We start from the raw sequence: 61748 nt of genomic DNA on the forward strand, positions 1-61748 counted from the left end.
AAAGAAGAAAAAATGAGGAAGATAAAAGAAAAAAAGAAAAAAGAAAAAAGAAAAAAGAAAAATAAGAAAAAATAAGAAAAAAGAAGTAAAGAAGAAAAAAATGAGGAAAAAAGAAGAAAAAAGAAAAAAGAAAAAAGAAAAAAAAGAAAAAAGAAAAAAGAAGAAAAGAAAAAAGAAGAAAAGAGAAAAGAAGAAAAAAATGAGGAAAAAAGAAGAAAAAAAGAAAAAAGAAAAAAAGAAAAAAAAAGAAGAAGAAAAGAAGAGGAAAAAAAGGAAGAAAAATAAAAGAAAAAAAGAAAAAACAAGAAGAAAAAAAAGAAAAGGGGAAAAAAAGAAGGGAAAAAAAATAAAAAAAGAAGAAAAAAAAAAAAAAAAAGAGAGAGAAGCTTTTACCTCTCCTGTTATTTCTCTTTCCTACCTCATTAGGAACCGATTTACCGGGGCAGAGTTGGAAAATCGGGAAGAGGAGCAGGATAACCTGGGACGAGAACGGATCCCGGAGACCTGGGGTGGCACCCAAGGGTGCCGGGGACCTCGGGGAGCGCAGCGTGTCCCGGCACCGTGGGGACAGAGGGAAAGGAATTCCAGAGCCGCTCCCCAGCTCCCCGGGATGGGGAAGGAGCAGGAACGAGCCGAGGGAGGAGGGAGATCCCTGAGCGAGAAAAGAGATTGTGCTGCAAAGAGCGAACAAAGCCGCCCAGCTGGGTCGGGGACAGGAGCTGCTGCGTGCCTTCGGCCTCTCCCTGCCCTCCCCGAGAGCCTCAGCCTCCTCCCAACACCAGGAACACCTGAACTCCACTGTGTTGGTTTTGTTTACTGGCGTTTTATTTCCATTTTTCATTAGAAGCGGCCCACGGGACCTCAGGGAGTTCCCACAAATCCCAATGCCGGGGGGCTGCTCCTGGTTTGGGATGATCCCAGGCACGAGCAGGGACTGCGGGGAAGGATCTGGGAGTTCTGATCTCCAACCCTGCCCTGGGCACATTTCACAGCCAGAAATGGGAGCAGCAGGAATGGGATTGGGGTCAGGAAAGGGATTGGGATCGGGAAAGGGATTGGGATCAGGAAAGGGATTGGGATTGTGTCCCTGGGCCCCCTCAGGTGAGGCCCCACCTGCAGAGCTGCCCCAGCCCCGGGGCCCAGCACAGGGAGGACGTGGAGCTGCTGGAGAGAGCCCAGAGGAGGCTCCAGGATGAGCAGAGGGATGGAGCAGCTCTGCTGGGAGGAAAGGCTGGCACGGCTGGGATTGTTCAGCCTGGACAGGAGAAGCTTTGGGCTGAGCTCAGGGTGGCCTTGCAGGGCCTGAAGGAGCCCCAGGAAACCTGGAGAGAGACAATTCCCTAGGCACAGAGGGACAGGACACAGGGAATGGACTCAAACTGAAAAATTACAGGTTTAGATGGGATATTACGAAAAATTTCCTCCCTGGCAAGGTGGGGAGGTTCTGGAATAGAATTCCCAGATTTGCTGTGGCTGCCCCTGGATCCCTGGCAGTGCCCAAGGCCAGGTTGGACACTGGGGACAGCGGGAGGTGTCCCTGCACACGGATCAGGATGAATTTTAAGGTCCCTTCCATCCCCAACCATTCCATGATCTGTGATTTATCCCTGCCCTGGGGCAACTCCTGCTTTTCCCAAGTGCAGTTTGACCTTTCCAGTCAGCGGCTCCTTCGCAGGGCTTTGCCTCCCGTCTGCTGCATCCCTCCCGAGAGCCCCATTTCCTGGGATATTTCGCCAAAAATCCTCTTCAGCAAAGTCTCCCATTCACCTTTTGGAGGTGCTTTCCTGTTCCAAGCTGCCCCTCTGGGCTCATTCCTCTCAGATTGTTCCCCTCAACACCATCTCCCGCAGACACAGCTCCGAGCCTCTCCAACACAAGCCAGACATTTAAAATGATTTTATAAAGCACCCAAAATATTTAATCATTAATAATAATTATGAAATACTTTAATAATTAATCAATTAATATTAAATACCTTGGTTTAACCTTACTTTGAGCAAAGCACTGTGCCCTTCGAAAGAAAACAGACGTAAAGGGAATCCCCAGCCTCGTTTAACAGTTTATTCTGATGTTAAATGTTGTTAAAGTTTTGTTTTATTTCTTGCTTAAATCTGCTTAATCACTGGGGCCGTTTGTTCTTGTTCTGTGACAAAAACTCTCCCGGTGCTCCATGTTTAGCCCGAGCCTCTCCTCACCATTCTTTCTGCTCAGCTGAGCAGATCCAGCCCTGAAAACATCTCAGGAGTGGGTTTGGTGGTTTTTTTTGCTCTTAAAGCTGCCAAAAGTGGTTTCACACCTGCTCCAAACCTCTCCCCAAGGAAAATGTTCGTTTTAAAACAACACAGATTTCATTTTTTTTTTTGTTGGCTTTTCTTTTTAATAGATCCCTTTTTAATATTTGCTGGTGTTTTTATCGACAGCATTCAAGGAATTCACCATTTACCTTCACTTTTTTTTCCAGCTGCATTGGCTGAAAATATCTCATAATTTTGGCTCTTAAAGCCAAATGTCTGTAGGAGCACGACCCAAAGGTTCAGATTAGATTTTAGGAAAAAAATATTCCATGGAAAGAGTGGTCGTGTGACCCTTGGGGACAGAGTTTGGGGTGATGCTGGCGCTGCTGGATCATCCTAAAGATCTCTTCCCACCTCGATAATTCTGGGATTCTGTGATGCTTATTCCTTCTCCATTTAGTCATAACCCAAAATATATTTTATTTTATTTTATTTTATATTTTATTTTATTTTATTTTATTTTATTTTATTTTATTTTATTTTATTTTATTTTATTTTATTTTATTTTATTTTATTTTATATTTTATTTTTTCAGCCACATTTCCCTTGAGAAACGCGGATATTTTATTTTTTTTTTTTTCGGGGGGGGAGGCAGATCCCAGCAATAAAAACCCCTCTCCGGGAATCCCTGGAGGTTTTTATTGTGCCACTAGATGGTGGTGTCCGTGTTGGGAACATTTCCCTGGCTCTGCTCCAGACAAGCATTCAGCTTTTCCTGCGGGTAAATCATTAGCGTTAATCACCCTCACTTAGAGCGAACGATCGGCTCCAAACATTGCGGGCAAAATCCATTTATTTTTTTTTTTCCCCTGTCTCGCCGCCTCTTCCAGTCAAAGGCAGCCGTCGCCTTCCCTTCCTATCCATGCAAGAAGAAAGGATGAACAATTAAACCCTCAGACTGGGGAGATTCAGGTCTATTTATTTTTTTTTAATTTATTTTATAGACGTCTGTGACTAAATTAATGCTTAAAACTTTGAAGCTCTCAGGGCAGAGAGGTCCTTTGGCTCTGAAGCTTGCCGAGCACGATCTCCGCCGACCTTTAGCCCCAATTAATTACATAAAACATCATTAAAAACGTCTTTTCCCCTTCAAACACCGACCCCTGGATTGCAATAACCAGCTGGGATTGGAGTTATTGTAAATGAACATTTCCCAGTGGTTTTCCTGCCAGGGAGATGCCGGGCTGCAGCGACAGGAATTTCTTGCTGGATTATTATTATTATTACTGTTATTGTTATTATTATTATTTTTATTATTTTAAATTTAAATTCTGTGGAACAGCAGGTTTCCATTGGGATTCCTCAGGTGGAATTTCCGCAGGGGGTTGGAGCTGCTGATGCAGAGAATGCAGAGAGATGCTGCTCAGAGGGGAAAGTGTCAACCAGCCCTGTCAGGAAGCAGCTCTGGGGTCAAAGAATGCGGTTAAAAAGGGCTTTCATTTGGCTGGATTTAGCATTAAACGCCTCGGGCTTGCTCAGAGAAATCGTTTTTCTTTTAAAAGAATTCTTTTGAGAGAATGAAGGTTTATGTCACTTAGCACGAGTGATCACAAATGCACCCTGTATTTAGCTTATCCCTCTGAGAAAGACTTAAATGGTTCCAAGGTGGTCGTAGAATCTGAAGGAATTGGGCGTGGGGTGTTTGGAGATGGATAATTTTCATTAAATTATTGTGAATATCACAATAATTTAATAATAAAAACCCTCTGTGACCTCTGAAGCTCCTCCTTGGGCCTTCCCCTGGAAGGTGGTGCTATGCATCTATAAAAATAAATACAGAAATGCAAGCATAATATCACAAAAAATATTTTAGATAGCTACAGGTATATATGCAATTAAATTTTAAAAATATAATAAAACCATTTCTCTCTGTCTCTTAGGTCAGGCTAACCAGCCAAGCACGTTTGCAGAACACCAAGGGTGGCTCAGCTTGTCCTTAAGGCAGATAAGGGAATGACAACACGCACGGGGGCAATTTTCAGCCCACTTGTGGGTCTTGGAGTGAGGACTTTTTTTATATTCAGCTGGTATTTTTATATAAATATTTCGTATTTGTATTATAGACCAGGTCACTCCGAGCTCCGTCCAAGGGAGCCTTGAACACTTCCAGGGATGGGACATGGAGTTCTTGTTTTTCCCTCCAGCAATAATACAGCATTATATAAACAGTAATTTTTATACATATATACACAGCATATTGTTATACATAATATTTTTTTCTATGTATTATATATACATCGTATGTTACACACATTACCACATAAAAGTACATTGTTACATAAAGCACCTTTTTATAGACTAGATTCTGTACACACGTAACACAGAGACATACAGAATATGATCCAGAGAATATATTTATATATATTATATTCCACATAATATATAAATATAGTATATATTATATAAATATGCGATATATTTGGTGGGACTTGGGGTATACATATGATGTATTATAGACGGTAAATTTCCATCTATAGAATATTATATATAGAGCGTGCATGTATTACATATATATACTACATAAAGTAGATACTATATAGAGTATATACAATATAGACGGCAAATAGAGTCTATTTTTTATATGTATAGTTTATTTTGTGTGTCGGACCGACGCCTCTCCCACACGGCGCTGCCCTCACCCAACATGGCGGACCCGACCTCACCCGCCACCTGTTGCAGCGGCGGCCGCCGGTTCCTATTGGCTGACACGGCGCCGGGGGGGCGCGGCGGCGGCTCCCGATTGGCTGCCGCGGGGCCGGGGGGCGAAGGAAACAAGATGGCGGGCGGGGGCTGGGAGAAGCCGCCTGCACGACGCCGCCGCCGCCTCCGCTCGGCTCCGGCCATGGAGGAGCCACCGCTCCAGCAGCCGCTGCCGCCCGGGGAAGGCGAGGAGGACGGCGAAGAGGAGGAGGAGGAAGAAGAAGAAGAAGAGACGGACGCGGAGTGGAGCTTCGTTGACCGCGAGATGGAGGCGGTGGCGTTGCGCGACCTACCCACCGCCACCATCGCCTGTAACCTGGACCCGCGCGTCTTCCAGGACGGCCCGTGCCGGGTGAGGCGGGAGCCGGGAGCCGGGAGGGGAGAGCGGGGCCGCCGCCGTTCTCTGCGGCCGCCTCCGCCCTCGGGACGGGGTGGGGGATGATGAGGGGCCAGGCTGTGGCTGCGCGTCCCCTCGGTGCCGCCGGAGCCCCGTCCCGGGCCGGGGCTGAGCCCAGCCCGCTGCCGGCTCCCGGGGCGGAGGGTGGAGCCGGGGAGGGCCGGGCTCTGCTCCGGGAGCGGGGACACAGCCTCCGGCGGGGCCAGGGGGAGGTTTATTTTGGATATTTGGGGGGAAAAAAAAATCTGCCCGGAAAGGGTGGACAGGACTTGGGAAAAGCTGCCCAGGGAGGTTTGGAGTGCCCGTCCCTGGAGGTGGCACTCAGAGCTCCGGGCTGGGGACAAGGTGGGCACAGCTGGGACTGCCTGGGCTGGGAGGGATTTTCCAGCCTCAGGGATTCTGGGATGAGCTGGGGAAGGGGCTGGAGCCCCAGGAGGGGCTGAGGGAGCTGGGCAAGGGGCTGAGCCTGGAGAAAAGGAGGCTCAGGGGGGACCTGGTGGCTCTGCACAAGTCCCTGCCAGGAGGGGACAGCCGGGGGGTCGGGCTCTGCTCCCAGGGAACAGGGACAGGAGGAGAGGGAACGGCCTCAGGCTGGCCCAGGGGAGGCTCAGCTTGGCCAGCAGCAGGAATTTCCCCATGGAAAGGGTGCTCAGGCCTTGGCAGGGGCTGCCCAGGGAGCTTTGGAGTGCCCGGCCCTGCAGGTGGCACCCGGAGGTGGCACTCAGAGCTCCGGGCTGGGGACAGGGTGGGCATTGAGCACAGCTTGGGCTGGAAGAGCTTTTCCAACCTCGGGGATTCCATGATTCTGGGATTTTGAAAAGCACCAGCTATTTTTACCTTGATTCCTAAGCCCGTAGCCCGGGGTGAAGCTCTGCATAAAACAGAAGTGAAATAAAATATCCCTGCGCCACCCTACGCCCTGATCTTTGTGCTTTAGCTTTTGTTTAGTGCACCTGATCTTGTGGTTTTGGTCTTTTTTTTTTTTCTTTTCTCCTTGTTTTTGTCGTTGGTTTTTTGCTATCAAACCCTTTCATGCTGAAGGAGGCGATTGGTTTTTAAATAGATCTGAATTAAATGGGAAGGACTTGAAAAACTCGGCGGTGGTAACGAATTGAGTTTCATCGTTTCGGCGTAAACTCTGTTATCTTCACCCTGGAGAACAGCCTGTACAGACACTGCATAAATCACGTTTCTGAGGTCAAGAATGGGAGGATTGCCTTGAGCTTGGATAAATACCTGTCTCCAGGAAGGAAGAAAAGTCTCAAAAGTTTTATAAATAACACGAAATTTAAAAAAATAACGGCAGGTGAAGGTTCTTGGAACTTGGTGACTTATAAACCTGGTGGGTGCACAGGGAGTTTTAATAGATGCAAAATGAGTTTAGGTGTCACTGGAAGACATAATTTAGCTTCAGTTAATGAAGTTACAGAGCTGGCAAGAGCCGAGAACTCTTTAAAGGTGGAAATAAATGACTTTTATAGGAACACACATGGGCTGGCTGGGTTTTTAATTTGTTTTCTTGGCCAAATGTCAGGGAGGTGCAGAGAGGGAAAAGTGGAACGAGGCCCTGAGGCTGTATCCCAGATTTTGGAGGTGTGAAAGGTGTCCTCAGCATTTGGATGATTTAAAAAAAAAAACAAACCCAAAGTTATATTAAAAATGAGGAAAATATTGCATTGTCCCGTGGTGAATCCAGTTTTCCAGAGCATTTGGTGGTTCTGGTGTCCAGGGAAACGCAGTTTTGTCGCTCAGGTGTGTGAGGTCACACTGGAATGTCCCTGTCTGCACCAGCTTAGAAAGATTCCAAATCAATTTTAAAAGGTTTAGGGGGGTGAAATTTCAGAAAATTCCCTTGGTTCGGTGTAGGATGTGCACAAAAAAAATTCAAACTGGCGCAGCAAATCTGGAATTCGGTGATGGTGAAGGGATCCTCGCACAAAAGGTTTGCAAATAATCTGAATTTTGGTGTGAATTTGGATTGGTTTTATTCTGTGAACATTCTACTTTCCCCAGCAGGTGTAACACTCCGAAAATACCTTTTCTCTAGAGTTAAATGTTTTGGGTTTGTTTTTTTTTCCCCTTGGGTGGGCCCCTTAATAATCCTGGATTGCCCTATTTGAGGAGAGTTGATCCAATCAAAGGTGAGAGAAGACAGCTACTGACACGTTCTGCCCTTCCCAAATCAGGATTTTTCCTGCTGGAATTTTTCTTCTTCTTCCTCCTTCTCGATTTTTTAATTTTTTTTTTTTTTTTAATCGAGGTGTTGATAATCCCAGGTAGGAAATGGCAAGTTTTAAATGGTTTGTGATCGGTCTCTTAAAGCCAGACCTTCCTGTGCAGGTTGTAGTTCTGCTAAATGACGGTTTATTCTCGGAAAAAATAAAAATATTTCGTGGCTAGGTTTTTAATATTAGTCCCAAAATCTTCCAGAGAACACCCAAGTAATTACTCTCAAGTTTCCTAAGGCACAGGTCAGGGATTCCATTAAATTCAGTGTTTTTTTCTTTTTATTGAAGTACCAGAAGTGACCTCAAATAAAACCCTTTTTCTGATCTTCAAGACGGCAAATTACCTTGGAAAAAATTTGGATTTTCTGAACTTTTCCATTGGCTCTGCAGCTTTTGGTGGCTCCAATGTTGATCGTGTGCCTGAGGAATTGTAATTTTTCCTCATCCGACACGCAGACAACGTTTTATTTATTAAAAATAAATGTGTACTCATTCATTTAAGAAAAGGTGTCAGTAGCTGATTTCCAATTAGTGTGTTTGTCTTTTTCCATCCTCCTCGTGTGATATTCCAGGTTTAGGGGGTGTTTTGTGTCAGGAGAGGACTCTCAGCGTTTGGTGGTTGGTTTTTAATTATGGAATTTGTGCTGTCAAATCCAAGCCGAGTGCAGCACTTCCCTGGCTCCTGTTATCCCAAGGGACGTGCCACATTTCCCTGCTGGATTTCACAGGTCTGGAACACTCACAGCAGTGAAATAATGGAATATAGTATAATAAACAAATATATAAATAAAATTTTATCATTTAGAACTGTATTTATATTTAAATATGTAATATATAACATATAACTATATAAATAGATAAAATATATAAAAATATATAATCGGTAAATGTATTGGTAAACAAATATGTAGTGTATGAATATATAACATAAAAATATAAATATATACAACAGAAATATATAATTATATATAACATATAGATATATAAAACATATAAACATATAAATAAATAAAACACATAATTCTATAAATATATAGAACACATAATTCTATAAATATATAAAACATATAAATCTATAAAAACATAAAACATATAAATATGTAAATATATAAAACATATAAATATATGAATGTATGAAACATATGTATGTAAATCTATATAACGTAAATATATAAAACATATAAATCTCTAATTCTATAATGACTATATATGAATCATATATAAATAATATCATACGCTGAAATAATTTCATTTCTGCCTCTTGCTGGGGAGGTTATTACCCAGCTGTTGTCTCCCCTTCACTGTGGGCACCAAGAGGAGCACAAAGAGTTCCTACAAAACATTTAATTTCTCCCCAAATCCTCGTCTTTTAGGGCTGGGAGAGATTTTTTTAGTGAAGATAATTTTCCTTAGAATGGGTCCAGTTCCTTCAATTCCTTGGAAGCGTTTCCGAGATTTTAATGGGGTGGAGTCTCCATCTCTGGAATTGTCCCAGGGGTGTTTGGATGTGGCTCTTGGGGACGTTTTAGGTGTTTCAAAATTATATTTTAGACCTATTTCCATATTTTAGACCATATTTTCTCCTATTTTCACGGTGGTTCTGTTGGGAAAGTCACTTCCAGCCCTGATGATTCTGTGATAATTACCTCCACCTGGGAATTTTTGTGAATTAATGGAGGTGGCAGCAAGTTTTCCATCATTCCTAGAGAAACTGAAAGGAGGCACTTCTGTCGTGGGAACAGTTTTTTCTCTGGAAAACTGAATTATTATTAAAGAAATTCACTCCAAATTGGAGCTGAGCCTGTCTGTGTCCTCACAAAACCCCCAGAACTGCCTGGGAAAGGCTCTCTTTTTTATTTATTTAAAAAAGAATAGAAATGTTCTATTTGTGCTTAAATATAAAATATAAACAATAAATAGATATATATATATTAAATAGAAAACATAATAAATAAATATATATAATATATAAATATATATTATGGTAAATATATATTATATATAGATATATATTGTATTAAATATAAAATATAAATAATAAACAGATATACAAATATATAATATTAAATCGAAAACATAATAAATATTTTATATAAATACATGTTATATATAATGTATATAATATATATTATATAGAATATAAATAGCAAGTAAATATATAATGCATTAAATCGACAACATAATAAATAAATATATATAAAAATATATATTCTATATAGATACATGTTATATTAAATATAAGATAAATAATAGATAAGTATATAAATATATAATATATTGAATAGAAAACACAATACATAAATATTGTATAAAAATGTATATTATATTAAAATGTATATCATATAACAATACTATGTAAAATTTATATTATATAAAATTTTATATTATGTAAAAATATAAATAATAATTAAATACGAAAAATAGATAAATAATAAACAAATACAAAAAGATAAAAAGCCCAGCGAGGTGAGCTCTGGGCAGAGCTGCAGCTGAGCTGAATCCTGGCAATTCCAGCTCCCAAATTTCTCCTTTTTCCTCCCAGTTTTTCCTTTTTGGGTGCTTTCCCTGCAGAAAAACCTTTTGTGGAAATAAAGCTGGTAAAGGAGCCTTGCTCTTAGACACTTTTAATTGAATACTGCAATAATCCTGAGGTGGATTTGGGGGTTTTTTGGGAATTATTTCTGCTTTGCAGGAAGCCAAGCAGATTTCTCAGGAGTGTTTACAAAACTTCCTTTAGGAATAATCTCCATTTTTCTGCTAATCTCTTCCTGCCTCCTAATCCTTTTACTTCACCTTTTTTAAGCCTCTTAGATCACATTAAAAAAAAAAAAAAAAGAATATTTTAAAAGTAAGATTTCAAAAAAAAAAGATTTTATATATTTATAGATTTTTGTGGCCACAGCTCTGGTTTTGACAAAATGGGAATGTAAACCTCAGTTATTGGCACCTGCAGATATTTTGAAGGTTTTCATTCTTTCTCTGCCAAAAAAAAAAAAAATCTCCTTTTTTTTTAGTTTAATTTTTTTGGTTTATAGTTTTTAATGCTTTTGCTTTCCCATTAAAGCCCAGGCTTAAAGCTCTGGTTCAAAATCACATCTCCATAAGCTGGATTTACTTTGAACACTAAAATCATTACAAAAAAACAAACCCCAAACCAATTAGAAACGTTCCATTATGAAAAGTTTTTTCAGCAGAACTTCTGGGAGTGTTTAGTTCAGTGGAGGGATTTTGAGCAGCTTCAGGTTTGTATCACACTTGGACCCTTCTGTAGGTCTCCAAAATAATAATCATTATTCAATAATTATTATTAAATAATAAATAATAATTTTAAAAATAACTATTAATAAATAATAATTATTGTATCTCCCATTCATTAATTAAAAATAGGAAAAAAGTGCAGTTTTGGAGGTGAGACGGAGCCCAAACACTCCTCAATAACATCAGCATTAAATAATTATTAATAGCAGTGAGTGAACTGTCCCATGTTTTAATTATCAAGTCCTTTTAGCACCAAAAGTCGAATTCCCTGGCAGGTTCTTGCTGAAGTAGTTTATTCCAGTTTCAATCGGCAGCGTCTATACATTCGTTTATGAATTTCCGCATATCAAAATACATTGGTTTGTGGTTGGTTCTTAATAAATAACTTTATTTGGTGTGGTGACTGCAGGTCGGGAGAACTGGAAATGAGGGAAATAATTAAAAAAGAAAGAAAGATGCCAATTGATATCTTTATATGAAGCAGGAATTCCAGTGGAGCCTGAGTTCTTACGTGTGAAAACATAAAATCCTGGGATGGTTCGGGTTGGAAGGATCACCCTGCCCTGGGTGGGTTTGGTTTAATTTGGGGGCTTATTTGTGATATTGAAACGCTTTCCTCGGTGGCCATTTGGGGTGGTTTTCGTTGGGGTTTTTCTCTCTTGTTCTGAGCAGAAGATGAAATATGAAAATATTCCGGGGCTGATTGAACTCTGGGCTGTGTTCAGTGAGCCTGAAGTTGGGACTAAAGTCTAAAACATCATTTTTAATTTTTTTTTTTTGGTGGGTATAATGCAGAATTAAACGGAAATCATTGTCTTAAAACATTTTGGGAATCCTAATATTAAAAATGAGGTGATTGGTGAGTGGGATTTAGGATGTGGCAATATCCCAAATAGAGTTTGGGAGCTTCTGCCAGCTTTAGGTGGGAGAAGAATCATCCATAAATTTTTTAGACTTTTCCCCTCTTCCTCCCAGCATTTTTATTTTTGTTTTTACTGCCAGAGATAACCAGGATTAATTTCATTAACGATGGCAGTCATTGATTACTGAGCTGTCAATCCTCAGCGAATTTCATTTATTAAAATCTAACTCCCCTCTTCCCCCCGGGGGCGGATTTTTTCAGAGGGTCACAAGTGCAGAGCTGGATTCGGATTTTGCTCTTTGAGGTTTTTCTTCGGAGTTATTTCGGTGCTGGCAAACGACTCGTGGTTATTGAGCCGAAGAGTCCAAACCTCAGCCGTGGGATTTGGGTTTCCCTTTTTTGTTGCTGAAATGCAAAAGGCAGCAGGAAAATTGGGAGTGGCAGCTGTGTGACTTCAGGGTGTTCTGATAAATTGATTTAGGGCTGTTGTCTGTATCACACAGCTTGGAAAATATAATCAGAAAAAAAAAAAAAACCCAAAACACCCATAAATGCAAATTTTTGACTTCTCGATGCAGCCAAGTGAACAAAAATCACTTTATTTTCCTGCATGGAATGCAAACAATTCTGGAAACTTCCCTGAAGGTTTGGTCCTGATTCCTAAACAAGTGGCTGTTTGTGTGGAGGCCACTTAAAATTCAGGCTGTTTTTCCAAGAAGAACTGGCTGAAAGGCAGGAGAATTGTTCCTTCTTTTTTTTTTTTTTCCCTGGAGGTGCTCTTTCCTTTCTCTGAAGGTAGGGAGCTGAGCTGCCAGAAAAGCCAAGCTGTATTGTTACAATGAATGGATTTTTTCCCCCCTATTTGTATTTTTTAGCCATTCATGATCCATATATTTGTATTTGTTTTTAGCCATTCATGATCCATATATTTGTATTTGTTTTTAGCCATTAATGATCCATATATTTGTATATTTTTAGCCATTCATGATCCATATATTTGTATATTTTTTGGCCATTCATGATCCACATATTTGTATTTTTTAGCCATTCATGATCCACATATTTGTATTTTTTTAGCCATTCATGATCCATATATTTGTGTATTTTTTTTGCCATTCATGATCCACATATTTGTATTTTTTTAGCCATTCATGATCCATATATTTGTCTTTTTTTTAGCCATTCATGATCCATACATTTGTATATTTTTTAGCCATTCATGATCCATATATTTGTATTTTTTAGCCATTCATGATCCACATATTTGTATTTTTTTAGCCATTCATGATCCATATATTTGTATTTTTTAGCCATTCATGATCCATATATTTGTAATTTTTTTGCCATTCATATAGTTAAACAAAAACACTTCTGCAGGTCTGTAGTTAAAATATTCTCCTCCTTTCTGATAACAAGAAGTGAGATATTATTAAATACATTCAGAACACCACCAATCTCATTATTGTAGTGTAGAACTGTCGCTAATTACTCGAGTGGAATATGTCCCTTACTCGGAAAAGGGGATGAAATAAGACCTGAAATGTCCAGTTTTGTGGAAATAAAAAATGGAATAAGAACTGAAAGGTCCATTTCTTGCAGGCTGTGATGTTAAATAGGAAGAGAGAGAGTTTCCTTTGTGGCAACCAGACCTTGTGGAGAGGGGATCAGAGGGAATTGCTGGGGTGTTTGCCCAGTTTTTGAGGATCAGAGGGAATTCCTGGGGTGTTTTCCCAGTTTTTGGGGATCAGAGGGAATTGCTGGGGTGTTTGCCCAGTTTTTGAGGATCAGAGGGAATTGCTGGGGTGTTTTCCCAGTTTTTGGGGACCAGAGGGAATTCCTGAGGTGTTTCCCCAGTTTTTGGGGATCAGAGGGAATTGCTGGGGTGTTTTCCCAGTTTTTGGAGATCAGAGGGAATTGCTGGGGTGTTTGCCCAGTTTTTGGGGATCAGAGGGAATTCCTGGGGTGTTTGCCCAGTTTTTGGGGGATCAGAGGGAATTGCTGGGGTGTTTGCCCAGTTTTTGGAGATCAGAGGGAATTCCTGGGGTGTTTGCCCAGTTTTTGGGGATCAGAGGGAATTCCTGGGGTGTTTTCCCAGTTTTTGGGGATCAGAGGGAATTGCTGGGGTGTTTGCCCAGTTTTTGGGAACCAGAGGGAATTCCTGGGGTGTTTTCCCAGTTTTTGGGAACCAGAGGGAATTGCTGGGGTGTTTGCCCAGTTTTTGGGGGATCAGAGGGAATTGCTGGGGTGTTTTCCCAGTTTTTGGGGGATCAGAGGGAATTGCTGGGGTGTTTGCCCAGTTTTTGGGGGATCAGAGGGAATTGCTGCGGTGTTTGCCCAGTTTTTGGGGTTCAGAGGGAATTCCTGGGGTGTTTGCCCAGGTTTTGGAGATCAGAGGGAATTGCTGGGGTGTTTTCCCAGTTTTTGGGGGATCAGAGGGAATTGCTGGGGTGTTTGCCCAGTTTTTGGGAATCAGAGGGGATTCCTGGGGTGTTTTCCCAGTTTTCGGGGATCAGAGGGAATTCCTGGGGTGTTTGCCTTTTTTTGGGGACCAGAGGGAATTCCTGGGGTGTTTGCCCAGTTTTTGGGGTTCAGAGGGAATTGCTGGGGTGTTTGCCCAGTTTTTGAGGATCAGAGGGAATTGCTGGGGTGTTTGCCCAGTTTTTGGAGATCAGAGGGAATTCCTGGGGTGTTTTCCCAGTTTTTGGGGACCAGAGGGAATTCCTGGGGTGTTTGCCCAGTTTTTGGGGTGCGTGGCCATTCCCTTGCAGGATTCCCTGGCCCTTGGGCCCCATCCCATCCGGCTGGGAGGCAGCACTGCCTGGCTCATGGAAACTCTGATGAAAGGCCTGAGTTTTCCTGCGGCTCCGGGACGAAGCAGCTGCCGGGGCAGGCAGTGGAAAGTATGAGCAGCTCCCGCCTGGGGTTGTGTAACCCAGAGAGAATCAGCTCAGGTGAGGTCAGCAAACCCCTGAGCACGGCCCTGCAACCCCAATAAACACAGCCCATCCCATAATGCTTCCCGTATCAGTGAGATCCTCCCCCTGGGAAAAGGGTTTAGGATCTGTATAAGGTGTAGAACACCTTTAGGCACATTTTTTTACAAGTTTTTTTTTTTCTGGGATTTACACCAAGATCAAAGCAGGGGAAGTGCAGGAATTCTTCACGGGAGGTTGTTCCTTCAGGAGCAGCAGTGTCTTCATTCCTGAGCTGCCAGGGTGGAATCCTCTCCCTACCCACTGCTCTGCAATGATGTTTTCATCTCCCCTGCTGGGAAAAAAGGCAAATCCAGACATTTTTATAGCAGAACTTAGAAGGAGATGCGGAAATGTGTTGGCTTTCAGCAGGTGAGAGCTCCTAACCCAAAAAACCACTGCCTGGATTATTCAGGAATTTCAATTATTTTCTAATGCTGACTTTCTTCTTTTTTTTTTTTTTTTTATTTCTTTGCCCCTTTAATCAGAACAGGTGAGTTAATGCCTGTGTGCTGCTGATGTGTCACTAATTAACGTCTGAGATAATTACAGCGTGTCAGGCATTAACCTCGCCAACAATGCAGGTGATCTGGGGTAAATTCCACACTCGCCTGTGGCTCCTTTTGTTATCTTTTATTATTTCATCAAGGCCAGGGTGGGACAGGGCTTGAAGCAACCTGGGATAGTGGAAGGGGGTTGGAATTAAATGATCTTTAAGCTCTCTTCCAACCAAACCCATTCCACTATCTTTATTATTATTATTAAATTCTTTTGGAATTTCCAGGCACACTTAATTTGTGTCTTTGAAATGCAGAAACTTCTTGTAATTGCTTTGGGTTGTTTTTTGTTTTTTTTTTCCTACCCTCCCAGAACATTCTTAGAAAATATTTTTGATGGGTTTTTTTTTATCTTCCATTCTTCTTCCTTCAGCGACTGCAGTGGAAAATGTCATTCTTTAAAAATCACGGAAATACCAGGCTGCTTCTGACCAGCCCCTGTGGTTTTCCAAAGCCTCCTGTGCTCAGATTGAATTTTTTTTATTATTTCCTTTTGTGTTTTTTTTCCCTTAGTCACAGAGGATGAACACATAACTTCTGCTTGCCCGGGATGATGTCTTTAAGATTTGAGTTAAACAAATGTTGCTGTCCTGTTAGAAGGAGCTAGAAATTAAAACATCCCCCCCAAAGCTCCTTGCTGTGTTTTCATCCTTATCTTTGCTCTCCCTCAAGTCGTGGTTTGGACATAATCCAGCTGCACTTTTCATGAGAATAAATTGCAATTTATTACAGAAGTTGTTTTTTTTCTCAGCCTGCTCCATCAGGATTATTATGGTCGTATCTTCACTCAGTGGGACAGTTCTTGTGCCTGTCGCAGCTGAAAAAAAACCAAAACCACCATTAAAATTTAGAGAAATACTTGAGGGACAACTGCTTTATCTCTTAGGATTTTTTTTGTTTGTTTTTAAACTTTTCAGAAATGGCAGTTAAACAGGAAAAGAAAAATCCTTAACTTTCCAGAAATGGCAGAAAAGAAAAATCCTAAAGCTGTGACCCTACAGATGATGGGAAGCACAAACAGCTGCAAAATGTTTGCTAGTCAGAGTGAATCAACCAGGATGAAATAATGAGCAGCTCAGGAATTCTTGGGCACTGCTGGGAGTCCCTTCCAAGGTTCACAGGGGTGACGTGGGAATGTGGAGAGCCAGGTTTTTATTTAATGGGATCAGAGTGGGTTGGGATGGAAGGGACATCAGACATGGTTTAATTCCCACCCCTGCCATGGGCAGGGACACCTCCCACTGTCCCCAGTGTCCAACCTGGCCTTGGGCACTGCCAGGGATCCAGGGGCAGCCACAGCAAATCTGGGAATTCCAGCCCAGTCAGGAATCCTTCCCAATCTCCCATCCCGCCCTGCCCTGTGTCCTGTCACTCCGTGCCCTTGTGACTTTGGTTAAGTTAAGATTATTTTAGTGACTCTCTCTGGTAGATTCCCATGGAGTCATCAGTGCAGGAAGTAAATAAAGAGTGAAGTGCAGCCCTGCTGGGTTTTATCTTCTTTCTGCCGGGGTCAGGGTTAAATGCTCTAGGTGGCATTTCTTGTTCAGGCTCAGGTGTTTATTCATTCTTACCTAGACCACAGTCCCTCAGACTGTGAGTTCTACAGCACTTCAAGCTAACAAAGTAAAAACAGAGCCCCCCTCTCTCTCTCCAAGGCCTTTTGAGGATAAACTGTCCAATTATGAAATGGCACCTAAATGATTTTGACTTTTAACCCAATAACCAACCCCCCCTGGCCCGCAATGCAGAATTTTCCATCCAATTCCAAACCCCCACCCAGAGCATGGAGAAGAAGGTGAAAAAGAAGGACTCAGCCTCTGCCCTAAACCCTCCATCCTGCTTTCTCTCCATATTACTGTATTCTAAACCCTCCAGCTCTGAGTTTCCCACCCTGTGCTATCACACCCTTCTATCCAAACCCCACAGCCACAATCCCAGAGCTGTCACTCCATTTTGGGAGCCTTTTCCACGGCTCAGGTGCGATGCAGTGTTTGCTTGGGGCTCGGTGCCTGTGAGCAGAGAAAGGTTGGAATTCTCAGTGCCCAGAGTTCCAACACAGCCCCACTTTGTAGTTCAGGGGGGTGAGGAGGTGCTGGGACCTGCCTTGGTGCTATTTAGGGACCACTTTGGGCTGAGAAACAAATGCTGACAGTGGGGGGCTATTTTTGAAAGGTGTTTATTTCTCAGTGTTCATCAGCTCCTGGAGTTATTTGTAGAATATCCATCCTTTCCAATGCCTCGGTGAGTAATGATGCTTTAAAAGGTAAAAACCTAAAAAAAACAAACTCTTGAAGAAATAAATTTGAAAAATCCGTGGTTCTAGGAGGAGCAGATGGAATGGTAGGGATGAGTTGTTGATCACTCAGTGGTTGGAAATTGGAAAGCAGAGTTACTGAAATCTTCCTTGTGTGTCACCCTGTCCTGGGCTAAATGTGGTTTAAATTCCCCCAGTTCAGTGTTTGGTGCTGGTGCTTTCATCACCGTTGGTAGGAGAGCAGTTCCCCCCATCCTTTTATCCTTAAAAACTGCCTGAGGAAAAGCTCTCAGGCCACGGGAAAGGATCCTGTGAAAGCTGAGAACAAAACCCAGCTGCAACGTGACCGTGAGGATTCGGGGAAAAGAGCTGGATCAATAAATCCAAAACCGAACAATCACCTTAAACAACTACTGAAAGACTCGAATGTGTCAGCCTGAAAGTGAATAATCTGTATTTTCTACAACAAATTGCATGTGGGACACCAAATCCATTAATGAGCAGAGAGCTCTGACTGTATTTATTTCATGGTTTTGCAAATTTTTGTTTAATCTCTCTCCCCCCCCCCCCTGCAGTTTTTTGAGTCTCCCTTTGTTGCTGCCTGTCCTGATCAGGACTTTGCCTTGCAAATGCTCTCGTCTGAGGGCTCTGTAATTTTGGCGTTTCAATCTGCACAGCAGCTTGCAGTCTGTAACGTTGAGGTTGCGGAAGGTGGGGCTGGAAATGCTGTTGAAGCTCTTTTCCTTGCTCTGCTGGGCAGGTTGGAGATGTCACCTGTGATTTTCTGGCTCGGCTTCAGAGACAAGGCAGAGGCTGTTGGATCAGGTGACTTTTGAGTAGTGAGCAGTTTGTGGCGCTTAAAAATATCAAACCCGGTGTTTGTGCGACTGCCTCCTGAAAGGGGCTCTGAATCGTGCTCAGGCGGTTTTTATGGAGAACACTTGAGCGCATTCATTAAATGTCATATTTAGCCCAGCTCCTGCAATAAAACACTCCGAGCTTTTTTAGAGGAGCAGTTCAATCGCAACCCAGTTCATCTGGAAAAAATGATAAGGCTCAGCTGGTCACACTTGTGGCAGTGTTTGCTGAAAGGTTGAAGCACGCAGCAGGAGGGGTTTTTTTTCCTTTCATTGGGACCTCGTTTGTTGGTGCAGGAGCTTAATGAGGTTCCTCAGAAATACCTCGGAGAGTGGCACCAACTGCAAACACGCCAGGAATAGCTCAGGGCAGAGCCCTCCTGGGAGCTTTGGGCTTTTCTGCCTTCCCTGGGGGATTTTCCAGCACAGGGCTTGGGGGCTGAAAGAAGCAATAAACAGAAATTGTGAGAGCAGCCCCCGGGACCCGGCACAGGGAGGACGTGGAGCTGCTGGAGAGAGCCCAGAGGAGGCTCCAGGATGAGCAGAGGGATGGAGCAGCTCTGCTGGGAGGAAAGGCTGGCACAGCTGGGATTGTTCAGCCTGGACAGGAGAAGCTTTGGGCTGAGCTCAGGGTGGCCTTGCAGGGCCTGAAGGAGCCCCAGGAAACCTGGAGAGGGACAGGACACAGGGAATGTGTGGGCAGGGTCACGTGGGATATTGGGAAAAAAATCTGCCCTTGGAGGGTGGTGAGGGGTTGGGAAGGAATTCCCGGATTTGCTGTGGATCCCTGGCAGTGCCCAAGGCCAGGTTGGACACTTGGAGCAGCCTGGGACAGTGGGAGGTGTCCCTGCCCATGGCTGGGGTGGAACAAGGAGATCTTTGATGTCCCTCCCAACCCAAACCATTCCATGATCCTGTGATTGGTTCTAAGATCAGAACATGTTTCCAGTGTTGTAAAATGTCCCAAGTGAAGGTTAAATAATAAATCTCAGCGTGATGACACGCTTGGATGGAATTCAAACAATCCCAGACTGGTTTTGGGTTGGGAGGGACCTTAAAACTCATCCCATTCCCATGGGCAGGGACACCTCCCACTGTCCCCAGTGTCCAACCCGGCCTTGGGCACTGCCAGGGGTCCAGGGGCAGCCACAGCTGCTCTGGGCACTGAGGGCAGAGCTTGTTTCCCATGGGATTGCACAGGGGCAGCAGCCCAGGTATAAATAACGTGGAAAATGTCCCAGGGAGCTTCAGTATCCCCACAACTGCTCCGCATGGGAATCAAAGCGAAGCTCCCTTAAATTTGTTAAGGCAAATGGGAAGAGAGGAGGGGCCTGGGAAGTGCTTTGAAGGCTTCTTTAAGCAGCACCCTCCAGACTCAGCTGGATCAGAGGCTGAGCAGGACTTGGAGCAGGTCCGAGTTGGTCTCAGCGCTGTGAGTTGGCTTTAAGTGACACCGGAGGGATTGGAGGAACCAGTCAGGCAAGGAGTCTCAGGGAACTTGTAATTATTCCACAGCCCCTCTATGTAAAAAAAAACCAAAAAACCAACAAACCACCTCTTTGTAGTCCTGTGACTTCCAAGAATAGAACAAAATCTGATAGGTGATACACCTGTTTAATAGGTGAACACCAATACAAGGGTTCAGGGAGGCTCTTTCTAAATTTCCTTTAAATAAAAGTAAAATAATGGGAAAAAACCCACCTGGTTTTTTTGGCTTCTAAGGCTGGAGTTGTGAGAAATCAGGATATGCGAGGAATAGGGTGAGAGATATGTATCAGTTTTGGGGTTTTTTCTGATACTTAGGGGAAAAACAAATCAGAGTCGATGGAATGAAGTTACTCAACTGCTGTTTGTCTGTAAAGAGAGAGAGAGAGGCACAAAGATTCCCAGTGAGAAGCCAGCCCAGGAGAATATCCTGCTTTCCATACCTTGCAGGCTCGGAGGAATGTTTTCCAGGAAAGCTGAGCACAGCCATGAATCACTTATGGAAAAGGCAGTGGAAGGAATCAGTGGAAGCAATGCTGCAGTGGCCACCCTTGGCCTGTCAGGAAATGGGGCAGCTTTCCATGATTTTACACGAATCCTGGCACATCCATTTTCCAAAGCTCTCGTGAAAAAAGCAAGTGAAAAGCTGCTGCTCCACTGGCTTTCTAAAAAGGCTTATTTGGAAATAAATATGGCATTTAATACCAGCCAAAAGGGCTTTTCTCTGAATTTCCCTTTCCTCCCTGGATTTTCCTGCTGGCATAATCCAGGGAGTCGAGGTGGGGGGGAGCTGGCAGTGAATGGTGTCCTCACAGGCAGTAAATTGGCCAAATATTTCTTTCCTGCTTGAGAATGAATGAATTATTTCATATTATCAGTGGGATTGTCAGCCAAGTTCTCCAGTCTCTGCTTTGTCCCTGCTAATTACCTGGAAGTGTGGGAACTTCCCTGGTTTTCCCCACTCCTTCCCACGGATTTAACACGGCCTGCGTTCATTATCCTGCTGTCACAGGGCTAAAAGAAACCAGAAATGCCCCCCAAAAAGGTGAGGAGGGTGAGGGGTTGCAGCTCTCGGTGCTCTCGGAGTGAATCCTGGGGGAATTTTTGCGTGTGGGCTTCGGAGCCAAATGTCTGGGGAAGCTCCTGGGCTTTGGGAAGGAGTTTGGGAAGGAGCTGCTTCTCTCCTGTCAGAGACGTGAAGCTGAATGTTGAGTGCCTGACAAATCCTGCAGCTCCCACTTCCTCTGCCCAAAGGTGATGCGTCCGAGGTTTTTAGGGAGCTGCAGAGGAAGTTGGGTTGTGTTTGGGTGTTGGTTTTTTGGTTTTTTTTTTTGGTTTGGTTTGTCGGGTGTTGGCTTTGGTGGCTGTGGTTTCTTTTCCTGTGGGAACAGCTCGTGCTTGGTTTCATTCTGGATCAAAGCAGCCAGCTCAGGGGGAATCAGTTGAATTTGTGTTATGAATAAATGAAAGGTGCTGCCTTTGTTTTGTGTTCAGCTATTCCGAACTGCCCTGCTCAGTTCTGCTTCGGGAAGAGGGTGAAGGAATGGTGCTTAAACCACCTTGAATTTCCTGGGAAGGTGCATGGTGCTTCGCTTTGAGTCAAATCCACCTGAAGACGTTTTAAAAGTGAATTCTCAGCCATTCAAGATCCCCCCAGAGCTGAGCACTCTCCTCCCCTCCAGAACCAGGCTTGGCCCTCTCACTGCCGAGTGAATTCTGCTGGAATTCTTATTCCTCCACAGTTTGTGTCCACTTTCCAATGCCTCAGGGAACCGTTGGAAATTCTTCCTGTCAGTTCTGGCCTTTGAGTCTCAAAACCCGAAGCCTGCATCCTCTGCCAAGTGCACTTTTCATTTCTCCCTCGCCCTTGAAGCCTTTTTCCTGGTGGAAATCTCTCCGAGAGGCTCCAGACATTCCAGCAGTTGGCTGCTCTCTGATGTCTCTCAAGGTGACTTGGAGAAAGCTTTTTAAGGGACATTTTCCTTCCCTGGAGGAGCTGTTTCAAAAGGCAAACTCGATGCCTTCTCTTCCAGATCGTTCTTGAAAGGATTGAGCGGTGTCCTGAGGAGATTTTCCTGTCTGAATTTGGGGTTAGAGGCTCAGGGTGAGCAGAGAATGAGATTCCCAACCTTCCTCCTGCTCTTTGTTTTCCCCTTTCAGTGAGAACAAACTCACTGGGAGCTTTCTGCCACCATCCCCAGGCCTTCAGCCATCATCAATATTCCATATTTTCCACAGAGACTCCAGCTACTCCGGGCTGAGATTTGAGCTCTTAAATTCAGGGTGGGGATGAGCCCAAAGAAATTCCAGGGCTAATTTCAGGTGGATTAGGGATGAATGAGCATCACGATTCCTCAGCTCACCTTCCTTCGTTCCAAAATACCGAGTTTTTGGAGGAAGCAGAGAGATTTCTGGATTTTTTCCTTAGAGGGTTTTGTTCTCTCCCTCAGCAGGTTTGGTTGAAAATCCTGGATGGCGCAGGTGGTGGAATGTTTTTCCAAATGGAATGATTTCCTTTTTGTTTTTTTTTTAGATGAATAGAAAAATAATTGCCACGAAATGCTGTCTGAAAACGTTTATTTCCTTTTGGGTATCCAAACGAGGGCAAAATCATCATTCATTTACTCTGGATCATTGGAGTGTATTCCCAGGAGTGGAAACATGTTGGAAAAAGCCTTTTTGACATTTTGGAATATATTTGCCACATTCAAAAGTTGGATTGTTTTTTTTTTTTTTCCTAAATGAGGCTGGTGATTACTCAGCTACTCTGTAGTGGAATTTCCAAGTGCCCACTTTGGTGCTCCCACTCAGTGAACAGGAATTCAGTGTTTAATGCTTGGAAATAGTGGAAGTCACGGATTTTTCCAAGGATGGAAGAAGCACACGCTGCAGGTGTTTTATTTTTCAGATGCTTGGGCTGGAAAACCGTGACCCATGGAATCTGTAAATGTGTGACAGGGGCACAGCTCTGGAGATCTGATTTGAATATATTTGGATCTCCTAATGCAAAAACGACACCAGCTCACGCGTTTGAAGCCATTCAAATGTCTCCTGTAAGGCTTCAGGAGAAACAGCTCCTTCTTGGCACTGCACTTGGAATTTGCATTTAAAAAAAAAAATCATCAGGGAGGTATTTGAGTCTTTTTTTTAATTCCTCACTGTGGAGTGGCTGCAGTTTGTGTGGGAATTCGGGAATTGGCTTCCCAGGAGCCTCCCTGACACCCAAAGGTGCTGCCCACTCCCAATTCCATGGGCACAACTGGAGCATTTTCTGCTGGAAGGACACACAGCTCCAGGGTAGGGCCCTGCAGATAAATGTTTGTGATTGCAGGAGGAATTCATTGGAGCAGGAGTTCTGCCCAGGCTCCCCCTGGAGAACTCCAGGAGCCTTTGGAGCTGCCAGGGATGCCCAGGGGGGATTTGTTGGGGGCGTCTGGGCAGGGAACAGGGCTTGGATCAATAATCCTGTGGGTTCCTTCCACTCAGGATATTCCAGGATTCTCCTTTATTCTCCTTTTGAGAAAATAGCAATAAACGCAGGAAACCTTCTGGAAGATCTTCGTCCTTGTGTCCCAGGAACAGAGCCAGAATTTCTCTGTTGAATTAAGAGCCAGAAAATTAGGAAGTGAAATAGGAGCAAGCCTGGGATGGCAGTTCACAGCCCTGGGACAGGTGACAATTTAAAGTGAAGGAGAAAGAAACAAGGTTGGGACTTTGGAGGAGTTGTTTTTTTTACGACAGTTTGTGGTGACAGGACAAGAGGTGGTGGGTTCGAAGGGGTTGGAGGGAAGGTTTAGATTGGAATTAGGAAAAAATTCCTTCCCTGGGAGGGTGGGGAGGGTGCCCAGAGCAGCTGTGGCTGCCCCTGGAGCCCTGGAAGTGTCCCAGGCCAGGTTGGACCTTGGGGACAGCGGGAGGTGTCCCTGCCCATGGCACTTGGTGGACTTTGAGGTCTCTCCCAACTCAAACCAGCCTGGGATTAAATGGTGAACAAAAATGACCTCCCCGATCCGCTGGGGAGAAGCAGCTTGTTCCAAACCGTTCTCCCCAGCTTTGTTTGCTGCACAACAAACAACAGTCACTGCTGTTCCTGCAGCAAATGTCAGCAGGCAGCAGAAACAGCTCTGGGGAGGGCTGGGATCAGCTGGATCCCAGCTGTGAGGGAGGAGTGACACCTGTGGATCAAAGCCTCTAAGGCTGCCCCAAATTCCCAAAAACCTTCTGGAACATCTGGGGGGCTGGGACCTCCCAGCTCTGGGTAAAGGTGGCATTGGGCTGTTACGGGGGGCAGTAAATGCAGAGTTCAGTGCGGGGATGGCCCAGGCTGCCTCTGTTATTCCCCTGAGCCTTGAGGAATGTGCATCTCTGCTGGGGAAAAACTCCAGCCTGCAGAATCTGAAGGTTTTCCAATAGGGAAGTGCAGGTGAAGCTGAGAAGGGAAAACCTCCCCTGGGCCAGCCCGAGGCTGTTCCCTCTCCTCCTGTCCCTGTTCCCTGGGAGCAGAGCCCGACCCCCGGCTGTCCCCTCCTGGCAGGGACTTGTGCAGAGCCACCAGGTCCCCCCTGAGCCTCCTTTTCTCCAGGCTCAGCCCCTTGCCCAGCTCCCTCAGCCCCTCCTGGGGCTCCAGCCCCTTCCCCAGCTCCCTGCCCTGCCCTGGACACGCTCCAGCCCCTTTGACTTTCAGAACAGATTTGGAAACAAAGCCTTGGTTGCTCTAAGAAAAAGTAGTTGAGCTTCTTAAATTGCTTTAACCTGAACCTTTAACATGCACCGATTGACTCTTGTTGGAGATGTGGAGTAGGGAATACAGACAGGCTGACACAGATTAATTCCTTTTGCTTTTTTTTTTTTTTTTTTTGTTCCTCTCTGCTGACCTTTTATCTTTACCTCCTTCATTATCTGCAGTGCACAAAGCGAGATAAAAATACCTTGTCTTCTTCAGTCTTCTCAGGAAAGTTCCAGTGAAGTTGAAATCATGCTGGAACTAAAATTTCCTCCTGCCTTTTGGTGCTGCTGTGGTGATCAGTGTGTGTGTCACCAAGCCAACCAAAGAAATTTTTTTTTCTTTTTTCTTCCCTCAAGGAATATTTGAAAGTCTTGGGATGCTGACATCAGGCTCTTACTCTGACATGATAAAGTGGATATGTATTTTGAAGGCAGAATGTGCAATACATACAGGAATCATGGGATGGTTTCACTGCCACCCCGTGCCACCCCTGCCATGGACAGGGGACACCTCCCACTGTCCCCAGTGTCCAACCTGGCCTTGGGCACTGCCACGGATCCAGGGGCAGCCACAGCAAATCTGGGAATTCTATTCCAGGGCTGCCCACCCTGCCAGGGAACAATTCCTGATTCCCAAGATCCCATCCAGCCCTGCCCTCTGGCCCTGGGAAGCCATTCCCTGTGTCCTGTCCCTGCAGCCCTTGGAAAAAGTCTCTCTCCAGGTTTCTTGTAGCTCCTTCAGACTCTGGAATCTGAATCTGGATCCCAGCCTTACACAACCAGCTCAGGATTTAACTTCTGAAAGCTCCTGTCAAATCATTGTGTCCTCATCTTACACGTGGGGGCAAAACTGATCCCAGCTTCTTGGGTTGTTTTAAATAATGCGCCACGTCTGGCGTCGGTGTTCTGCATCTCATTCGCGTTGTGGCTGCTGCAGGAAGGCAGGGATTGGGAAAGGATGTGCCACCTCTGGGAACGTCTGGGTCAGGGGGAGCTCTGACCAACCCTGGCTTTGGTTGGACGGGGTTTGAGTCCAGCCCTGTCAGCTTTGGCGCCGGATTGCGGCACTGCTGCATCCTTGGTGTTCCCTTCTTCCCGTGGAGGAGAATTAGGGAATGTTTTTAGGGGGGACCTTGTGGCTCTGCACAAGTCCCTGACAGGAGGGAGCAGGGACAGGAGGAGAGGGAACGGCCTCAGGCTGGCCCAGGGGAGGCTCAGCTTGGCCAGCAGCAGGAATTTCCCCATGGAAAGGGTGCTCAGGCCTTGGCAGGGGCTGCCCAGGGAGCTTTGGAGTGCCCGTCCCTGCAGGTGTCACCTGGAGGTGGCACTCAGAGCTCCGGGCTGGGGACAAGGTGGGCACAGCAGGGATCTGATATTCTGTGAGATCTTTTCCAACCTCAGGGATTTTGGGATTCCCTGAGCTTTGTTCCTGCCCCTTTCCTCCCCCGTCCTCTCTGGTGAGCTGTCACAGCCTGGCTGTGTTTGTGTGGGAGCTCCCATTCCCCATCCCTTCACGTTTTCCCCGCTCCGGGTTGTTCTCCTTGTGCCTCTGTCCCCATTTCAGCAGCTCTGGGATGAATTTCTCTGAATTTTCCCTGTCCAGTCCCCAAAGGTGGCCCTGCGAGCCCTCCCTGTCCCAGCCCCAGGGATGTGCAGGGCTCCAGCTGTGCTCGCTGCCAGGGCTTGCAGGACACGCTCCAGGAATCCAACTGGAAGCACGTGCCCTATTCCCTGCACCTCTCCCTCTGCTCAGCCTCACTTATAAATAACTTTACAGCTGTTCCCTCTTCATAAGACAGCGAGATCTTCGTGCAGGAGGTGCCCCCTCACTCGAGAGATAATCATCCAAAGCCCCTTTTTGCTTCAAGTTGGAACATGCCCCTTCTTTCTGTCTTGAATTATTTCATCTTGCAGCTCCACAGATCTGTTAATTACTTTCTAGATGGATTTTTCTTTTTCTCCCCCCTTTGAGCTGTTAATTCAAATAAATAACCTTGAAAAGGTCAGACTGGAGCTGATTTTTTTTTTTCCTGGTTGCAGTGGTAGGAATGTCTACCGATTAGGGGAAACCTCTTTGTGTCTTGGGCGTTTTAAACAAAAAACTTCCTTCAATTCTGCTGGAAATAGTTTTTCTCCAGCATGAAAAATGCCCCGTTAACCCGTTTTGCTTCCAAAGTCCTTGTCCTTTTTTAGTTCCTGACGAACAGAGGCGATCTTCGGAGAATTCCCACCTCTTCCCCCTTTTTTAACCTCCACTCCGAGGGAAGGATTTATATAGATTGCTAAATTTAGAGGAGCCTTCAACAAGCTGGAGAGGAGTTGTTTGAGGATTTCCTGCCCTTCCCTTTCCAGAGTTGGCTTTTCCTTGGGTGGCCTGAGCTGGATTTCCCTGCTGAGCTGGACCCTGCACTCCTGTCCCTGTCACCTTCTTTCCTCTTTTTTGCTCTAAATAGAAATAAAAATCAACACCGCGACTGCAGCCGGCCGTGGGAATGTTCTTGTTTATTTTTTTTTTGTTGGAGTTTATTGTCATCTTTGGCTTTTTTTATTTTGGTCTTGGGCTGTTTATTTTTTCTCCCACCCCAAGATGTCGTGGATTAATTATAATATTGCTGGACAGTCCTGTCCAGGAATTTTCACAGACTTTTTAAAAAGCATCTTCTTTTAAAAAGCACCTTGAAGGTTGTTCTGATGATCCGAACCCAAATTCTCTCTCTCTCTCTCTATGGTGAGGGAAATGTTTCTTGGATTGACTTTGCAAGAACTTTCTCCTTCCCTTTTCTAATCTCCCAACCCAATTACTGCCAAAGGCGTTTCATAATGGGCTTTTTTTCTCCTATAAATACATTACCTGCAGATAATTTTGGAATTAGAGTAAAGCAGTTAATGAGTTTAACCAGAAATAAAGACAGTAGAAATAGGCAGAGGTTTTTTGTTTGGTTTTTTTTTTTTTACAGACTCACTGACATTTATCCCTCTGGAACTTCAGGTGTAGGAAAGTGTTTCGAGTCTTGAGTTTGCATTTAATTCTTGTGTCTTAAGGTGCAGAATCCTCACAGGTTTCCCTGACATCTTAGAAAAACGAGCACTCGTTCCTCTGCTTGTGTTTGGAACAGGAAAAGATTTTCCTGGGGTAGCTGGAAGTCTAAACCAGAGGTGACGCTGCACCCCAGACGTGTGGTCTTTGATTTTTGTTGTCAGCAGTGAATATCTGTGTTACCATTCAGAGCATGCCAGTGCTACCTGTGCTGAATTAATGCTCTGAGAAATATTCCTGACAGCCTTTATCTCTGGAAAGATCTCAGAACTGCCCAGCGGAGGAGTTTTAGGACAGAATCCTCCTTTGAGAGGAGCACTCAGCATCACTGCACGGAGCCCAGCCTGGCCTTTTGGTGCTCCCTGTTCCATGGAATCACATCCTTCGAGTTGCTGAAAACTCCACAAACGTTGAGCTCTGAGCATTCTGGGGAGTGAAATACCTGCAGGGTTGCGAGACACTGAGCTCCTGTGTTTGCTGTGGCGCAGGTGGTGACAGGAGCTGCTGCCCCTCCCAGCTCCCAGCCCCTTTTCCATGGAGTCACCCCCGTGGGCATTCCTTGGCTGCATCCCGGCCACGGTGGCATTTGGAGAACCAGTTTGTGGGCTTGTGTTGCCGTGCTCTGATTTCTTTACTGTCTGCACATACTCCTTGTGCAGTTCGTTCTGTGATCCCACTGATGCCTCAAGTTTAAGCTGTGATGTGTTTCAGGTTCTGTGCAGCTCTGAGCTCACAGTCAGCGTCACTCAGCTCTGCACACAGCAGGGACACAAAACAAATCCTTCTCCTGCCGCACACCAAGGACAGCTGGGACAAGTGTTCAGGCCCCAAAGCACAAACAAGGGTGGGCTGAGGGGAGGAAACAAGAAGGATGGGACTGCATCACCTGCAGCTGGGACTGGACAATTCAACCCCAACGTGCAAATGGACCAAAACTGATAAAAGTGTGAGACCTCGTGACCCTTTGTCCATGTTGTCACCATTTTGTGTCCATTTTGTGTCCCCCTTGGGTGCAGCCCTGGCCAGGCTCTTGTCCTGCCCAAGGTGTGTCCTTAAAGGCCTTTTAATAAATCCCTACTTTATTCTCCAGCTCTGTCCATTCTCTGTTCCAGCTCAGCCTTCCCAAGGCATCACTGCAGACTTCTGTTCTCGTGAACAAATGGGTTTGTGCAGATGATTTCCCTGCTGGAGGAATGTATTTATTTCACTTGCATCTTTCTGAGGAAGGCAGAGAATGTGGAATTTGTAACTGTAAAGCACAGCTCTTTCTAGCTGCGAAGCAGAAGAAGTTGTCACAGAATTGCAGAATGGTTGAAGTTGGGAGATGATTTAATTTCCCCCTCCTGCCCTGGGCAGGGACACCTCCCACTGCCCCAGGCTGCTCCAAGCCCCAATGTCCAACCTGGCCTTGGGATCCAGGGGCAGCCACAGCAAATCTGGGCAAAGTGTCTGAAAGGAAACCTGGACACGATTTCTTTTTGCGAGCCTGCCAGGATTCCTCATGAGGTAAAATTCCCCGGCACACCAATCCTACCTCAGAAGCCTTTTGTCCCCAGAACCCTCCAGCAGCAGCCTGAGCCCTGGCAGCCTGGCACTGGCCGTGCCTGGCGTGGCAGCACACCCACTCCTGCCTCTCAGTTGGCCCTGTGAGTTTTTCCCATGCCAAGGACACCCAGGTCACAAACACAGGGAAGCAGAATTATCGCCCGGTATTAATGTTAAAGAAATTGTAGGAAGAAATTCCTCACTCTGAGGGCAGTGAGGCACAGCGTGCCCAGAGCAGCTGTGGCTGCCCCTGCATCCCTGGCAGTGCCCAAGGCCAGCTTGGACATTGGGGACAGTGGGAGGTGTCCCTGCCAATCCAGGGGTGACACTGGATGGGATTTTAGATCCTCCCAACCTAAACCAGTCTGGGAATTTAGGAGTTTTATTTTGGGGTTTTTGGGGTTTTTTTGTGTGTGTGTGGGGAGCAGAGGAGTTGTTTGGGAACGTGGATTCGTTTTTGGGCAGTGAAATGAGAGTAAAGCTTGTGCAGGGGTTTGGAGGCTTTAAATGGCTTTAACTCCCTGCTCTGGGTGAGCCAGGCAGCTCAGAATCATAATCATGGAATAATATGGGATGGGACACAGCTTCTCTGGGCCTCCCCACCCTCACAGGCAGGAATTTCTTCCCAATATCTGATCCAGATGCGTGCCAGTGTGCTCCACGGAGCTTCCTGACCCCCAAAAACTGCACGGACGGTTCTGGAACCTGTTCATGCCTTTGTGTCTGCTCCTCCCTGTCCTCTGGCAACCCCCGGGAGAACGAAGCCGGGGTGATTTTCATTGTAGATAACTCCGAGACGTTTCTCCCTGTTCCGAGGAAGGGCTTAGGCAGGATAATGAACACGGAGACAGGAATAGAAGCCGCGTGTTGATGGGAAAAGAGCAGCAGGTCTGGAGTGGGAGGACAGGGATTACACAAAGAGCCACCTCCAAGGGCAGCTGCAAAACCTGCCAGGGAGGAGAGAGAATGGGCTGGGTTCTTCTGGTTTGTGGCTTCTGAGGGGTGATTTTATTGACTTAGAGGATTCCCAGCATCTTTAGCTTCGCATTGATTTTCCTCCTCTGCTTGTCGGCTTCGCTGTTGCAGTTATTGGCACTTTTGGTGTGTGATTTCTGCTTCTGTGGCCTCACTGCTCCTCTGTGCCTTACCTGTCCCACTGCACGTGGAGATGAAATTGTGGGGCTAACGTTGGCATTCAATCATTCTGTGTTCCCACTAGTTCCTAGATTTATTGGCCTCTCTGATTGTCCTTCCAGCCCCCAAAAATGTTCAGAAAATGTTCTCTGTCACATTTCTGTCCTGGGGCAGTGCTGGAGGATCTCTCAGGTGCTCTCGGTGGTTGGGTGCACTTTAGGTCTTGATTGAGCACCTCGTCGGCAGTTTTAGAACTCAACTTCCCCGGAATCTGCAGCTTTTCAGGGAGAGCTGAAAGCTGAGGAAGCAGAGCTGGCCCTGCTCTCCTGTCCCACTGCTCTGACCCTTCTGTTTTCAATCCCAAAGCGCAGCAGCACCGTGGAACCGTGGGATGTCTGGGTGGGAAGGGACCTTAAATCCCATCCTGTGCCACCCCTGCCATGGCAGGGACACCTCCCACTGTCCCCAATGTCCAGCCTGGCCTTGGGCACTGCCAGGGATCCAGGGGCAGCCACAGCTGTGCCAGGGCCTGCCCACCCTGCCAGGGAGGAAATTTTTCCTAATATCTCATCGAAACCTGTAATTTTTTACCTTGAAGCCATTCCCTGTGTCCTGTCCCTCCATGCCTTGGGAATTGTCTCTCTCCAGGTTTCCTGGGGCTCCTTCAGGCCCTGCAAGGCCACCCTGAGCTCAGCCCAAAGCTTCTCCTGTCCAGGCTGAACAATCCCAGCTGTGCCAGCCTTTCCTCCCAGCAGAGCTGCTCCATCCCTCTGCTCATCCTGGAGCCTCCTCTGGGCTCTCTCCAGCAGCTCCACGTCCTCCCTGTGCTGGTTTTTTTGCCCTTGTTCTGTCTGTAGCTCCGCAGGGAGTCTCCAAGAGAGGACAGGAGGCACCAAACTCTCCAAAGGGAGATAAGGGAGCACAAAAGCTGCTCTCTGATAAGATCAGGACATCAAATCCAGGACTCCTGGTGTGTTGCAATGTTCCCGTCCCAGCCAGGGTGTTTTGCATGTGGGTACCAAACCTTCCAGGAGCTGAGCCCCGTGGAGGGAACATTGCGACACTCAGGGTTCAGCAGTGGGGCTTTTGTAACTTTGCCTCGTGGTTTCCTCATCAGCTCAGGGCTCTCCTCACAAAGCCCTGCCCTAAACAGCTCCTGCGCCAGGGGCAGTGGGAACTGCGGCTGTTCCTTTTGCCAGAGTGCTCGAGTTTGGTGTCAATAACTCACAGCGGTTTATTTAATACACTCAGAAGCCTGGGCAGGGCTGGATGGGATCTTGGGAATCAGGAATTGTTCCCTGGCAGGGCGGGCAGGCCCTGGAATTGAATTCCCCGATTTGCTGTGGCTGCCCCTGGATCCCTGGCAGTGCCCAAGGCCAGGTTGGACACTGGGGACAGTGGGAGGTGTCCCTGCCCGTGGCAGGAGGGTGAAATGAAATCATCTTTAAGGTCCCTTCCAACCCAAACCTTTCTGTGATTCCGTAATTTGGTACACAACCGCGTCAAAAAATGGTGGTGGTATTTACAAAACGGAACATTCCGGGAGTGATTTCTCTGGGGTTTCAAAAAGGACACGAGTTCAAAACATGGCATGTGTCAGTAGGACTTAAAGATTTCTTCTGAATCTGGAGAACACTGTGAAAAAACTCTTTTGTGAGGTGTTGAATTTCTCAGACCCACTTGGTTTGTTCCTATACAAGCTCTAGTCCTGGATTAGGTGACAAAGTTCCATTTGAAAGTTCCGTCTCGGCAGAAGGCTTTAACTTCTTTCAAAGCCATTCTTCATCCGAAGTGGTTTCCCCTGGCTCTCAGCGACGTGCAGTGGCCTTGAGGGTGGCAATCAGAGAGGTTCTTATTGTTTGTTCTCTTCATGAGATGAGAACTGTCCCCCAGAGGTGCTGCAGCTTGGAGCAGGAACCTGCTCTGCTCTCCTATCCCTGGCACGTGGGCAGCCTGTTCGCCCTTGTGCTCAGGTGATTCATGGCCGTTCCTTCCAGGTGAGCTTTATGGAGTCACACCTGCTCCTTCCACATCGCGGGTCCTGAGGATCCTTGGCAGCAAATTCCAGGTCAGGGGCAGGATTTAGGATGTGCTGGGGGATGTTGTTCTCTGGGCTGCTTGTGAATCCTGAATTTCTGCCCAGTGCAGAGCTCTCATCCCCTCCTCACTGATGGAATTCATCTTGTTCTTCCCCCCCAAAAAAAAACGTGCTCAGGCTTTGGGAAGAGCTGCCCAGGGAGGTTTGGTGTCCCCCCATCCCTGCAGGTGTCCGAGGGATGTGTGGATGTGGCACTGAGAGCTCTGGGCAGGGGACAGGGGGGTGATGATTCAGTCACAGGTTGGACTTGATAATCCTGAAGTGCTTTTCCAGCTTCAGGGATCTTTAAGTGAGGACTCCCAAGAAAAAGTGCTAAGAAATTGTATTAAGTATTCTTTTCATGCCGTGGTAACTTTTACACAGCAGAGAGTTTGACTTTAAATGAGGATTCAGCAAGTAGACCCCCCCCTAAAAATGAAGAATAACCTTCGTGTGAACAGTTTTTGTCTAGTTAAATCTTGATGAAATCAGGTTTTGAACTTAGCGCTGTGCGCTGCTTGCAGGTGTTGCTTAAAGCTTGGTGCTTCTGTCACAGCCAGCTGAAGGCAATCTTAGGATTTCCACTGCATTATAATTTTGTACGCGAGAGTTCCAAACAGCTTGTGAAAACTTCAGGTTAAACTTCATGAATTGCTTCAAGTGGTGGTGAGGTTTTTTTAATGGCTCTTGATTAAAAAAGAAAAAACAAACACACACAGACACACAAACCCAAAAAAACTCTTTACGCCCTCCCAAAATAAAAAATCCACAAGAAGAGAACATAAAACCTCCACAAAAACCTTTGTTCTCTGCTGCTTTTTTTGGGAAACGCTTTGAAAACTGGGATACAGGTGGGCCCAGGAATATATCAGGAATTCAGGTTCCACACCTGCTCCCCCGCTGCCGTGTCTCAGGTTCTGCTCAAACTCTGCCAGCAGATTGCCGAGCCCGCTCCTGGTAGGAAAAAGAGGCGACAAAACCAACCCCTTGACAAAAACCCTTTCGTGAAGGCTGGGAAAGAGTTCTTAGTAAGGCGAGAACGCTCAGTAATCCACGGGAGTCGCTTTGAAGAAGCTTCCAAATGAATCCTCCTTGTGATGGGAGGGAAAAAATCATCTCCCCCAATCGATCTCTAAAATTTCAACCAGTGGAACGAAACAAAAACAAAAAACAACCAAAACCAGTGAGCTGAAAGCTTTTGTTTTCCATCCCCAAAGGATGAGGAATGAGCAGGAACGAGGCACTTTTCCTGCTGCCTTCATCCCAGCCCTTTCCCGGAGCAGGAACATTTTTCCATCCGCGGCAGCTCCGAGTGGGAGCTGCATGGAATTACTGCCAGTGGAAACTATGCCGCAAGAAAGAGGCTGGGCAGCAGCTGCCCCTGCTCAGCTCAGCTGGATTTTCCATGCTGCTGGTAATTAGCAGAGGGAAGCTGACTAATTACTGACGTCACCTCTTTTCCAGTCCAGCTTACATTTTGTTCCCGGCTCCTTCCAAGCGTGCGGGACTCCGCTCAGGAATTCGCTGTCACACACACACAGGATGCTCTGAGAGCTTTTTTTATTTCACCGAGAGGGCTGGACTGCCTTATAAACTCCGTTTGCAGCAGGCAGAGCTCCTGAAAAATCCCGGGATTTCAGCTGGAATCGTTGAGGCTCCCAGCCTTGAAATGCATTTCCGTAATTTCCATTACACTTTCAGCTCGCTCATCGCCTGCCTGGCCGATGGGGAGATCTTCACCCAGCCTGAAACGAGGGTAGGTTGGATGGGCTCCTTTTGGGAACTCCACTTTGGCTCGGAAGGGGTTTGGACTTGCAAGGAAATTCCAGCTTGGCAGAAAAGTCTTGGAGCTCGGGAGTCTGCAGCGGGCTGCTGTGATGGCAATGATTCCAGCTCTGGGAATTATTCCGGTTTTAGCTGTGTGTGGTTGGGAAGACGAGCTGGAGTTTTCCCTCCAGGCTTCTTTGACTGTGTGGTGCATTCTGAATTTTCAGCAAATATTTCGTTCTGGTTTTGGTCTGCTAAGATCCAGCAAGCTCCACTAATATGTAATCCATTTGATACTTCCCCTGGGATTTTTTGGGTTTTTTTCCTGCTAAAACTATAGGAAATCCTCTTGGGTCTGGATTAAGCTGGTTGGCTAAATAGTATGTGATAATAAAATAATGATGAATGCTGTAAAAGAAATAATAATGTCAATATAAAATAATGTAAAATATTTGTCAGTCCTGATACGGTGAGTTGTTACTGCTAAGGACAAAAATCACGTTTTTTTCTTTTTAGTGTCAAGGGGCCAAAGTGACATTTCTGACCTCTCTAATCACATAGATAAATAAATAAATATTTTAAAAAAAACAACCCAAACTCAGATCTCCCTGGGTTTAAATGCGGAATGGGAACTTGGAAATGCAGTTTTAGGGTTTGTTTTCCGTGGTTCCATCGCAGTTTTGAGGCTCCCAAATACCAGCTCTGTGTGGGGCTCCTGTTTCAGAGCTCATTCTGAACGAGCTGGAGAGAAGCAGAACAGCTCTGATTTTAAAATCTCTTTGGGACACACTGATTTTATTGCTGTGGTGAGCGTGTGAAGTGCAGCTGCTCGGGGAGGAAAACGAAATTCTGAATTAATTTCTTGCCTTCTTACGTAATTTCCCTGCTTTTTTTCCCCCCCCAATAATTCAAAATATTGTAGTAAGAAGCTCTCAATGGTGTAATGTTTCTTGTGGCTTTATGCTGAGTTTCAAGGAAGCTTTTAGGGAGAGAAAATAGCTGGAAATTCCTCAGATTTGAATCCTGAAGCCGTTGGAATAAAACACTTTGGAAGGACCTGGCAGCTCCGGAGCCTCCTCTGGCCTGGAATCCTGCAGGGAGAGTGGAAACACTTTCCATAAATGAAATTAAAAATAGCAGGAGAGCAGGAGACGTTCATGGACTTCTTTCTGTGTGCTGAGTCACTGAAGGAAATCACATTCAGCATGAAAAACAAATCAGGATTTTCTTTTTTTTTCATTTTTCTCTAATAAAACTTGAAATCTGCACATTTGGGCAAAGGCTTTGGCAGACTTTTTTCCAAGTTTTTGGGCTTTCATTTTCTAAGGAACATTTCAGGATCTAACGCAACAAGTGATAATTATTATCGTTAATGATAATGATCTGTTCTAATGATACAGAGAAATAAGTGATGAGGTAGAAAACGTCATTCTAGAAAGAAAAAAGGGAAATAAACGAAGCCGTTGCAATAATCAATATTCAAGAGGGGTTGTTTGCCCTTATTAATAACTCTTCCCTTCTAATTAATTGCTTTATCAGTGTCTAATACTGATTTTCTCCTCCGCTCCTTTCTCTGCAGGCCAAATTTGAATCCCTGTTCCGACCCTACGACAGGGACCTCACCTTCCAGTATTTCAAGAGCTTCAAAAGAGTGAGAATAAACTTCAGCAACCCTTTGTCTGCGGCAGATGCCAGGATCCAGCTGGACAAGACAGAATTCCTTGGCAAAGAACTCAAACTCTATTTTGCTCAGGTAAAAAAAAAGAAAAGGAAAAAAAAAGCTTTTTGGGAATATTTTGGGGGGGGGATTAAAGCTTTTCTTGTTCCCATAAATCCTCCAAGTGATGGGTGTTGGAAAAAACCTTGGGATAACGGGGGTGGAAGGATGATGGGAATGTAATCCTTTCAGTGTTTTGTGCGTGTTTCTTCTCGGTCTTCTAAAGTAATTTGCTTTCTTCTAGAGTTTCTCCCAAGTTTCTGGAAATCTGGGAATTGTTTCAAGTATTTCTTATGTCAGCATCCCAGAATTCCTTCGTGGTCTTTTTTTTCTTTTTTTTTTGGGTCAGATTAATTAGAGAATCCAAGGTTGTTCCAGAGCTCCATGGATTTTGGAGGCTGGTGGTATTTCCCTTTTCTTGGATAACCTGGAATGGCAAATGAGCACATTCCAAGGATTTAAAGGGCTGGGAGAGGCCAGGTGGGCTCTGGAAACAGCCAGGGAGTCCCTGGGGGATCCAAGGTGTGGAGCTGCACATTCCAGGCTCTGGAGCTGCACATTCCAGACTCTGGAGCTGCACATTCCAGTCTGCACATTCCAGGCTCTGGAGCTGCACATTCCAGACTCTGGAGCTGCACATTCCAGATTCTGGAGCTGCACATTCCAGTCTGCACATTCCAGGCTCTGGAGCTGCACATTCCAGACTCTGGAGCTGCACATTCCAGATTCTGGAGCTGCACATTCCAGTCTGGACATTCCAGGCTCTGGAGCTGCACATTCCAGACTCTGGAGCTGCACATTCCAGTCTGGACATTCCAGGCTCTGGAGCTGCACATTCCAGATTCTGGAGCTGCACATTCCAGACTCTGGAGCTGCACATTCCAGTCTGCACATTCCAGGCTCTGGAGCTGCACTTTCCAGGCTCTGGAGCTGCACATTCCAGGCCCTGGAGCTGCACATTCCAGTCTGGACATTCCAGGCTCTGGAGCTGCACATTCCAGATTCTGGAGCTGCACATTCCAGACTCTGGAGCTGCACATTCCAGTCTGCACATTCCAGGCTCTGGAGCTGCACTTTCCAGGCTCTGGAGCTGCACATTCCAGGCTCTCCCTGCCCATCCCAGTCTTTGGGATCTCCCCTAGAGCAGCTCTGGAGCTCTCTGCTCCTGCAGGAACTCAGGCTCTGGCATTCAGGCTGCTTTTCCAGCTGCTTTTCCCTCTGAAAATGGAGTGGGAAAACAAATCCGGGAGTGTTGGACACCCCTCACCATCCAGTTTATTTTTATCCCTGCTGGAATTCCCTCCCCTCCCACTTTTGGGGATGACTCCCCATTTGTCATTAGGCCTTAGAGGCCCTGTCCTGCTGCTGGTGGTTTGGAAGGGCAGATGTTGGATTTCAAGGGAAGAACATCCCGTTGGAATTTCCCTTGGAGCTGTGTCCTGTTGGAATTTCCCTTGGAGCTGTGTCCTGGCTGGTGCTGCCACCCTGAGTGCTGGGCAGGGCACAACATCCCTGCCCCTTTCCCATTGCTCTGAGCCTGGGATTCAGAGATCCAGGGATTCAAGGATTCAGGGGTTCAGGCATTCAGGAATTCAAGGATCCAGGAATTCAGGCATTCAGAGATTCAGGGATCCAGGAATTCATGAACTCAGGGATTCAGGAATTCAGGGATCCAGGAATTCAGGGATTCAGGAATTAATGAATTCAAGGATTCAGGCATCCAGGGATTTAGGGATCCAGGAAGTCAGGCATTCAGGGATCCAGGAATTCATGAACTCAGGGATCCAGGCATTCATGAACTCAGAGATTCAGGGTTCCAGGGATTCAGGCATATTCAAAGATTCAGGAATTTAGGCATTCAGGGATTCAGGCATTCAGGGATTTAGGAATTCAGGGACTCAGGAATTCAGACGTTCAGGCATTGAGGCATTCTGGGATTCAGGGATTCAGGCATCCAGGCATCCAGGGCCACCTTGGCTTTTCTGTTTCCTCCTGCAGACTCTGCACATCGGGAGCTCCCACCTGGCCCCGCCCAACCCGGACAAGCAGTTCCTGATCTCGCCCCCGGCCTCTCCTCCCGTGGACTGGAAACAGGTGGAGGACGCCACTCCAGTCATCAACTATGACCTGCTGTACGCAATCTCCAAGCTAGGACCAGGTGGGAAGGTGTAAAAACCCGAATTCGGGTTGTGGGGAGCGCCTCAGAACCGCCTGGATTTCTAAAGCTTTGCCAAGGAATTTTTATTTCTGTTTATTTCTGTTTCTGTGTCTGTTTATATGTCTATTCCTTTCCATTTATATTTTATTTCTATTTCTTTTTCTATTTCTGTTTTCTTTCTATTTCTGTTTTCTTTCTATTTATGTTTTCTTTATTTCTATTTATTTCTGTTTATTCTTATTCCTCTTTATTTCTGTTTTTCTTTCTATTTGTGTACTTCCTTCTATTTCTAATTCTAGTTCTAGTTCTATTTTCTTTCTCTTTATTTTTCTTTCTCTTTTTTTTTTCTTGATTTATTTTTCTTTCTATTCATTTCCTTTCTAGTCATATTTTATTTCCATTCACATTTTCTTTCTGTTCCTGTTTTATTTCTAGTTCTATTTTCTTTCTCTTTATTTTTCTTTCTCTTAATTTTTCCTTTCTTTAATTTTCTTTCCATTCATATTTTCTTTCTATTCATACTTTATTTCCATTCATGTTTCCTTTCTTTAATTTTCTTTCCATTCATATTTTCTTTCTGTTCATACTTTCTTTCCATTCATATTTTCTTTCTATTCCTGTTTTATTTCTATTTATTTTTATTTCTGTTTGCCTCAGAGGAAGAAACTGCTACTGAGTGTGGGAGGAACTGTCAGCATCAACCTAAAATTCCTTGGAATTTAAGAGGAATAAATTCCTGCCACTTCTTTCCCCCGTGATTAACGAGCACATCCCTTAATTTCCTTTTCTCCCATGTTTTATACATTTTCTCCATGAAAATTGGTGCAAATTAATCTTATAATATAATTCTTCAATCCAACTCGGATTTAACCTGTTTGGAGCTGCATCGTTAATTTGAGGGGAGAGAAAAATGGTTCACATTTAATAACAGGATTAAAGAGAATAAAAACTCATTTTTCAGAAGATTCATTTTACTGGAGGATTTTTAGAATTCCTGTTCGCCTCCAAACTCAGGGAATTGTAGGGGATGGAGAAAAGGCCAAGGCACAAATCTGAGCTGGGATTTAAAACATGCTGGGATTCCCATCAAGAATCCTTCTAATTAAATGTTCTTTATAATGATGAAATATTTTTAATCAAAGGTTTTATTCCCCCTATTCTATTTAATTACTAAATATAATAAATTATATTTATTTTATTTTTATTCAATGTCAAATATTTTTAAAATATTTCATTTCTTTGCAAGCAGAGGGGTTTTTTTTTTGATGGAGCACACAGAATGAATAAATAAAGAAATTAATAAATAAACTAAATAACACAGAGCTGCACCATGATCTTCCTTCACTCCAAATTTTCCTTTCAAATTGTAGGAAATCAAAAAAAACCACAAAACCCAAAACCCTTTAAAATAAATATTTTAGGCCTTTCCAAGCATTAAAAATTGGTCATTTCCCCTGTTACTGAGCTGTGCTCCCTTTTCCAAGAGATTTTCCAGTTTTTTAATGTCTGGTCTTATGATTTATTCCTTTTTATTTATTGTGGTGTTATTTAGTTAATCACAATTATTCACCATCTGCTGTCAAGCAAGTTCTAAATCTATTTTAATGGTTTTTTATAAATTTCTATGATATATTTTGACATAATACAATTTTATATATAAATTTGATGGCGGAATTTTTGTGTAGAAAAAATTGTTAATTTCTCTCTATGGAAATAAAAAAAATGATAACATAAAATTTATATGTAAACCCTGTAACATTAATATATCAATATTTTATATAAAAATTTTAATGTGTTTTAGTTCTCTCTGTGTAAATACAAAAAACTGATAACAAATTTTTTTATATGGAAACGATAACATAAAATTTAAATACCATTTTTATATTATAAATTTAATATATCAATTTTACACGTTACAATTTTTAACATGTATTTGAGAAATTGCAATATCTAAACCAGATTTTTATATGCTATAATTTTTTGTATATAAATTTAATCTATCATTTTAATACCCTATTTATATCTAACTTTTCTATGTTATCATTTCATATGTATTTTTGTATATTCTAATTTTCATTTGTAAATTTTACCGGTTGTAATTTTTGACAGAAAATTTACGTTACAATTGTCTACGTAAAAATAGAAATAATTGCAAAAGTTAACGTATAAAAACTATAACAACATTTATAGACCAATTTTTATATATTACAATTTTTATAGGTTGCAATTGTTAGTATAAATAGAAGAAATTGTCACATATATAAAACATAAATCTTCTATATTGTAATTTTTCTATATAATTTTAATATATCATTTTAATAGCCTATTTTATATATATTATAATTTCAAAGTATTATTTTATAATAATTTTTAATACCCTACTTTTAATATAAATTTCTATATATAATTTTTATCTGTTACAATTTTAATATAAATAGAAGAAATTGTCACATCTAGAACATAAATCTTATCTATTGTAATTTTTCTATATCATTTTAATATATGATTTTAATAGCCTATTTTATATATATTATAATTTCAAAGTATGATTTTATTATAATTTTTAATAGCCTATTTTATCTATAAAACTTGATATATATTATAATTTTTACACACACTTTTCAAATACGTTCCAATCGTTGCATTTTGGCAAACCCAGCTCTCAATCTCCACGCTGACCCCTCCTGCCTTTTACAATTTCCTCACTGCCCCGTTCCCCCATCTAAAAACCCCCTTCGGAAGTCACCCTGTCCGTGTATCCCTGAGGAATTCCATCAAGATATCCATCCAAATTGCCAAGATGATTTTCAAGCCCGGAGTTTTGGAAAAAAAGTTCTCCAAAATCTCTTTTTTAATCACAGCTTAATCCTAAAGCGGCTGCCTTGACTGGGCTGTTGATGCCGCCTCCTTTGTTGCAGATAAATATCGTGCCGCCCTAGAGAAAAGGGCCACAAGTGGGTTTTTTTTATTTGCGCAGGAAGATTTTAAAGGGCGTAAAGATTTTTTTAATCTGGTCCCTCAGATTATCCATGAGAGCATGGATAAAAAAAAAAAATGAGAATTGATGACGGTGTAAACAACCAGGCGTTGATCAGTGTTTCATCACAGCTGTTTCACTGCTGAACTTTGCAGATGAGATCAGCTTGTTTTAACCAAACCTTGGGTAATTTTAGATTAAATCAAGCTTAAACTCGGCACGAATCAATTTTGACGGAAAGAATTTTAAGCTGTATGAAGTCAATAATCTTACGTGTGATAGAACTTTGAATTAATAGACTGTAAACCTGATACCGTTCGTAAAGGTAATAAACTACACAAATGCACTTTCAACTAATAAACTTTACAAAGCTCAGACTTAAAGCCTAAACTGAGCAGAACTTAACGTGATTTAAACTCAGTGATATTTAAACTGAACCGCGCTTAAACTGAACCGCGCTTGAATTTAACGGGATTAATCTAAACCACGCTTAAACTGAACTGCGCTTAAATTTAACGGGATTAATCTAAACCGCTCTTAAATTTAATGGAATTAATCTAAACCACGCTTAAACTGAACTGCGCTTAAATTTAACAGGATTAATCTAAACCGTGCTTAAACTAAACCGCGCTTGAATTTAACGGGATTAATCTAAACCACGCTTAAACTGAACTGCGCTTAAATTTAACGGGATTAATCTAAACCACGCTTAAATTTAATGGAATTAATCTAAACCGTGCTTAAACTGAACTGCACTTAAATTTAACGGAATTAATCTAAACCGCGCTTAAACTGCACCGCGCTTAACTTTACCAGGATTAATCTTAACAGAACTTAATATTAGAATACTAATACTAAGTAACAAACTCGGAGTTAATTAAATATAATAAATGACTTCACTTGTGCTTTGCCCAGGAGAGAAGTACGAGCTGCACGCGGCCACTGCCACCACTCCCAGCGTGGTCGTCCACGTGTGTGAGAGCGACCAGGAGAACGACGCGGAGGAGGAGACCAAGAAACCCAAACCCAAAATCATCCAGACCCGCCGGCCTGACTACACTCCTGCCCACCTCAGCTGAGCTCCTGATGCTTTTTTTTTTTTGTTGTTGTCGTTGTTGTTTTTTGGGGTTTTTTTCCGAAGGATTTGGAGTAAGAAAACTGCCAGGGAACGGCAGCTCCCAGGTTTGGTAGCAGCAGCTGCTGCAGGAGGAGAAATTCCAAGCTCCACGGTTGCTCCGAAATGAAGGAATTCCGTGCTCAGTTTGGCTGCCGAGTGTTGATCCCTGGGGGCTGAGTGAATTCCCCACATCCCTGGGAGCAAAGGATGGGACAAGGGGACATTTTGGGATGTGACAGGACAAACTGGGCTTGTTTTGGGGAGGAGAAGCAGCTTTCCCTTAAATCCTCCAAGTGACGGGTGTTCGGAAAACCTTGGGATGGCAGGGTTGGAAAGATGATGGGAATTCTGGGGACTTTCACCCTTTTTCTTACACTAGGTTTCGTGCATGTTTCTTCTTGGTCTTCTAAGGTAATTTGCTTTCTTTTCTAGAGTTTCTCCCAAGTTGCTGGAAATCTGGGAATGGTTTCAAGTATTTATTAGCCCAGAATTCCTTCCTGGACGTGTACATACATGATATATTTATATTTGGTTTTATTGGCACTCGTTTTCCAGCAGGATCCAATTCCTCCAGCGCCTGGCTTTTGGTGCTCTGGAAGTTGTTGTGCTTTGAAAATTTTCACTGCTTTGAAATTCGTGCAGAGGGTTTTACCTGGCAAAGCAACGGCAAAAAAAAGAAAAAGGTGCAATAGGAGAGTTGGGTGGAATACATGGATTTTTAAATTATTTAAGTTCAGGTAATTTATATCTTCAACAGGATTTCTTTGGGAGCTTTGACTTTTAGAGGGAAAAAAAAAGGACTCAAATAGTGCTGATGGTGCGTATTCAGAGCAGAGGGAGATTTTTCCAGTGGGGAAAAAAAAAAAAAGATGGAGAAACTTGAATCCGCATTTTTGGTGAGTAAAGATTTGAGAGGGATTGGAAAATTTCACCCGGGAAGCAGCGAGGAGAGCTGGAGTGCCTTTTCCTTGTCCATTCCTACTCCAAGCTGCGCACTTGGATCTTTTTCTACTGGCTTTGGATATCCAGAAATCCGAATTTTCTGAGCTTCGCTTCCAGACTCGGCTGGCGTGAAATGCTTAATTGCCAAGGAATGCTGATTTCAGCAGCGGGAATGTGTGGGAGAAGCTTTAGGGCTTTTTTTATGGCAGTGTTTAAAGGCTCCTAAATGCAAATTTCAAAGACAAAAAAAAAAAAAAAAAAGATGGCAGAAATATTTTATTACTGTTTTTTAAACTGGAGATCCTCGCCTCGAAACAAGAGTTCAGGATTTTTGGGTTTTTTTAGAAGAGATAGGAATTATTAGAAAATAGAAAACAACCACTTGGGGTCTTGGAAAAGGGATTTTGGAGCCTCTCATGGTGTTTTTAGGAATCCAGCTGGGGCTCTCTCTGGGTTGGCTTTTGCCACAGTTTGGGCTGAGAAGAGCTTGAAGCAGATGTTGACTGAAATTCCTGGTTCACACCTTGGGTGTTCTTTAAATAATATTGGTTTGGGAAAGAAGGGAGCCGTTCCAGGGCACGGTGCAGGGAAACAGGGTGTTCTGGAATTCCTGCCTGGAACTGAAATCTGGGCCCAGAGACCAGGAAAACGCGGAATTTTCTGCTCTAGCTTGGATTGTTATTCCCTGGAAGCTGGAACAGAGCCCGGTTCTGGTGTTGAGAAGAGCAGGTTCCACGGATTGCTGGAGCTGGACACGCAGGAAAATCAGAATATTTGGGGTCACCCTCAGCCTGGCTCCACGTGCTGCAGTCAACACCCAAAAGAAAGGAATGAAGTGGAGGAAAAACTTGAGAGGTTTTGCCACAACTGCCTTGAAGCCTTTCCAAGACTTTTCCACGTTTCTCAAATGACTTCTGGACTTTGTCTCTCACCACGTTCAGTTTCAAACATTGGGAATAATTCCTGTCCTGTCCTTTTTTTTTTTTTCCATGAAAAATCCCAGCATGAGTTTAGCAGTAGAAAACCCAGGCGGCTGCTGCTGTGTTCCCTGCAAAAGCAGAGCTGCTTTTTAATTCAAACCGTCAAGAAATCTGATTTTTTTTTTTTTTTTGTCGTTTTAATACCTGAGGTGGGAACCGTGGAAATCTTGGAATGCTCTCTCGGTGTGTTCCTGGTCGGATCTGCCACCTCCTGTCCTCATGACTCCAGTGTGCTGCTTGCTTTTTTTTTTTTTTTTTTTTCTGGTCCTTTTATTTTTGTAATGTTCCAGTTGGATGCTTGGTTGGTATTTTATACACTTGTATAGCACGGGGGCAGATTGAAATTAAAATATTTTGTTGTCTTCTTGTAAATGTCCTGGTGTTTCCTGCATGGAACCGCTCCCAAGCTCGGTGCCAAAATGGGAATTTTCAGCTTCCAAAGGGGCACAATGTCGTGCCAGGCCCTCAGAAACTGATTCCTAAAAAGCTTTCCAGCCTTCAGAGAGTTTGCATGATCTCCAAATGTGAGGATCTGCTCCTGAATAAAACCCAGTGGAGGAAAATTCCAGTGCAAACCTGATTCTTCTGTGCCTCAAGTTCCTAATAAAGGTATCGACGTCTTCCTGCTCCAGAATAATCCCTGTGCATCCATAAGACACGAAATATTTAGGTACAAAAATGAATAATTTGGGGTTTTTTTCCAGAGAAGTTCTGGATTCCCCATCCTTGGAAGTGTCCAGGGTCAGGTTGGATGGGGCTTGGAGCAACCTGGGGTAGTGGAAGGTGGAATGAGATGAGCTTTAACATCCCCACATCCCCAAACATTCCATGATTTTTGAAGCTCCTGGCAAATGAAAACACATCAGGATTTCAATGGCTCCACCTGGTAACTTTTAAATCCTTTTGTTGCGAAACAAATGAAGGAAACCCGTGGAGGTTTTGCTGTGGGCAGGGAAGGAATAGTCCTGAGATGGCAAAAAAGGAATTTCTGGTGCTCAATTAAAGCCTGCCCTCGTTAGCAAGGTGAAGATAACGACCTCCAAAGTTTGTTTTTAATCACTCTCGTTTTCCAGAGCAGCGCCCAGTGTAGGAAGGAAGTTGGAAGCTGGAGCAGTGGATCGGTTCTTGTTCAGCCCGGACTTGCCAGGGGCGGGGAAGGAATGAACTCCAGCAGCTCTGGGACCATTTGAACGATTCTTGAACCATCTTTGAACAATTCCAGCAGGGATTTTGCCCTTCGGCACCATCACCTGCCCGCTCAGGTTCTGCTTTTGGCTTGTCTCAGGGAACACAAATTCTTCGTTTTTCCTTTTATCCTGCCTTGCCCAACACACTTCAGAGAGAATCACTCCTTGCTAACGCTTTTAATAAATCATAATTGGATCTGGAAGGGCAAACCGGTGACAAAGACATTCCCCAAGACGCCGGTAAAGAACGTTTTGACGTGAAACTTCCAGGTAGTTCCAGGATTTTCAATGTTACAGGGAGCCAGGCAGGAGCTCAGAGGTGACTCCAATGACAAGGGACAGGATGGAGCTGGCAGGGCTGGATTTATCTTCCCTGACACAATTCCCATTGATAACCGGAGCTGTCACATTGCAGACTTCCTGTCCTGTTGAGCGTGTGTGTGTGTGTGTGTGTGTGTGGTGTTCTCTCCTGCCAGGAATTCCTTTTGTTCGGAATTCCTTTTGGGGAAGAGAATGGGGCTGGAAAACTCATCCTGGGAGGAGCAGCTGGGGAGGGGGTTTGGAATGGATAGGAGGAGGCTCAGGGGGGGTTTCATTGCTCCCCACAACCCCCTGAGAGGAGGGGCAGGGAAAGCAGGAGAGGGATTGGGCTGAAATTGCACCAGGAGAGGCTCAGGGTGGAGATTGGGAAGGAAAATTTCCCTGCACTGGGAAGGTTTGGAGTCCCTGTCTCTGGAATTGTCCAGGAGGAGGCTGGGTGAGACCCTCGGGGTGTTGTTGATGCTGCCGGGGTGGGAGTGGATGCTCCTGAGGGGCTCTTCCCACCTTGAATATTCCGGGGTTAGAGCCTTAAAGCGGGAACAAACCGCTGATGTGAAGGATTTCCAGAGGTACGAGGAGGTGCCCGTAGGTGGAGCTAAATACCCAACAATGGGTTTATCCCGAATTAAAAGAAAAAAAAACCCAAAAAAACCCCAACTCCACCCTCAGCCTGCAGCCCTGGCTCCCATCCCCACAGCAGAGGTGGGGAAGATCTTGGACATCCCTTCCAGCCCTCACCAATCCAGGATTTTATGATCCCACCTTTAGGAAATCCCTTTGTTTTGAAGGAGCTCGTGGGGTCACACTCACCGAGAGAAGTGGCCGGGGCCAGATGGAAAAGGGAAAATTCTGGGTGCCACTTGTGGCTCTGTCTTAAGTGATCCCAATCCCCAAGGAGTGTGCGTGGGATTTGCATCCAAATAATTCCCTGCTGGGAATTACTGCCAGGCTGATGGGAAGAGCTTCATCCTGGAGGAGAGGAAACTCCTGGGAGAAGTCAGAGCCCATTGCAGAGCCTGAGGGGAGCTCGGAAAAGGAGGGAGAGGAGGTTTTGGCATGGGCAGAGAGTGCCAGGGCAAGGGGAATGGTTTTAAATAGAAGGAGGGCAGGGCTGGGTGGGATCTTGGGAATCAGGAATTGTTCCCTGGCAGGGTGAGGATGGAATTCCCAGAGCGGCTGTGGCTGCCCCTGGATCCCTGGCAGTGCCCAAGGCCAGGTTGGACACTGGGGACAGTGGGAGGTGTCCCTGCCTGCGGGACATGATCCTAAAAATCCCTTCCAGCCCAATTCTGGGATTGTCTGAATTCCCTTTAACAGCAGCATGGATTTCTCTGACCTCTTCTAGGAGCTGAAGCGTGCTGGACTGAGCCTTTGTAGGTGAACTAACGATCCATTCATCGATGTTATTCCAATGGGAAAACACAGGAGCTGCCAGAAGAAGCAGCTTTTCCTGCTCAGCACCACAACCCTTCCCAAAACTGTGCCCGGTCCCTTCCCTGGAAGGCTGTGGGAGCCTGGATGACTCCACGTGCTGCCAAGGCATGGAAAAGTTCTTGCCGAATTCCTCTCCCACACGGCACAATTTAGCGGAGGGATTACAGCTGCCATGTGCTGCTGCACCTGCTTCTTAACGTGCTGGACAAATCCCGGCTGCTCAAACTCTCTCCTGAATCAGCAGGAGCTTGTTGGGAGGCGGGACGTGCAGGAATGTGGGGCTGGGAGCTTCCTGAGCTCCCTTGGGAGCTGCCACAGCAGCGCTGCCCTGTCATTACAAGTCGTGTCAGAGTTTCCATCCCGCCGCTCCGCAGGGAGAGGGTTCCCAGAGCTGAGCTGCGGGAGGAGGATGGGTTACTCAGCAGGTTGGTTGGGGCTTTTGTTGGCTGGTTTTTAATTAGGATTTTAATAGAATGTGGATTTTTGGGGGTTTTTTTGGTGTTGTCTCAGAGTTCAGAGTGAAGGGCTCATCCGGATTTTCCTGGTGGGTGCGGCAGCCCTGGAGTTCTGGAAGATTCCTTGAGGAAACAGCCTCAGGCTGGCCCAGGGGAGGCTCAGCTTGGCCAGCAGCAGGAATTTCCCCATGGAAAGGGTGCTCAGGCCTTGGAACTGCCCAGGGAGCTTTGGAGTGCCCGTCCCTGCAGGTGGCACCTGGAGGTGGCACTCAGAGCTCCGGGCTGGGGACAAGGTGGGCACAGCTGGGACTGCCTGGGCTGGGAGGGCTTTTCCAGCCTCAGGGATTCTGGGATCTATGAAATACAGGACAGGACATCTTGGGCAGTGCCTTGTGTCAGCCCGAGCCGCCTTACCCAGACTGGAAATGCAATTCAAACCAGATTTCTCCCCGGAGCTTTTTTCCCCTCTCTAACAAGAAGTAAAAACTCCTTCCAAGTGTCCTTCACCACCACTGCAGGACACTCCCTGTCCAGCTTTGACCTTCAGCGTGGGAACCAGGAGGATCCCGCAATTCCCTGCCCCAGGAATTCTGTTCCCTGCCTGTGCTCCTGGCATCCTCCAGCTGCTCCGAAGGCACGGGGTTCACACTCAGCATCTCAAATACACATCTGAGAATTGACTGGGCTGGACAGAACTTTCCTTGCAGCTCCTTGAGTTCCCTGCTTGTTTCTGCAGCTCTTGAGATCAGGGAACAGCAGCTGAGGAAAGCTTGGAATGGGACAGATGATTCCAGAGGGGGCTGGGAGGAGGAGGAGGAGGAGGAGGAGGAGGAGGAGGAGGGAAGGACTAATCAAACACTCCTTGGCAAACATCAGGCTCCAGAAAATATCTGTCCCAAGAGCTGCAGTGTGAGCAGAGACACTCCGCTGTGGGAGATAAAGAGGCCGGGAGGAACAAATCCCTGAGCACGGGTGGCAGCAGGAGCAGCCCCAGTCCATCCATGGCTCAGCTCCCGCCTGGCTGGCACAGGGAAAGCTCTCAGAGCTCTCCACCAGGACACTTTGGACATGAAATCCAAAGTGGAAATCCGTCTCTTATACCCCAGGGCAGCCAGGGTTGGTGTGAGTGCTGGGAAGTGGAGTTCTTCTTGGTGGCCTTGAGCCGGGAACAGGGTGTTGGGAACAGGGATGGTGTCAGGAACAGGGACAGTGTCAGGGACAGTGTCAGGGACAGGGACAGTGTCAGGGAACAGGGACAGTGTCAGGAACAGGGACAGTGTCAGGAACAGGGACAGTGTCGGGAACAGGGACAGTGTCAGGAACAGGGACAGTGTCGGGAACAGGGACAGTGTCAGAACAGGGACAGTGTCAGGAACAGGGACAGTGTCAGGGAACAGGGACAGTGTCAGAACAGGGACAGTGTCAGAACAGGGACAGTGTCAGGAACAGGGATGGTGTTGGGAACGGACAGTGTCAGGAACAGTGTCGGGAATGGAGACAGTGTCGGGAACAGTGTCAGGGACAGGGACAGTGTCAGGAGTAGGGACTGTGTCAGGGACAGCGTCAGGGACAGTGTCAGGGACAGGGACAGTGTCAGGGAAAGGGGCAGTGTCAGGAATAGGGACAGTGTCGGGAACAGGGACAGCGTCAGGGACAGTGTCGGGACAGGGACAGTCAGGAGCAGGGACGGAGAGGGCAGCACTGCCAGCGTTCCCTTGGTTTCCTTTGTCCTGCTGTGTCACCCAGGGCTGCCCCAGCCGTGCCCAGCCTGGCTGTGGGGAGCAGGACAGGCCCAGAAGGGCTGGATTTGCTCCATCCCCATGGGATAACTCGTGATGTCCCACGGACACTCCAGGGAACTGTCCCCTCCTGCCCAGGGAGTGGGAAGGCATTTGGTGCCGCTTTGGTGCCGTTACCCAACCTCAGCATCAGTGACCACAAAGCCCTGAGCTGCTCCAGCTGGATCCTGGCTCTGGGAATGTCACACTCCCGGTGACCCCAGCCTGGCTGTCACCAGGGCTCTGCCATCTGCAGGTGCTGCTTCCTTCGCTTCCGAACATCCTCTTTTTCTGGCTCTCCATGGGATGAGTGGCTGCCAGAGGGAGCAGCAAATCCTGCACCGGCAAAGCAGCTGCACACACAGGGATTGGGACAGAAACCACGGGGAGAGGTCCCACTGCAGGGGTTTCAGCACTGGGCCAGGGACAAGCATGGAATCGTGGAATGGTTGGGTTGGGAGGAACCTTAAAGCTCATCCAGTGTCACCCCTGCCGTGGCAGGGACACCTCCCACTGTCCCCAATGTCCAACCTGGCCGTGGGCACTGCCAGGGATCCAGGGGCAGCCACAGCAAATCTGGGAATGCCATCCCAGTCTCTCCCCACTCTCCCAGGGAAGGATTTTTTCCCAATATCCCACCTAAACTTGTCATTTCTCAGTTTGAGGCCATTCCCTGTGTCCTGTCCCTCCATGCCTTGGGAATTGTCTCTCTCCAGGTTTCCTGGGGCTCCTTCAGGCCCTGCAAGGCCACCCTGAGCTCAGCCCAAAGCTTCTCCTGTCCAGGCTGAACAATCCCAGCTGTGCCAGCCTTTCCTCCCAGCAGAGCTGCTCCATCCCTCTGCTCATCCTGGAGCCTCCTCTGGGCTCTCTCCAGCAGCTCCACGTCCTCCCTGTGCATGGGCAGCCCCAGGAATGGGGACGGGATCCATGCTTGGAGTCTCTGTGTTCCAACCCAACACATTCACTCGGTTCCAGCCTCAGTTTATTGCTCATTATCAATCACAGCGAAATGCCAGGGGATTTTTCTTTGGGACAAGGAACAGAGAAGCTTTTGTGCTGGGTTTGCTGTGGGTGGAGCTGGGGAGGAAGCAGTCCTCCTCCTCCTCCTCCTCCTCCTCCTTTTGACCTGGAGAAAACTCCCCAAGTATTTGCACTGACGTTGCGCCGAGTGCATTTGCTTTGTTGGCCAGTGGCTGTTTGGGGCATGGAGGGAAATCCTGGCACACCTTGAAAGGTAACCCAGCCTTGGTTTGACACACCTGGCCAGGGGCGGCTGCTGGAGGCCTGCCCCAGCCACCACAGGCCTGAGCTGTGCTCTCCAGAGCGGTGTTGGGAGCTCACAGAGGTGCAGAGTGGATATTCCAGGATATTTTTCCCCGGTCAGGCCTTGGGATGAGCTGCCCAGGGACTGGCGGAGTCCCTGTCGCTGGGAATGTTCAGGAGCCTGGATGTGGCCCCTGGTGGCGCTGGGTGACTTTGAACCCTTCCAACCCTGATGATTCTTTGACCCTTGTAAAAGCCACTTTCGCAGGTAATTTGTTGTTGTTGATCTCAGTTTTTAAAAAAAGCCAACCCCCGATCCAAACCCGCCGGAGAATTTGGATGTTGCAGCTTTAATTAAACGGAGGTGGTGATACCTTGATTATTTCAGGTTTGTTTCTGGGTGTTCTAAGCAGTTTTGTGTCCTGGTTTGTTGCCTCCTGTGACGAGCAGCATTCAGATCATGGGCCCCTCTGCAAGGCTGGGTTGGACAGGGATGGGAACAACCTGAGGGCGTGGAAGGCGTCCCTGCCCACAGCAGGGCTGGAATGGGATGGGATTGAAGGTCCCTCTCACACCAAACCATTCGATGTTAACGTGAATTTTTGGGTGAGATTCAAAGAAAAAAAAAAAATAAAAAATCCCACGGGACGTTTTTCCTGTTGTGTGGAAAACCAAGGGGGTGAAGTCGGAGCTTCAGGTGCAGGAGAGCAAACAAAGGTTTTGTTTTCCAGCCACTGCTTTGCCCTGGAAAGCTTCGCTTTGAGGGACACCTCTCTCCCTTTGGCTCCTTTCAAGAGGTTCCCTCATCTCCCCCGCAATTAAATCACGGCTGTCAACGTGTTTAATTAATTTGCCATCCGGAGCTTTATTACATTTAGCGAAGGATGGGAAGCACTGAAGATGTTAAAGCTCAGCTTTGCTAGGGCAGAGCTGAGCGGAGGACGAATTCCAAACGAACACCAGCATCAAGGCAAAGGATGGAAGTGTTCCCTCATCATTCCCAGCGCTCCTCACTGTCCAGGGCACTCCTCTGATGGTCACAGCTGCTTAAAACCTCTAAATGGACAAGGATCCCACTTATTTCTTTTAATTTGGCTTAAAAAGTGATGCCACGCTGAGCTTTTTCTTGATGGGAGTGGAGCTGCTCCCATAACACCAGGATAAAAAAAGAAACGTCCCCTTGGTGAGATCTGCTGGAAAATATTTGGATGGTAAAAGCGCTGCTTTAATGGGCTTTGATTAATGGTTGGTGTTTGGAAAGGAAACTTTTCCCAACGAAAGGAATAACGTGCTATATCTGGCAGAGGGGATCGATCAGCAGGAATTCACTTTTTCCACTTCCTTGTGTGGAACAAACAAAGGAGGCTTCAAATTAGTAAATCCTTTAGTCATGGCATGAGGAATGGCGTGGTGGAGTAATCACGGGGTTATGGGATGGCTGAGCTGGAAAGGACCTTAAAGATCATCCAATTCCACCCCTGCCATGGGCAGGGACACCTTCCACTGTCCCAGGCTGCTCCAAGCCCCAGTGTCCAACCCGGAACTGAACATTCCAGGGATGGGGCAGCCGCAGCTCTTCTGTGCCAGGGCCTCTCCACCTTCACAGGTGAGATTCCTTCCCAATTTCTAACCCAAAACTACTCCCAGTTGGGCAGCAGCAGGAATTTCCCCATGGAAAGTGTGATCAAGCCTTGGAAAGAGCTGCCCAGGGAGCTCTGGAGTGCCCGTCCCTGCAGGTGGCACCTGGAGGTGGCACTCGGAGCTCCGGGCTGGGGACAAGGTGGGCACAGCTGGGACTCCCTGGGCTGGGAGGGCTTTTCCCACCTCAGGGATTTTGGGATTCTACACAATCCAATGGGGTTTGTAGCGGTTTGGGATTTCCGTGAAAGAGCCCCTCTCCCGTGGTAAGTCTGGGCCTTCCCAAGGGTCTTTGTGTGGATCTGAAGCCGTTTTCACCCTCAGCTTTTCCTTTGCCTGCACCCCGTTTCCTGAGGATGTTCCCTTCTGAGCCGTGAGGCAGCAGAGGTTTGGGGGTTTTTACAAGGAGGGAACCGGAGCAGGTCATTAAAACGTCTCAGCAGTGAATTCCAGCTCTTCCACAAACACTGTGAATAAAGTCAGCTCATCCCTTGCTTGTGCCGGGGTTATCCCTGGCCTGTGACTGAGGTAACAAACACAGCATGGGCAACCCCAGTGGCTTTTCCAGCCCTGACTGAGCTCCAGGAGAGAGGATTCAGCCTTTCCTGCTGGGAAGTATGAGAATCCTGACTTTAGCACCAGTCCCTTACTGAAAGCACGAGGAATGTGTGGCAGCCCTGTGAGGTGAGGAGGGACAGTTTGACTCCCTGCCTGGCCTATTGTTTTGAGTGGGAGGAAATTAAAAAAAAAAAAAAAAAAAAAAAAAAAAATTGGGATGACTTGTTTGCCCAGGAGGAAAAAAAAATAAATGCCTGAAGTGAGGAAAATATAGAGGGGTGAGAGGAAAAAAAAAATCCCTGTGTGGATAAAAGTGCGCCTGAGAAGTGCAGGGGACGGGCAGGAGCAGAGCAGGAAGGACCTGGGTGAGGATCAGGGCTGGGGAAGGTGGTGGGAAGGATTTTGGGGGCAGTGCCTGGTCCTGTCCGTGCACAGCATCCCTGCGTGGGCACTGCAGAGGGCACAGAATCCCAGAATGGGTTGGGAGAGACCTTAAATCCCACCCAGTGCCAGCCCTGCCGTGGCAGGGACACCTCCCACTGTCCCCAGTGTCCAGCCTGGCCTTGGGCACTGCCAGGGATCCAGGGGCAGCCACAGCTGCTCTGGGAATTCCATCCTCACCCTGCCAGGGAACAATTCCTGCCCAATCCTGAATTCCTTCTTGTCCTGTCGCTCCTTCTCCTTGTGAAAATTCCCTTCCCAACCTTCTTGAAGCTCTTTCAGGTACTGGAAAGCTTCTGTAAGTTCCCCCCACCCCCCCCGCCCCCCAAGCTCTGATGATCCACAACATTTCCAGTAGAGCCCTAAATCCCAGCCCCTCCCTATAACGCCCTTTTTTCCCCCCTCCTCTTCAGACATAAAAGAAAGGAAGGAAAACACGTTTATCGGTCATGCAAAGTGCAGCAGAGAGCTCAGGAGAAGCCAGGAGCTCTGAAGCTCAGAGAGCTCAGAAAGGTTGGGCTTTGCCCCATTCTTGGAAGCGTCCCAGGCCAGGCTGGACGGGGCTCGGAGCCACGCGGGGATGGTGGAAAGTGTCCCTGCCCACGGCAGGGGTGGGATGAGGTGAATTTTAAGCTAAAAAAAAAATTCACTTTGAGCAGTGCCAGGATGTCACCGGGGGCAGCTGCAGCCTCGGGCGCTTTGGGGAGCTCCGTCTCTGTCCTTCCTCACACGCTGAGGGCAGACGATGTCTCCAAAATCAATTTATTATCATCAGCACTTCCTCCAGCTCTCACACGCCTCCTCTCTGCGAGAGGTTTTAGTTGAGCAGGAGCTGAGCAGGAGCAGCCTTTGGGCAGTGCTGGACTCGTCCCCTGGAGCTCTTTCCCATCCCCTGTGATCCTGGGGAGCTCCAGTGAGTGACCTGGAGAATCCAGAGAAGGATTAGCCTGGAAGAAAGGGACTCGCTGTTTCCTCCTCAGCCTCAGGTGCTGCCCCCAGGTAAGGGTTTCAAAGCTGACGGAGTTTGCGTGACCCCAGCCCACACAGGTGAGCACTGCCCTGACCCCGTGCGCTGGCCGTGGAAATCCCAGCATGGGTTGGGATGGGAGGGACCTCACAGCCCATCCCCTGCCCTGGTGGACACCTTCCGAAAGTCCAGGAGAAGCTGCGGCTCTCTCATCCCTGCGAGCGTCCAAGGCCAGGCTGGAACAACCTGAGATGGTGGAAATCCCTGCCTATGGAATTGGATGATCCTCAAGGTCCCTCCCAACCCAAACCATTCGTGATTCCGTGACCCGCCTCCTCTGCTGCTGCTCAGGGAGGTGCTTTGGGAGCGATTCCAAAAGTCCTGGCTCGGCCTGAAGCCCGTGGATGAGGTTTGGGCTTCACTTCCACCACGCTTGGAATGAATTTGCTCCTCCTAACGTGGTTAGACCCACGGAAAAGTGGGGCGAGGAGGGATGAGCAGCTCAGGACGGAGCGAATCCACAGCAGTTCCCCCAGTGCAGGCTGCAGGGGAGCGGCCGCACATCCAGGGACACTCCTCACTCCGCTGGCAATCAGTGGAGCAGGAACAGAGACCCCAGAGGTTTGGGGAGGGTGAGGATCAGCTCGTGCTCTGTGCTCAGGGGACAAACCAGCCCAGCAGGAAGACACACGGGGCTGCCTGGAGAGAAAAAAAAAACCAAAAAACTTATCTGGGCCTCACACCACAACACGGGCACTTGCAAAGAAGAGGAAATGAGATAAAGAAATTACTCAGGGCTGCTGCTGCTGCCTCTGAAAAACTTCCTTGATAAGGGAGGCAAGGCCGGGGCTCACACGCTGCAGGTGGTGTGGGCAGAAAGCTGCAGCTCAGAGAACAGTTGAGCTTCTCCAGTTTAGCTCCCCAGGACAGAAGGTTCCCCTGCCCCCGAGATTTTGGCGCTTTTTTCCTGAATTGGGGGTCTTCCTTGTGCACGGAGGACCCTCCTCTCCTGACATTCCCCAGAGATTCGGTGCAAATTCCTGGGAGCTTGGAGAGGATGTTTGGGCAGATCCTTTTTCCTGCACCGCCGGGGCGTCTTTGATCTTTCGTTCTCCTGACAACGTGACCGTGAAAATCGATCATAAAACATAAAACATCTCTGCTTCTCAGTGTGCTGGGAGATCTTTCCCCATGGAAAGGGTGCTCAGGCCTTGGCAGGGGCTGCCCAGGGAGCTTTGGAGTGCCCGTCCCTGCAGGTGTCACCTGGAGGTGGCACTCAGAGCTCCGGGCTGGGGACAAGGTGGGACTGCCTGGGCTGGGAGGGCATTTCCAGCCTCAGGGATTCTGGGATCTGCTGGTAAAAATGGGGGTCTAAAATGCCCTCTGAGGTGGTTGGAGTGTGTGGAGGAAAATCCAAAGGCTCAGCGGTGTTTTTTTGCAGAAGGATCGCCCTGTCAAAGGAGATCCAACAGGTCAGGATTTCGATACTTTAAATGCTGGGAGGATGAACCAACCTCCAGTGATGCGGGGATTCCAGGCCAGGTTGGACACTGGGGACAGTGGGAGGCATCCCTGCCCATGGCAGGGGTGTGACAAAATGGTCTTTAAGGTCCCTTCCAACCCAAACCATCCTGGGATTCCGTGTGCTCCTGGGAAGTTTGAGTTTGGGATCCAGAGTCTTCCTCCCTCTGCCCGGATCCCCGAGGATTCTGCTCAGCCTGTGGGAGCTGATAACCCCAAACTTCACTCAGAGGATCACAGAACCCCAGACTGGTTTGGGTTGGAGGGACCTCAAAGCCCACCCAGTGCCAGCCCTGCCATGGCAGGGACACCTCCCACTGTCCCCAGTGTCCCCAGTGTCCAGCCTGGCCTTGGGCACTGCCAGGGATCCAGGGGCAGCCGCAGCTGCTCTGCGCCAGCCCCTCAGCCAGGAGTGGAGTTGAGTTTGTAGCCGGGGGGAGGAACCTTCCCAGGAGCCCTGGGAACACGAAACTCCAGCTTTGCTCAGCACGAATCCAAATTTCCTCTGTCTGTGACCGGTGGTGACCCATCAGAATCATCCTCACCAAAACCAACTGCTCCAGTCCCTGTGCCTCAGCTGAGGGCTCACCGTTCCTCTGCACGAAGGGAATTCCATTCACCCTGGGGCTCGGAATCCTCCCCTTCCAGCCCCTTCCAAAGCTGCAGCTGGCAGCACATTTCTAATTTAACATTGGTGGGGTTGGGTTTTTTTGTTGTTGTTGTTTCGTTTTTCCAGTCTAAATTGCATTTCAGTGGCAGGCTGCTGCCTGGGGAAGCTCTGGATCCTGCCAGAGACTGTGCAAATGGGGGGGGGGCCCCCAAATCCTTGTTTTTTAGGGCTTTGGGGTTGTATTCACTCTGGGAGAGCAGCAGGTGAATTAACATCTCCCTCCTGGCTTTCCTGCAAGCCCGTTCCTTTGTAGGGTGACTCGGAAAAGCTCAATCCAAAAGAGTTTCTGCAGGGTTTTGGGCCGGACTGGAGGTCCCATCCCAAAGGGACTGGCCGAGGCCTTTGGGAGTGGAGATCTTTGGTGAGGGGACAGGCTTGGGATGGGGGATGGAGCTGGAGAAGGGCCCTGTCCCCTCCTGTCCCCTCCTGTCCCCTCCTGTCCCCTCCTGTCCCCTCCTGTCCCCTCGGTTTGGCCAAAGGGAGCAGAGCCAGGGCCTGGGAGCTGCTCAGGGCACAGTGGGGCCAGAGGAGACCAAATTAACTCTGAATTATTGAATGAATTCTGAATTATTTCTCCCTCCCTCTTGCCCAGAGAACTCTGCCAGTGAGGGTTTGGGCACCTCTGGTCCTTCCCCCTGATTTTCAGGGGTTCCCATGGCACAGATAAAGATGTGGAGAGAGACATGGTAGACCTCATCTATTCCTGTACAAGGGCCACAGCAGCAGCTTTTCCAAGGAAAAGGGGCAATTCCTTGAAAGAATAAAGTGTATGTTCTGCTGCCCATGCTTATTTAAGTACTTTTTTTTTCCCCTCAAAACAAAAATAAGGCTGGTTCAAAACCAAAAAAGGCTCCCAGGGCTGCAGTTTCAAGAGATCTGCCAGACCCTGTGCTGTGAAATGTCCTTTTGTCACCTTCCAGAGAAAACTCCCTGAGGGATCCCATCACTCCACGGCTCGTCATTGACCCGGGGAAAACGAAATCTGTGGCTACTGACAGATCCAGGAGGGCAAAGAGAATTCCCGCACGGGGTTGGAGCTCTTTAAATCATATGAAATAATGATCTCCCTGTCACAGGCGCTCTCAAGTCCCCCCCCTCAAAGTCAAATAGAAGTTACAGGTTTGCTTCTGGAACAACGGATCTGCTCCAATGGAGACACAAAATTCCCTGGGCTGGAAGGGACTGGGAGGGGAGCAGGGCCCACAGAGACCCTGAGATGTCACGGAATTAATCCTAAAATGGCCTGGCTTGGGCTGGGACCTTAAAGGTCATCCCATTCCACGGGCAGGGACACCTCCCACCGTCCCAGGCTGCTCCAAGCCCCAGTGTCCAAGCTGGCCTTGGGCACTGCCAGGGATCCAGGGGCAGCCACAGCAAATCTGGGAATTCTATCCTAGAACCTCCCCACTCTGCCAGGGAGGAAATTCTTCCTAATATCTGCTCTAAACCTGTAATTTCTCAGTGTGAAGCCATTCCCTGTGTCCTGTCCCTCCGTGCCTTGGGAATTGTCTCTCTCCAGGTTTCCTGGGGCTCCCTCAGGCCCTGCAAGGCCACCCTGAGCTCAGCCCAAAGCTTCTCCTGTCCAGGCTGAACAATCCCAGCTGTGCCAGCCTTTCCTCCCAGCAGAGCTGCTCCATCCCTCTGCTCATCCTGGAGCCTCCTCTGGGCTCTCTCCAGCAGCTCCACGTCCTCCCTGGGCTGAGAATTCCAGAGGCGGACCCACAGGAGGGGTTCCCTCCCTTCCAAGCCCCCTCAGCACCTCGGGGACCTTCGGGATGGGAGAGTGACACCACACCTGGCTGGGGGGACACGGGGGCCCTGCCTGGGGAGAAGGGGACAAGCAATAGATTCTTCTAAATAGAAAAATTTGGCTTCTGTCAGCACAGGAATTTTGAAAGAACCCCCCTCCTTCCCTAGGGGGGAAAAGGGCAGCAGGATTTCTTATCAGAGAAGAAACCTGGAAGAGCTGGTTGGCAATGGAAGCACCAACTATCACAACAAGACACTGAATATCCCAACAAAACAGCCTGAAATGGCTCCACAATAATTTGTGAACTTTGTTTCATTTTATGGATGAAAACTTGAATCTCGTGAAAAAATAGAGACAGGAGGAAAAAAAAATCAATTTTTGGCGAGATGTTCACATTTTCCACGTGGGGGGAAAAATAGGAGCCTCTCCTTGGGTGGCCCAACAGTTCCTTCCACATTCCTGCCCCCCAGCAGGAAAAAGAGCAGGTGGAAAAACCCAGCTCTGCAGAGATGGGACGACTGAGAGGCGTTTTAAAAAGATTTTATTCCATCTCCAATCTCACAGAAAGGTGACACACAAGAGACGTAACACTCCCATCAGAAGCCAAACTCCTCCTCGGTCGCAACACTTTGTAAATGTTTTTTCAGCCCATTTTGCCACACAATTCTGATCCTTCTAACCCCAAATCACCTTTTCTTTCTCTTATTTTCACCCCACAAGGTCTTGCTGCAGTGAATCTTTTCCCAGTTCTGATTCTCCAAACTATCTCCTCTGCTTGCAAGGCCGGAGTTTGAAACTTATTTCCAGTTCAGTCTCCCTCAACAATGTCCTCTCTATTCCGTGGCCTTTCCAAGTCAGCACAGCTTATCTCAGAGTTTGCACGCTGGTGGAAAAGACTCCGTGAGCTTCCAGTCCGGCTTGGAGAATCCTCCGCAAATCCATTTCTCACACGGGATTTTTTTCCTCTCCCACAGCCCCCTTCCCAGCTGTTCAGGGAGGAGGGAGGCTGGGAAATGACAGGATCCGATTTTGTCCCAGATTTTCCCCCACCAGGAGGAAGCAGGTCCTGACTCTGCTGTCACTGACCACCCTCACCCTCCTCCTCCTCCTTCTCCACCTCCTTTGCTGCCCTAACCCCATTTCTGAGCCTTCTGATTTAACCCATTTATTTCACCGAATCGATTTACTGATTTATTAATCTCCCTAATCAGCCCCGGCCCATCCTTCCAGCAGCTTTTCCTGCTGGTGCTCCAGCGCTGGGTTAAACCTTCAAACCTTTGGGGGAGTTCACACACTCGGGCACAACATTTCTTCACCTTCCAGGGTTTTGGCCTCCAACTGGGGAAGGGAATCCCCTCCCCCTGAGACCCCTCCCTGCAGCTTCTCCCTCTTCCCTGAGCCTGTGCCAAGCTTTAAAATTCACCCCAAAAATCTCAAAGGGGAATACCCCGGGGGGGGTGTGAAAACAAGAAGAAGATCAGATCCCGCTGCAGGCTTCCCAGGGGTAAAAGAAAACGGAATTGGGCAGCCCTGGAGAGGAGAAACTGAGCGGGCAGGGTGCAGAAAGCTGATTTCACCCGAGATTCGGGCCAGAATTAATCCCACAAGCTGCTCCTCCACTTAGATGCAGCAACAGCTCAGGCAAGGAAAGCAGGGGCTGCACCCTCACCCTGAGGAAAAAAAAAAAATGGAATAAAGCTCTGGGAAAAGTGGGCAGCAAGGAAATGCTGATATTTTCCTCCATTTGTTTAAGTGCCTCAATCACCACCACGATTCCTCTCTCCAGCTGCTGCCCAGCTGGCAAAGAGTGTCAGGCAAGGAGGGGCCATCCCACCCCATCCCATCCCCATTCTCATCCCCAGCCCTGCTTATTGCAGCTGATGGGAATCTGCAGGCCACTATCCCTGCCAAGGGCCACGGGATGGACGTGCCCTGGCCCCAGGAATGCCCAAGGGATGTCATCCCACGGGATGGACGTGCCCTGGCCCCAGGAACGCCCAGGGGATGTCATCCCACGGGATGGACGTGCCCTGGCCCCAGGAATGCCCAGGGGATGTCATCCCACGGGATGGACGTGCCCTGGTCCCAGGAACGCCCAGGGGATGTTATCCCACGGGATGGACGTGCCCTGGCCCCAGGAATGCCCAAGGGATGTTATCCCACGGGATGGATGTGCCCTGGCCCCGGGAATGCCCAGGGGATGTTATCCCACGGGATGGACGTGCCCTGGCCCCAGGAACGCCCAGGGGATGTCATCCCACGGGATGGACGTGCCCTGGCCCCGGGAATGCCCAGGGGATGTTATCCCACGGGATGGACGTGCCCTGGCCCCAGGAACGCCCAGGGGATGTTATCCCACGGGATGGACGTGCCCTGGCCCCAGGAATGCCCAGGGGATGTCATCCCACGGGATGGACGTGCCCTGGCCCCGGGAATGCCCAGGGGACGTGACCCCACATCAGCAGCATCCTGTGAAGGAGTTCAAATGCATCGCTCGAAGCTGATAAATCCATTTTGTAGCTTCCAGGTGGGCATCGATGGATCCCCCCCCTCTGGCTCAGGGGTAACCACAGACGCTTCTTCCTCAGGTGGAAGGCGGAGGGTGAGGTTTTGGGTGGGGTTTGTCAATGTTTTGGTGGTGGCTGGAGCGAGCCGGTGCTCCCCTTCAGCGAGGGGAGCCCTGAAATGACCTCCCCTTCCTCCTCACACCGCACAGTGGGCATTATCCCTGGAGGACGGAGCTCGAGGAGTGCCAGGGCAGCATCTCTGGGGATGTCCCAACACCTGGCACCTGCCTGGGGCAGGGCAGGCTGAGCTCAGAGCTCCGGGGGCTGCAGCACCCAGGGAGAGGCTGGAGCTGTTCCGGGAGGGATTGAGGGGGGATTTTGGGGCGAGGCTCTTCCCCCAGAGGGTGCCGGGCACTGCCCAGGCTCCCCAGGGAATGGGCACGGCCCCGAGGCTGCCAGAGCTCCAGGAGCCTTTGGACAGCGCTGCCAGGGATGCCCGGGGGGGATTGTTGGGGCTCTGGGCAGGGACAAGGGCTGGATCCATGATCCCTGTGGGTTTATTCCCACTCAGGATCTCCATGATTCCCTGTCTCCTTCCCCGCTCTGCCTCTGGCTCCACATTCCCCACGCCAGGAGCTGCGGTGCCCCCTCAGCACCTCCCACCTGGGCACCTGCCCCGGGCAGGGCTCCTGCTGCCCTCCCTCGCTCCCTCCGTCCCTCCCAGCCCGGGAGTTTCCCTGTTCTCCTCTCACCTCCAGCTCAGAGCCACGCACGGGACAGTGACAGCCGGGCTGGTGGCCCTGCAGCAGCCAGGAGCCTCACAGCCATCAGCCTTTTCCAGAGCCGGCATCTCCTCATTTCTCCTTCCCCAGGAGGGGCTTGGAGCCCTGCAGCCGCCAGGTGTGTGCGGGAGCTCCGGGATGGGAGCGGGGCTGCAGGAAATCTGGGAAGCTCCGGGAGCTCAGCGGAGCTGAACTGATGGAGGAGCAGGAGCTGGGGCTCTGCTGCCACGCTTTGTTTGCTGTTCCAGCCGTGCCAGTGTTTGCTCCTTGGGGCCGGCAGCGATCCCAAAGGCAGCTGCATCCCGAGGGATAAACTCGGCTGGATTTATTTTATTTTATTCTTTTTTTTTTTTTTTTTTTAGGGAGGGTTTTTATTTTTGGGTTTTCCTCTTTGGAATAATGGGATGTTAGACGCCGCGTGCAAAAGAAAAACCGA

The 61748-nt window shown here is 47.2% G+C and overlaps 2 protein-coding genes across 3 annotated transcripts; both read left to right on the plus strand.

Moving 5' to 3' along the window:
- The first annotated feature begins 4938 nt into the window (after positions 1–4938).
- RCAN1 (regulator of calcineurin 1) lies at positions 4939–44615 on the plus strand. 2 transcript variants are annotated; one of them, XM_066177196.1, is made up of 4 exons: positions 4939–5346; positions 35729–35902; positions 37865–38024; positions 41917–44615. In XM_066177196.1, the coding sequence occupies exons 1-4, from the start codon at positions 4939–4941 to the stop codon at positions 42078–42080; spliced, it is 906 nt and encodes a 301-aa protein (XP_066033293.1). In that variant the 3' UTR covers positions 42081–44615. The 2 variants fall into 2 exon arrangements, with proteins under 2 accessions (XP_066033293.1, XP_066033294.1); XM_066177197.1 differs by lacking the exon at positions 4939–5346 and adding an exon at positions 33898–34138.
- On the plus strand, positions 12312–14908 carry LOC136303050 (uncharacterized). Its single transcript, XM_066206643.1, has 3 exons — positions 12312–12321; positions 13448–14690; positions 14872–14908. The coding sequence occupies exons 1-2, from the start codon at positions 12312–12314 to the stop codon at positions 14362–14364; spliced, it is 927 nt and encodes a 308-aa protein (XP_066062740.1). The 3' UTR covers positions 14365–14690; positions 14872–14908.
- Positions 44616–61748: the final 17133 nt, after the last annotated feature.

The sequence above is a fragment of the Chamaea fasciata genome, unplaced genomic scaffold (assembly GCF_029207755.1).
Source record: "Chamaea fasciata isolate MVZ Bird 193981 ecotype frontalis unplaced genomic scaffold, bChaFas1.0.hap1 SCAF_2, whole genome shotgun sequence".
NCBI classification, from domain to species: Eukaryota; Metazoa; Chordata; class Aves; order Passeriformes; family Sylviidae; genus Chamaea; species Chamaea fasciata.

Excerpts from the sequence above, each read along its gene's own strand:
- RCAN1 (XM_066177196.1), top strand. The coding sequence starts at position 4,939 with ATGGCGGACCCGACCTCACCCGCCACCTGTTGCAGCGGCGGCCGCCGG. Across the intron at positions 5,347-35,728 it reads TCCAGGACGGCCCGTGCCGG|GCCAAATTTGAATCCCTGTT; the intron begins GTGAGGCGGGAG and ends CTTTCTCTGCAG. Across the intron at positions 35,903-37,864 it reads TCAAACTCTATTTTGCTCAG|ACTCTGCACATCGGGAGCTC; the intron begins GTAAAAAAAAAG and ends TTCCTCCTGCAG.